Source organism: Diabrotica virgifera, chromosome 1 (assembly GCF_917563875.1).
Source record: "Diabrotica virgifera virgifera chromosome 1, PGI_DIABVI_V3a".
Taxonomy (NCBI): Eukaryota; Metazoa; Arthropoda; class Insecta; order Coleoptera; family Chrysomelidae; genus Diabrotica; species Diabrotica virgifera.
The window spans coordinates 287109593-287171583 of record NC_065443.1 but is presented as its reverse complement, the minus strand read 5'-3'; the positions used below and the strand labels follow the sequence as shown (position 1 = coordinate 287171583).

General features: G+C 32.9%; 1 protein-coding gene across 3 annotated transcripts; it reads left to right on the top strand.

The window, feature by feature from the left end:
- Positions 1-8880: 8880 nt before the first annotated feature.
- On the top strand, positions 8881-61393 carry LOC114324298 (uncharacterized). 3 transcript variants are annotated; one of them, XM_028272102.2, is made up of 20 exons: positions 8881-9208; positions 21920-22107; positions 22166-22334; positions 22394-22610; positions 22665-23206; positions 34825-34948; positions 35006-35144; positions 35229-35365; positions 35882-36176; positions 36486-36721; positions 36778-36822; positions 36883-37137; positions 37196-37394; positions 38659-39384; positions 41869-42105; positions 44470-45747; positions 46392-46699; positions 49434-49554; positions 56596-56907; positions 59502-61393. In XM_028272102.2, the coding sequence occupies exons 2-20, from the start codon at positions 21975-21977 to the stop codon at positions 59534-59536; spliced, it is 5508 nt and encodes a 1835-aa protein (XP_028127903.2). In that variant the 5' UTR covers positions 8881-9208; positions 21920-21974; the 3' UTR covers positions 59537-61393. The 3 variants fall into 3 exon arrangements, with proteins under 3 accessions (XP_028127903.2, XP_028127902.2, XP_050507257.1); XM_028272101.2 differs by having other exon boundaries at positions 36778-37137; XM_050651300.1 differs by lacking the exon at positions 8881-9208 and adding an exon at positions 9577-9592 and having other exon boundaries at positions 36778-37137.
- The last annotated feature ends 598 nt before the right edge of the window (positions 61394-61991 follow it).

The window sequence follows — 61991 nt, the reverse complement described above, 5'->3', positions numbered from 1 at the left end:
AAAAAACGAAAAATTTTCAAATCAATTCTTCTAGAAAACTATATTTATATCCTGCCAACTTAAAGCAGGAGTACCTCTTTTTCACTAGAATACCTCACAGTTTAATAATCCAGTGTAAAATGCGTTAAAATGTAAGTTAAAAACTAAAACGTTAGACGATAAAATAACCCTTGCCCTACCCAAAACGCCTATGACCGGTACTAGAGTTTTCGGTTTTATAAGTATAATAGAAGTGTTCTGGAAGTGTTTAAAAAAAACTAATTACAAGGCTTCAGAGAGCTCTAGCTCGCTTAGAAAGCATTTTCGGACTAGGTGAATTGGGTTCAATTGTCTTAAAATCATCTGGGGAATCTGCGGTCTTCGTTCGCCAGGAGAGTTTATGGACACATTGTGAAATGTAAAAAAATTTAAAAAATTATTCCACAATAGGTAATTTCACTATTACGTCGTATAGTAAGTCTAAAGGTTTTACAACAGCAATAAAATTGTTGCCGCTTTTCGAAAGCGCTTAGTCTAAAAATCTAGCAAGAAAGTGGGGGGTGACAACTATTTTTAAACATAAAGGACGAAAAGTAATAAATCGATTTTTTTGATGATTGATCAAAAGATGAAAGGATTTCAGACACGGAATCATATTTCAGTGGTATTTGTAGGTTTTACAACCCGAGGAACTTTTATTATTTCCAATTGAAATTAAAAATAAAAAACAAGTTGAAAGACTGACTGCTAAATACGATACAGATATTTCATTTGATATTTATGAACACTTACTTATTATACTTTAACAATCTGCTTCAAACTGAAAATCAGAAAATTCAATATGTTAAAGAACCTTGCATCCAGTTTTCCGGAGGTATCTAATAACAGCATGTTTTCTGGTTTTAACCATTCAGGTAACTACATATACTGCCGTAACTAAAATAAGTTTTTCAAAATTAAAATTGATTGAAAAGTAGCTTAGGACCTCAGGTAGTTACTGTCTATAAAAACCGAAAATCTAGAGAAATTTAAATATTCTTCAGCCATGAACGCCTTTAATAAATAAGTTTGCCGAACACAAGGCGAGAAAAATTCATTTTTAAATTATTGTTTGGTTAACATCTTATTGACTCTTAGGAGCATTTGTATTGGTAATTAATTATATTTGTGTACTCTATAACTATACTCAATATATATATTGTGTTCAATTCTTTTGTTGAACATTTTCTTAGCACTATATCTGTGACTATACCATAGCAGTCATGAAGACGGGACCCGCGAACAATTTTGATAAGTACCCCTGTGGGACTAGCTGCGCCACTGGTGAAAACTCTTCTGTATCATAGAGTACATAGAACATAAAAATAATCATCTATATACACTACATAGTAGACAAGTAACAATACAGAAAGATACAAAAATTCAAGCAATAACTACTATTCTCCTCAAAACGAATACACATTTAATCAAACAGCAAATATTCACAAAATTAAAATATAAATAAGAATTGTATCAGTATAAATACTTACGTCATGACGATTCACTAGTTCTTCAGTTCCACTATCAATAATCCCACTGCATTGTCCCTTCAATAAATATTGTCTTATATATATCCTTAAAAATGGATTCAAAGGTTCAACAAACCTTACAACTACCTAACTAAAGCCGCATCCTGTTTAGGCGTTCGTAAATATCGGTTTTCTATTTGTACCCCCTAGTGGTTGTTGTTGCGATAACGTATCAATAGTTCTTCTTGACATGTTTGTGTAATTATTTTATAGATACATGCTTTTAGCCCAGTCGGGATAGCATTTGACCTTGCATTACGAGCTGCCCCAAATTTTATTTTTCCAATCATTAGGGGGTCAATAGTAGTATAAATTTAAAATCTCGACTGAATTTGACCGTTGCGTTAACAGCCATCTTGATTTTAAACGAGAATTGTTCTTGCTCAATACCTCCGCCATTTTCAACTTTTCGACAAAAAGTGTAGAAACTGAAATTGTTGAAAATGCGGTTTTCTATAATTTCGTTTATTATAATTTTTTTCGTGTGGTCGATATTTTCCGAGTTATGGGGAAAAATAGTGACAGATAGAGCATAATTAATGATTTATTGAATTATCTCGTTTATTATTAGTTTTATGACAAATTTGAACCTGTACAAAAATAAAGAGAATTACATTTTGTACAATTTTGATCTCTTTAATTTTTTATAAAATCAATATTTAAGGTAGTACGTATGCTGTAAAGGCGCGAGCGCAAGACCTGATTGATTTAATAGCAATGGTTTTTGTTCAATATCTCCGCCCTGTTCAACTTTTCGATAAAAAGTGTAAGGACTGAAATTGTTGCAATTACGATTTACTACAATTTTCCGAGAGACCAGTGGCGGGTCTTCGAGGGGGGGGGAATGGGAAAATTCCCCTTGACAGGGTCCAAAATTTAAAAAAAAAATTTTGAAATATTAAAATGTGTTAGCTAACATGAAACTTAATTATAGACAGGCAAATTCAACCAATAAAACCCGCTAGTTAATAAAATTAAGTGAACTTAATGCATATAATATAAGTTATTATTTATGTCTTTTATGTACTTAGTTTGGTTGGTGTTCCTTTGGAAGTTGCAAAAATTGTATAAAATATAATTCTCTTTATTTTTGTTTATGTACAATTATGTCGTAAAGTTAATAATAAATGAGACAATTCAATAATTATGCTTCCCCTCCGCTTCCACTATTTCCCCCCTTAACTCGGAGAATATTGATCGCATAAAAAAATTGCGGAAAAGAAATTGTAGGAAATTGCGTTTCCAATAATTTTAGTTCCTACCGTTTTTGTCTAAAAGTTGAAAATGACGGAGATATTAAGCAACAACGGTTCTCGTTTAAAATCAATATGGCGGCTAATGCAACTGCGGAATTCAGTCGAGATTTTAAATTTACACGACTAATTGATCTCCCCTAAAGGATAGAATTATAAAATTTGGGGCAGCTCGGAAACAAGATTCAATTCAGTAATAAAATGTTATAAATCACAACAGAACATCATTTAAAACATGTATCAAAGATAAAAATTTTTTGTAGGTCTTTCGTTTGGCCCCCAAAGGCGATTAAAAATTCAAATTAAAACAGGTGGCCTAAAACGCGTCGTGACGTCACTCGTTTGTACATTTACATTTTTCCAACAAAGTAACCAGAATTTTAAATTAGACGTTATAAACGTCAGTAGAAAATACATTTATTTGACGTTACAAGTGTTTTGATCGTTTGAACTATTCATAGAAAACTGTACTTTTACAAAATGGTTTTATTTCCGTAGTAAACCTTCTTTCCTTTCCTTCAATAACTATATCAAACTCCAATGTCAACAAACTGGTATATATATTATTACAATGACATACGATAAATGTTAATAGAATATAAATATTTTTCCTTTATTTCGCGACGAGGTATACCAAAATAGGTGGAGACCAATAAACTAAAGAAGAAGAAGAAGAATATACCTAATTATAACCATAAACCGAACCAACTGAGTGACGTCACGGGCCGTTTGACCTATTTTAAGATACCGAAGACTTTAAATTTGTACTTCTAAGTTATTATGAGTTTTTGAAGCGTGAAATTTTGGAAATCTCATTTTTATACAAAACTGAACATTATTATGTAATAAAAAAATGTGCAAGTTCCCCATTATGCTCCCAAACACTTTTCACTATTTTCCCACTTAACTCGGAAAATATCAACCGCATGAAAAAAATTGTTAGAAACAAATTGTAGGAAATTATATTTGGAACAATTTTAGTTGAAAATGGCGTAGATATTGAACAAAAACAATTGCTACAAAATCAATCGGGTCTTACGCTCGCGCGATTATCGCATACGTACTACCTTAAGTATTAACTTTAGCAAAAAAATAAAAGAGAGTAAAATTGTGTAGAATTTAATTCTCTTTATTTTTGTATAGAAACATTTTGTCGTAGAGCTAATAATAAACCAGATAATTCAATAATTATGCGCTAACTGTCACTATTTTCTGCCATAACTCGGAACACATCGACGGCACGAAAAAATTGTAGCAATAGAAATGATGGAAAATTACATTTTCAACAATTTTGGTTGTTATACTTTTTATCGAAAAGTTGAAAATGGCGGAGATATTGAGCAAAAATGGTTCTAGTTTAAAATCAAGATGGCGGCTAACGCAACGGTGGAATTCAGTCGAGATTTTAAATTTATACTACTATTGACCCCCTTTAATGATTAGAAAAATAAAATTTGGGGCAGCTCCTAATGCAAGGTTAAGCCTGTTATTCGTGTAACCCGACTGGACTATTTAGACATACCTATTGGTACATAAAAACATTGGAATTAAAAAACTTCTGTAGGTATAGTAGGTAGGGTTGAGAAAAATCAACTCTTAGGTGGGCAAAAATTTGTTCAACATGGCGTCAGCATGAAATCGGTTAAATAATGTATACTAATATTACCATACAGAGAAATAATGCAGAAATATACCATTTTCCCCTTAAATCCAAAAATAGGGTAATTTGGTATATTAGGTAGGTTAGAGTACTTATCTTAGAGTAGGTATTCATCTTTTAGTATATTGGCATTGGCAAAGGTTAAAATGGTGGCTTTTAAATTTTGGTCCGATCATTTTTTATTGCTTCGGAAATTGTAAAATAAGCTTAAAATTTCGAAAATCAGAAATGTTTTATAAATTTGGCAAAAATGAATCTAGTTTAATATTAAATGAAAAATTGAGTCAAGTAATTCTTAAAATGCACAAAAAATTTCAAGAAGATTCGTCAATTTGTTTATTCCACAGAGCGATATATTTTGCAATATTATTGCCCAGAAAATTATCATGATACGGTGATTTTGTGCGTGCCACATGAAAAAAGAAGGCGCATATTTTCAACACATTTAATAAAAAATTAATAAAAGTAATTTTTTACATTGCAAACACATTTTACTAAAGTAGACTAATTTTTGGCTTATAAATAATTTGAATAACTTTGTTCATATTGACTGTAGGCTAAATTAAAAAAAAAATTTTTTGCCTAGACCCATTAGGGTCAAAGTTAGCCACTTTCTTTATATAATTCACTCACAGTTACTTTGTTTATAACACTTAAGCAACCTAACTAGCGTTATTTTGAAGTTCAAGTTACTCATATCCCACATAACAATGATGTTCGGATCATGTTCTAAGCATATCCTACCAACATTCGTCGAAGTATATCCTTTTTAGTATATGCGTAGTACAAGCATAGCATGTACCATAAAAAACATTCTAAATTTCATGTTCTTTGCATGTGCCTCAAAGAATATTCTTGCACCGAATATACTGAGCACATTCGGGTACGTAGTATCTCGGAATTTTCGTAAAAGTTTATTCTTAGAATATACCTTAATCGAATATTCTTAGTATATGCGTAAGTATATGCAAAAGTATATGCTTAACACATCCTTGTATATACTTTTAAAATATCTTAAAAAGAATATACTGAATGTACCTATAGGAAGAAGAACAATATGTTAGCATATAGATTATCAACTTCGCATTAAGAATAATTAATAAAATTTATGTATTTTGGTAGGTACTACTGAACTATCTAATTCATTTTTTCTTAAACCGTTTTAATTGTATGGTAAAAAGTTTAAAACTTGATTCTATTGAAGAAAAATGAGAAATTCTCGTTTCGTTTTCAGTTGAAATGAAATACCATTTTGATTTGAGTTTATACCATAAGTGTTAAGTATTTTTACCTATAATTTTCGGGAATCCGGAAACGGCCATTCATTGTCATTCTGACCCTTGCATTGCATTTTATACCTGCACAAGGGAAGGGGGTAGGTAAAAAAAGAGCAAAATTATATGAAAATAGTTTCCAGTACCCAGTACAGTTATGCATTTATGTCTACGATGTTAGGTAGGACCAAGTATTTCTAGCTACAAGGACTAAAACATTTTTAAGAACATAAAAAGCAGTTTGAAAATAATAAATTCATATTGGTACTTCAATATTTCCTAAATACCTAGTAAGTAAAAGTATGTATAATGTATATAGATACCTATAAATTTTAGTAATTTACATACATATTTATATATTTGGCTATTATATAATTATATAAGCAGCATTTTTATTTTGATGTGCACATAATAACTAAATATATTACTTATATTTTATATATTATAGGCTACTTACCCATATAATATTTATTATACATAGGTACCTATATAACTAACTAAAGTTTATATATTTTATCCTTACTTTTTACGTAATATTGTAGAATGTAATAACTACATTCTCATATGCAATTAGAATATGTAACTATAATATATTAGTAGAACCAAAGAATACACACACCCCCATAGTGGGTGTGTTAGTATTCTTTGGTAGAACCTATAGGATGAGATTGGGTGATGTTGAAAACATACTTCTGAGAAATACAGCACATCCTTGGAATATTCTTCCCATATACTAAAAATATGTGCGATAGTACATTCTAAGTATATACATAGAAGGTATATAGCACTTCCTTGGAATATTCTTCCCATATACTAAAAATATGTGCGATAGTACATTCTAAGTATATAACTAGAAGGTATATAGCACTTCCTTGGAATATTCTTCCCATATTCTAAAAATATGTGCGATAGTACATTCTAAGTATATAAATAGAAGGTTTATAGCACCTCCTTAGAATCTTCTAAAAAGTATGTTCTTGGTATATACTGAAAAGAAGTGCGGTAGTACATTCTAAGTATATATACATAGAACGTTTAAGTACTGTAATGTAGTATATACTCAGTATATGCTCTGCACATTCGCAATGGTAATTACGCATATTCTAAGTATATACTTTTTCTGAAAAGTATGTTCTATGAATCTACTAAGAACATGAAATTGTTATGTGGGATAGTTTATGTGTAAAAGTTTGAGTAAACTTTGTACTTCAACAGAGCGGTTAATAAAGCTTTAAAAATGAAGTCCTAACGAAATCGGCTGGGGGCCGGTGGTGGGGAAGTATAATAAAATCCGCTCCCTCAAAAAATGAAATTGATTCTTCAATTGCTGCGATTATATATCTCCAGAAGTTGTTGATGAATTTCGATTATTATTGTTTTAATTTGTATATGTAGGTACTCGTAGTCGTGTAGAGTAGGTACATTAGTGCGTTCGCGGGTGCTTGTCGGCGACAAATTAGCAGCAAAACGCATGCGCACTTAAAAATGATATAAATAATATCGTTAATAGATAAATATACAAGGTATTATTAACGGTATCATTTATATTAAGTGAGGTTAGAAATTGTCAACGACAATTTGTCCACGGTACCCGCGAATGCAACTTACGTAGGTACCTACATATACAGGGTGTCCAGAAACTCTACCTACAAACGAAGACAGGAGATTCCTCAGATAATTTTATGACAATTTAACCCAATTCACCTAGTCCGAAAATACTTCCTAAGGGAGCTGAGCTCTTTGAAGATGGCGCGATGTAATTAGTTTTTCTTAAATACCTTCAGAACGCTTCTATTTAGAAAAACGAAAATTGGTATACTTATTTACTTTCCTCAAATGAATCGATTCCATCCATTGCGAATTTCTATTACCGGTCATAGGCGTACGTTTTGGGTAGGGCAACGGTTATTTTATCGCATAACTTTTTTGTCTTCAACTTTTAAGCATTTTTGATACTGGATTATTAAATTGTGAGGTATTCTAGTACTAAAAGGTACTCTCACTTTAAGTCGATAGGATACACCGTTTTCTAGAAAAATCGATTTGAAAGTTTTTAGTTTTGGGAATTTAAAAAAATAGTTAAAAAAAATTTAAAAAAAACCGATGTATTTTACCAACTTAAAGCAAGAATAACTTTTAGTACTCGAATATCTCATAATTGAATAATCTAGTGTCAAAAATACTTAAAAATTAAAGACAATAAAGGTATGCTATAAAATAACTGTTGACCTACCCAAAACGGACGCCTATGACAGGTACTAGAAATTCGCCATTAATGAAATCGATTAATCTCTGGAATATAAATAAATGTACCAGTTTTCATCTTTCTAAATAGTTTTTTTTGAATCTTTTTTTTTAAATTCAATGAACAAAAAATTTTGATGTTACAACTACTTGATGGTCTCTGCGGGGTATGGAATAGTAATGGTGTTAAGCGTATAGAGCTCAAAGTACATCCAAATGGGGGGTTGTAACCCCCAAAACCACCGCCGCCTGGTTACGCCTATGATTTCAATGGCCATTGGTAAGATGTTTTTCGAACTATGGTAATGAAAAGAAGTTTAGCTAACGATTAGTTTGGATATATACTTTTGTTAGAGGTTTTTGATTTTTCTGTGTTGTTATATTGTAATAAGTATGTACATATTCTCAGGGATTTTAAAGTTTCTGTGCACAAAGAATATTTATTTAAATTTCTTTTGTCCTTGTTGGTAATTGATTGACGTTAATTTTATATGTCTCCAAAGTATTTATCATATTCCAAACATATTTGACTAAGAAAATCATAACGTATATTTTAAAATTAGTTTGTTATTTTAGGAAAATTTGATTAGAGAAGTTTTTCAAATATAGGCACCACACATTACACTAGTAGTCGAAATTTCTACAATCGATTTCAAGTAAGTGATTAAATCGAAATAATTTGAAAATTTGTTAATACAGCTCATAGTTTACATTAAATTCGTATTGTTCTTATCTATTTGTAAAATAAACAGGTATTAAATTAATAAACACCATTTTTAGTAATAAATAAAAATATTTAAAAAATTGTTTTATTTGTTTTTTATTTTGCCTTTGTCTTTTTAAAAATCGAATTGACCGTTTCTGTCAGCTAACTGTCGGTTGTCGCGCTGTCTGCTCTTGTCGAAAGGAGTGGGGGAAGAATTCCATTTTATAGTGACTGTTTTATGTTTTATTTAGTGTTAGTTGTTAAATAAGAACAAATCATTGTGTTTTTCTTGCTTTATTTAAATATTTTAGTGATATTAAGTTTAATAATGACTAAAGCGTAGCGATATGGCTTGCGTACGAACCGTGTACAACCTAATTTCACATCAGCAGGTGTTAGACTGACACTAGGGTCAATTCAAATACCTATATCCTGTATATGAACTCTTTTTCTGTTGCTGAACAGATTGTAATGGTAAATTGGACAATTTCGCTTTACTTAGGATACGCTTATACGACATGCAGGTACGTATATTCGCTATTAAAATTACATTTTAGCGATCTTTTATTCTCCAATGTCATTTACTGGATGTTCTTTCTGTCAAAAGTTTCTTATTTAGAGAAAAGACCACTGTTTTTTATTTTCGTTTTGTTTAAGTTGTATTGATTATAAATTCTGCAAGTGAATGTTTGGGTTATTCCAGCTGTAAGTGTGCCCTGCCTAAGGGTTTTGTTTGTTGTGATCCATCAAGAAAGGGAGTGTCTTAATATGGATATGAGGCTCTTTATACAAACAATGCATCTATCAAATTATTGCTCAAAAATAAATCAGTACCTATTTTTACAAATTGCTTATTAAAAGTGTATTTAGATATTACCTACATATATACAGAATGTTTGCCATAACCAGTAAGTCATCTTTTACTTTACACATTTTAGAAAGTTTATTTGGCAATTTTTAGAAATGAACACAAGATTTTTAAGTTCTCACAGCAGTTTATCTTTTATTTACATTTAAAAACTAAATTTGACATTATGCAATGTAATTTTAACTAAATTAGTGTTTTCTACTAACAATAAAAATTGAGGTCATCATTAAAATTATAAAAAATGTATTGCTGATGATTTTAAATGTATATAAATTTATATAGATTGGATCTATATATGCACGAATGTTCAAAACTGTAACTGAGGACATTTTAAAACCTGAAATTCGTAGAATGAATTCTATAAATTGGGCGAGTTGTGCTGATCTTGCTTTAAAATCTTAAGAAATGTAATTATGGTCTGCAGAGTCTTCGTATTAGTGGAAGTATTTGTAACAATTTATTTAAGATGGCTAACAAACATTAGTAATAACATATACAAGATATTTAATGTACAGTAGAGCGTCGATAATCCGAACTAATTGGTACAGGGGTAGTTCGGATTATCGAACATATGTTCAAAATACATACAAAGCTCATAAACATAGTACATATGTACAGTTACGATCACTGAATAGTTTACACCTTAATTTTTATATTGTAATACTGTAAAATTGCAGTGTTGTACGGATTTCATAAATGTCAAAGTCAAAAAGTCAATATTTGTCAAAAATTTCGCGAGTGTTGAAACATAAAATAACGATATCAAACTCCTCCAAAATGGTTATAATGAATTTGAATGATGCACAAAAGCGAGAGCAATTGCCAAACTCGAAGAAGGTTGGTTTTTAAGAACAGTTGCTGCAGATTTGGATGTGAGCCATATATGTGCATATGGAAAATCAAACAAAGATTAGATAATTTTGGATAGATATAAAATAAAATCGGTATTTCTAGACCAGACTTCCTTGTTTTCATTATTAAGACCATAATCCATTCCATTCAAAAAAACTTCTTTCTATACTTTCCATTTTGATAAACTTTGTAAAATATATTTTTATATTATCTTTATTTTTTAATTTTTTTTATTTTTATTTTATTTTATTTTTTATTTTATTATTAGAGTAGAGTAGAGTAAATTTTTATTTGCATAAATTTTTAACATAATTGAGCAAATAACGTCACATTACTAACAATCACATATTAAAAAATGCTACTAATAATCACATATTAAAAAGATATATTAACAATACACTAAAATATACAAACAATACAAATTACATATATGCTGATCAAGGCTGATAGGCCAGGTACTCCACCACAGTATACGGCTCAATGTTAACCAGGTGTTGAAAAACCGTTTTTTTAAAAGCTTTATAGCTTGTTTCCCGTTGAATGTCAGATGGTAGACTATTGTAAAATTTAACGCACGCATACAAAGGACTTTTCTCTGTTAGGGACAATCTGTGAAGTGGAATATTCAAATTAAGGCTTCTTGTGTTATATTCATGATTTGGTTGTAGGTGATAAAATAAAGTAAAATTTTTAAAGAGAAACATAATACATTCATATATATAGACAGCTGAGAAAGTGAGTATATTGAGTGATTTGAATCGGCCTCTACAGGATTCTCTCGCCTTTAGTCCTAGGATCACCCTGACTGCCTTTTTTTGGACTATGAAGACAGTTGAGCTATCCACCGAAGCACCCCAGAAGACTATTCCATATCGCATAAGAGAATAAAAGTTTGCATAATATACCGATAGTAAGATTCCCTGGTCTAGATAGTTTTTCAAAACTCTTAATGAGTAGCAGGCTCTATTTAGTTTTTTTGTCGCATTTTTTATTTGTTCTCCCCAATTCAAGTTCTGGTCAATATGAAGACCAAGAAACTTAACTGATCTAGAAGGTTCTGTGTTTTGGGATAAAAGATTGACTGTATCTGGGAACTCTTCTCGTGATTGGCTGGTTCTAAAGTAAACAAATACTGTCTTATCAGTATTAAGCACCAGCTTATTTCCACAGAACCACTGTTCAGCCTTGTCCAGAGTTTGTTCTGCCACTGTGAGGAGTGTTTCTAATGTTTCTTCCCAAAATAGCATGTTTGAGTCATCAGCAAAGTTTACCAGGTTTGAGGAACCACTAATCACTGCATTTGGCAGGTCATTTATATAGACCAAAAAGAGAAAAGGCCCTAAAATACTCCCCTGTGGTATACCTAATTTTAAGTTTATCGGTTCAGAGTAAACCTTACATCCCTGTTTCTCCAAGCATACTTTTTGTGATCTATCTGTAAGAAATGATTTTATCCATTTCAATGCTGGTCCCTGTATTCCATAACAATATAATTTTTGCAATAGGAGAGCATGATCTAGGCTATCAAAAGCCTTAGATAGGTCTAAAAAAGCACCTAGTGTTTTCATTTTTGACTCTAGTTTTTCTAAAATTTTTGATATAAAATCATAGGTAGCTGTCTCAACTGACCTCCCTGCAAGAAAACCATGCTGCGAATTACTAAATAAGTTGTTTGTAGTAAAAAAGTTTTGTAGTCTGTAATATATTGCTTTTTCGAATATTTTTGAGAATGATGGAAGAAGGCTTATTGGTCTATAGTTCTCCATCTTAGTAGCATCACCTTTTTTATGTAGTGGCTTGACAATTGCCAGTTTTAGACTTTGAGGAAATTTACCTTGCCTGAAAGAAGTGTTGACTATAAAGGATAGAGGAAGACAAATCTCTGATGAAACAAATTTAATTAAGCTGGTTGATATTTCATCATAACCAGAGCTATGCTTGTTTTTTAAGTTATTTATTATATGGCCTATTTCTTTTTCTGAAACAGGAGTTAAAAACATGCAATGATTATTTTGTTCGATATTAATTTGAAAGTTTTTTACAGGCTTAATTTTCTTTACAGCTTCAGCCGCAGCATTTGCCATAAATTGATTTATTTCATCAGAAAGCACCTGAGGATCACCCTCTAAACAAAAATTACCTTGATTTTTTGAATTGCCCTTAATCTCTTTTACCAACTGCCAAGCCATTTTAGTTTTATTTTCACTATTTTCGATTCGTTCCTTATAACAATTTTTTCGATATTGAGTGAGTAAAGCATTATACTTACGTTTTTCTGCCCTGTAAATATCTTTATATTCATCATTATTACTAGATAGTGTAAACAAAACATCAAGCCTAGATTTACAGTTTTTTATATCATCATTTTGCAAGCACTGTTGAGATTTTTTTTTATTTGTTGTATTTATCTCTTTAAGTGGAAAACAGTTTACAAAAATTTTTTGAACTATATTCATGAAAGTATCCCACTGATCATCTACTTCTAATGTCTCGATAACAGATACCCAATCAACATTACTCAACATAAGTTTAAAAGAATCTTTATTCTCATTGTTAAATATTCGTTTTTTTGTTATATTTGAGTCAATATTATTTAATTCAAATTTTACCTTTTGAGCAGTATGATCAGATGTATGGGGATTGAATATAACAGAATCAAATATGTCTAGATTTGTAAAAATATTGTCTATACAGGATTTTTTGTTACCTTGTATGCGTGTATAGTCTTTGATGGAGGGTTTAATATCAAAGGAGCTCAAAAACGTTTTTAATGTACCTGGCCAACCTACACCATCAAGCAGCATATCCAAATTAAAATCGCCAGCCAGAAAAATGATGGAGTCCTTGTCAACTAGGTCACAGAGTATTTGGTCCAGTTTATCTATTAAAATTTGTGGGTTTTCGGTTCGGTATATGGACAGCACTACAATCTTTTTCCCATCAATTTGCACCTCTGCAGCAGAACACTCAAACACTGATCTTTCTGATAAGCTTGAAATGTCTTCCCGGGCTTTTGCAATAAACGGTTCTTTGATATATACCGCACTACCACCATGTTCCTGTGAACTGCCTCTACAATATGAAGATATCAGTTTGAAATTTTTCACATTGTAGTCCCTCAGTTGATCTTCTGTTTTCCAGTGCTCAGTTAGACACAGAGCAAAACATTCATCGTGGTCTTCTACAACAAGATTGATTGCATCAATGCTTGTTGCGATTGACTGCGTATTCAAGTGTATTATTGATATCTTTTGCTGTGTCTTCTGACACCTGGGTGCCTCTGAACGTTCTGAAAATGGTTAAATATTATACCATTAGGCCATAATTCTTCCTTCATCAACTGGGGTATTTTTAGTTCTGGTGCAGTTATTTTAAATGAACTTTTGTATTTATCTGTCCTGGTTTTCATTTTCTCACAGATAACGTTTTCATCCAGTTCTCTTTCTTTTAGGTAGTTGATAATTTCCGGAGTTTCCGTTTTTGGATCGAAACCAGACAGGAAGATCGCCATATGTTTTGGGGCCACACGCAGGATACTTCCAGCATTTTCATTGGTTCCCTGAAGCGGTTCTGATCGTTTTTTGTTAAAACCTCTCTTTGTTTGTGTCTCCCATTTATCCTTTCGATTTTCAATCAGCTGACAATTGACATTTCCAACGGGTGTCACTGGTTCAATTGAACTACTTGTCTTTGACAGACTTGATATTTTTGGTTTAGTTGACAGCTCAGTTAAATCCGTAGAAGAAAGTGGCTGTTCTATGTTTGAGTCTACTGACACTGATGACCTTGTGTTTTGTATCTCTGTCTGCTGAGTCTTATGACTTTGTTCTGTGGGTGGATTATTTTTAGTTTTTGCTGCAATTTTTACCTCGGATTTTTTTTGGAACTTTTTCTCTAGGGTTTCTACTTTTTCCCGTAGGAGTTTATTATTTTCTTCCAGGATTAGATTTTTGCTTCTCAACTCACCAATTAGTTCATTTAGTAGAGAAATGATTGTCGTATTGTCCATGCCATCTCCACTGTTTGAGGTTATTTCTGGATCACAACAAATCACACGCGTTTCATCCAAGAATTGAAGTTTTCCGGCCCAATCACGTGCCGTGCACGATTATTAGACGGGAAACCCCCATTACAAAAAAAAAATAGTACATTTTTGATTAAAGGCTATATCAAAACTAATCTAAATAGCATCCTATTAAAAAAAGCTTAAAAGATACATATAGGTACAAATATATCACATACAGAATGAACAAAAAGTTATTTAAATAATAAATCCATTAGGTACATAAGTTATCACTAATATACTGGCACATATGTAATAGCAATATAACATTAACATATTTCCAAAAGAGTTCTCTTAAATGACTGAAAAGAGTTATTAAACACATCCAATCTATCTTCTCTATTCATAAACTCTAGGGATCGATTCATGAATGAGTGTCTACCATAATTTGTTGCATGAAAGCCAATAAAAAATAAGTTATTTTGTCGAAGCATTCTCTGTGGAACAGCAAATTTGATTTGTGAAAGAATTTCTGAACATGATATATTTCCATTCAATAGTTTGAAAACAAAGCAAATATCAAACATGGTTCTTCTCTTCTCTAATGTATCCAGTTTAAGATACCTTAAAATATGAGAATAGTTGTGGTCAGGAATCATATTCAGATTGAACATATAATTATAATATCGTAGGAATTTATGTTGCACACTCTCCAGTAACGACTTATAGACATTATACTGAGGAGACCAGATAATTGACCCATATTCAAGCTGTGATCTGACCAACCCAACATATACTGTCTTCACTGCCTCCAAAGATAACCCTTTACAATTTCTTAGTGTAAAACCTAACATCCTGTTCGCTTTTACTGCTAGTTTATCTATATGATCACTAAAATTCAGTTTGGAGTCAAATAGTATACCCAAGTCTTTAGCTACCTCATTTATTTTAAGATTTTGCCCATTTATAGAATAGAATGATGGTATTCTATTTTTTTTCCTATGAAATGAAATCTGAAAGCATTTATCAATATTAAGGTCTAAGAGATTATGTTCACACCACTGAGAAAGACTATCCAAATCTTTTTGTAGTAAACTAATGTCAAGATCATTACGTATAGTTAAAAATAATTTGAGATCATCAGCAAACATGAGAAAGTCACAATACTTCAAGACCTTTTTGAGGTCATTAACAAACAGGTTAAATAACAAAGGAGAGCAGTGTCCCCCCTGAGGAACCCCTGAACATACCTCAATCACTCTAGATATAAAGTTACCGATTTTAACTACTAGCCTTCTATCGCACAAAAAACTACGCAACCATTCCACCAATCTATCAGAGAAACCTATATTTCTCAGCTTCTCAACCAATAACAAGTGATTGACCTTATCAAATGCCTTGGAGAAGTCAGTATACACAGCATCAACTTGATACCCCCTCTCCAAGGCATCCAACAACCTACCATGGTATAGAAGCAAGTTGGTCATTGTGGAATGACCTCCTCTAAAACCATGCTGTTCATCAATAATGATGTGTTTGCAATGCCAGTTCAAATAACTATACATGAGACTATCAAATAATTTTGGGATAGATGATTGTATGGATACACTACGATAGTTTTTTACATCATTTCTGGAGCCTGTTTTAAATATAGGCGAGATATAACTTTCTTTCCAGATATGGGGAAAAATTCCAGTAGATAGAGACAAATTAAACAGTTTACACAATGGCTGAGATAATGAATATTTGCACTGTTTTAAAACAAGATTTGGAATGCCATCAGCCCCAATCATTAGCTTATTAGGAAGAGTCCCTAACTTTTCGAAAACCTCAGATACACATATCACAGGACAATCTATGTTAATTTGGCTATAAAATTTTTCAGGAGACATTGCCTTTGCATTTGAGAAGACTGTAGAAAAGTGATTAGCAAATAAGTCAACAATTTGTTGACCATTGGTAGCAACTGAATTATTTAGAACCATGTTTTTCGGAATATTACTTGATGTTCTCCTACCACCAATGAATTTCCAAAAATTCTTTGGATTACTAATCAAATCCCTATTTACAGATGTCAGATAATTTTTGTGACACTCTTGACTCAATCGTTTACATTGTGCTCTCAACATACTAAATTCATGATAGTCCCTTTCACTATAAGACAGCTTATATTTTTTATGTTTACTCTTTTTTAGTGATATCAATTCTCTTAATTCCCTAGAGAAGAAAGAGGGATAGCTGGATGTTCTAAATTTTTTCTGTGGAATAAAACATTGAATACCAAAAGTTAAGATATTATAAAAATCTGACACAACAGTGTCAATATCATTATGTATAAATATATTGTCCCAGTTTACTGAAAATAAGTAATCATTTAGACCCTCATAATTGCCATTCTTAAAATCAAAATAAAACTCCTCTATTTTAAGTGAATCCAACATTTCATTTTTCCCTATTTTAAAATTACAGGTGTAAGAGGTATGGTGAATAGAGTCACAAAAAAGTGGATCTAAAGACTTACAACATTCCATTGAATTATCATTGGTAAAAAGAAGATCCAGAAATACATTTCTGCTATTTGGTGTATTAATCATTTGGAACATATTATAAAAACCATATGTTTGTGCTAGATAAAGAGCTGGAGAACCTGAAGAACAGTTTACTTTAACACCATTATTAGAATTTGACCACTGTACACTAGGCAGATTAAAATCACCCACTATGTAAAACTTGGTATCAGGATATGTAGCACAGATTTCTTCAACAGCCAGACAGTGGTCACTGTATTGATCCTCAGTTGATCCAGGTGGTATATATACACCGCCCACCACAAAACTTGTTCCAAAATATTTACATAATATAAACAACTGTTCGATGTGGCTTTCAGTTTTCTTAATAATTGAAGCTTGGATGTAACTTTTAACCAATACCAATATGCCGCCACCTCTGGTTTTTGATGTAACTTGCATGTTCCTGTCAGCACGAAAAACATTATAGCTACTAGCTCCACCAAGCTCCTCAGATAAGATGTCCTCGCTTAACCAGCTTTCTGTAATAACAAGGATATCATAACTTGAGCAACTCAGCATTAAATCCAACTCAGCTAATTTAGTGCGAAGTCCACCAACGTTTTGATAATACATTAGTAATGGGGTATTAGCTAGTTTTTTCTTTTATTATTCGAGCCATTATCTGAGCGGTTATCCCTTTTGACTACTTTCGGATTTTTTAATTTTAAATACCCTATTCTAGATACACCACTGTTAACGTCACTTTGACGTAAAAGGTGAGTTTAAATGAGGTACTAATTTAAAAAATCGGCTCCTGGATACGTAAGCCTGTAAACTATTTAATGACCGTAACTGTACATATATGTACATAAGTTTTAGTTACAAGGAATAAAACACCTGCATAATAAACAAATATATTGTATGTATTTCTGCATAAACAAAACAAAAATCCGTGGTCATATTTTGCCCATATTGTCATATTAAATCTAAAAATTCGGTCTGCGATCATATTTTTTAATTTTTTTTTGCGTTCAGATTAGCGAACGTTTGGATTACCATGGTTCAGATTATCGACGCTCTACTGTATTTTGAAGATATTTTATGGTTTTTAATCTCCTTCCTTACTGGTTTGTTTTTTCTTCAAACATATCATCTTCATTCGCGTTTCTACATGTTTTGGCTGGGCGTCCTCTGATTCTTTGTCCTATTGCATTCCATTTGAGTGCTTGTTTTGTTATGTCTCTATTTTCCTTCCCCAACTTGTGATCCAACCAGTTCCATCCTTTTCTCTTTATTGTTGTTCCATTCTGTCCATATATTCCATATTTGCCAGTTTCTTATTCTGATTCCATTTTTTCTTTCTATTGTTTTTTCCAATATGTGATTAAGGCTTATGTTAAAGAGCAGTGGTGACAGTTAGTGTTGGAAAATTCTCTAGAATGAAAAATCGGAGAATACTCTAAACAAGTAATGGATGTGGTGATGTAATCAGAAAAATATGAGGCCTCAGATTCAGAATCTATTTCTATCATCAGCTGATCCTGGTCATCTACATTCTGCATTTCATTGTACTGATGAGAAGTTGTGGGATTTTGTTTTTCATGAGTCGCCAGCTCAGTCATGGATTGGTCTAGGTCTAAAGTGGCATTTAGACGGGCTAGTTTCTGAAGCAATATGTTGCTGAAAATATATATATTTGGTATGTTGCTGGCAACATTACAGCCATCTAATTAAAATATCGCCATATGGCCGAGCCATGTGGCTGAAATATTGCTGGTATTTGAACACTATTGCAGTTAGTTGCTGATGCGTTGCCGATAAAGTCAAACTGTTGTGGAAAATTTTGCATGTTGCTCTAGATTTCCTCTTTATTTCCTGTACTCTGTTGAAATTTAATTTGGTTTTGTCAAAACATACAAAGAAAAGATGAATACATGGTCAAATGAAATCACAATGAGGTTTATTAATGCAGTACATTTACGTCCAGAGTTGTGGAACTTGGCATACTTCTGGAGCTATAAGACAAATGGAAGAGTAGTGCACCCTGAATAAATACATTAAACTAAAACCTTTAGTATAGGAGTCACCAGTCGCCAAAAACTGAAGAATTTGAGATTGATATTGCGTTTCTCATGTTTGATCTTTCTTCTTTATTCTTGGCCCTATCATATTTATTAATAGTTAGAAATCACTTTTTGACATTCTTGTAAAATTCTTAAGCAAATAATTGTCTAGCATTATTTCCATAGTTAAATTCATTGTCATTGTTTCGCGTTTACTTAGAAAAGTTGTATCCACATTTTCTGTTTTTCATTTTCCTTTTTATATGTATCGTCTTAGCACGATTAGGGACACAGCAACTCTTAAGAGAATATTCTCAAGAACGAGAATATTCTGGCAGAGAATATTCACTTGAGAATATTCTCTTCTTACATCACTAGTGACAGTGTGCAACTTTGTTTTAAATCTACTATTTCTATTTTGTCTGTCATTTGCCCTTTATGTAATACTTGACATATTGTTTGATAATACTTATGTACATCATTTTGACTATTTTAATGACCTTAGGCTGTGTTCTATTTAGATTTAAGATTTTTCATAGGACTATGTTTTATACTGTCAAAGCCTTTGGCAAAATCTATATCATTATCAAGGCTGCATTCTTCTCTTTATGGATATTTTATGCTAATTAAAAATATTAAATATTATTGAATGTTCAATATTCATATATACCTAATATTGTTATTTTTTCTTTATTATATTAACATATTTGTTTTATTTTAATTGATAAGTACATCAAGGGGATTTCCTTCCTATTTTCAAAAACTATATTTCTCTATTTTGTGCATTGAAATGTTTAATTTTTTTTATAACGATAGAAAATTAATCCATATTCTGTTCATTTTCTTTAGTCCTATAATATATAGGCTATTGATTATGTACTGTAGAAAGGAACTTCAACTGGGTTTTATTGTTTCATATGGTCAGTGGACCTCTAAATATGAGAAAACCGAGGATTGCTACCATATAAAGGGGTGCGTTTTTGAGAAAGGGGTGACTTAGTCCCTAGGCACAAGGTGCATTAGGGTAAGTTCTATGCACTTTTGGTACATAGATGTCTACAGAAAAATTGTTTCAGATTAAATTTACTATCAAAATATCATGTTTTAAAGTCAAAGATATTTTTTTTACATTAATTAATATATATACAAAAATATATAAAAAAAAAGAAAAAAAAAACATGAAAGAAAGCGATTTTGTTTTTTTGCCCCATTCCACAAGGATATAGGTAGGTATAGGCATTGCTACACAGAAAAAAAAACTTCCACCCTTTCTCTTTAAAATGACGTTTGGTAGAAGTCTCTAGGTTTTATAGTTTCCGAAATATGATTTTTCAAAGTTCGCCGCTCACTGCATTTTTGGGCCATATTCCTCATTATTTCGCAAACATTTTTCTGTAACTTGTTCTACACATTCCTGGGTATATGCAATGGTACATTTTGTATGAAGAGGAGTCATTGGCCATTATTATTGTTAATTTTAGAACATTGTAACACTATTTTTAACCAAGCTATGGTTTTTCAAAGTTTTATGCTTTTAATGATTTTTGATTTTTTTAAATTTTTTTTTATATTTCTCATTATAACTTTTTTTCTTCTAAATTTAGCTTTACATACATTGCTAAATACAAAAGAAAGATTTTTTTACTTTAAAATAGTGTACATATTGTAAAAAATTCTAGGACTATTTTTAAACAAGATATCCTTAGTATACCCAAAGATATCAGTAATTTGAGAAAAAATTTGAATTTTTTTTTAATTAAAAGAATATAGTTACATATTAGAACATAATTTTTAATTCCAAATAACACTTTTCCATATTGTGAAATATAAAGGTACTTTACTCTTAAGCGAAATTCATATTTTTAACATATCTCGTATACCATTGATAAAATTTGATATCTAATGATTGCATCTTGAGTTTTAGGCTATGTAGAGAATTTTATCAAGAATAATTTTTTTTTATATAATTAATAATAAGTTTTCCATAATAATATGGTTCCAACTTAGTGGGACATATTGCATGTGTATATGTCACACTTTGAAAAAGCATATCTTGTTTAAAAATAGTCCTAGAATTTATTACAATACACCATTTTAAAGTAAAGAAAATAAGCTTTCTTTTGTATATACCTAAATGTAGAAAAACAAAGTTTTATTGAGAAATTTAAAAATATTCATAAAACATAATATCAAAAATCGTTAACAGTATAAAACTTTAAAAAACTATATCTTGCTTAAAAATAGTCATACTTGTTTCTACAATAGACCATTATAAAGGCAATTGACTTCTGTTCTTACTAAACGTACAATTGTATTTACCCAAAACTGCGTAGAAACAGTTACAGAACAATGTTTGCGAAAAATAGGGAAAATGACCCAAAAATGCTGTGAGTGGTGAACTTTGAAAAATCATTTTTCGGAAACTTTAAAGCCTAGAGACTTTTACCAAACGTCATTGTTTTTTTTCTGAGAAGCAATGCTTATACTTACCTATATCCCCGTGGAAAAAAGTTACGGGGCAAAAAACAAAATTGCTTTCTTTCGTGTTTTTTTTGCTTTTTTTTAAATATATTTTTGTAAAAAAAATATTTTTGACTTTAAAAGGTGATATTTCGATAGTAAATTTAACCTGGAATAATTTTCCTGTAGACGTGTTTGTACCAAAAGTGCATAGAACTCACCCTAATGCACCCTGTGCTACTAGGGACTAATTCACCCCTTTCTCAAAAATGCACCCCTTTAAATGGTAGCACTCCGCGGTTTTTTCACATTTAGAGGTAAATTAACCATATGAAACAATAAAACCCCGTTAACATTGTAGTTCCTTTTAGCTCTCTTAATACTCAATAGCCTAATGTTTCCTTTTCCATTTTGTGCCAATAATAATGTTTAAACAATGATTTTTTTCATATATTTTTTATACAATTTTTTGATTTCAGATTAACTGCAAATTAAAAATAAGCTCTAAGATAGAGCCATTGGTATGCTGTTGCGATGGCAGGAAAACCTGACTTATCCTCTGCCTCTGGCATCCAAAATGTTATAGTATATGTCTCTGATGACAATTTTGCTCAGGCTTACTCTCTGGGACAACAAACAGTTCAAGAATCCAATCATATTGTTCAAGGTATGTATAATGATTTAAAAATTTACTGAGGTGTTTGCAATGGTTTTGTCTTTTATAGGTGAAGGATATAATGTCCTTTCTGCACCAAATGCTTCCCTAGTTGGACCTGTTAAGTCCTTCAGAGAGAAATCAACTGTTAAACTTGTGGACTATGCAGTTAAGCAACCACAGGTTGAAAATGTTCAACAAAGGGAATATTACAATAATACATTACCTCAGAACAGAGGGTAGGTCTTTGTTTCTTATAAATTCAAAAATAATGTACTGATGTATGTGTGTTTTTCAGTTGTACCTATCCCCCTTTACCACAAGGTGGTTTTCCACAAAATGATGTCACTTTCCACAATGGCACATGTGAGAATGTGGAGTTACTACAACAAGAAGAAAAACAAGCCTCTGGTGCTGTTTGTAGCACCCTCAGGGTGAGGGAAGATTGTACTAACTGTGATTCTTATGTGGACCAGGACTATACTAAGGTGCTGACGACAGAAGGGGCTATTCAGGTATGTTTTTTTATATAGTACAAAAACTAGTAACTATTTAAAAACCTCTTTTAGGGTGTCTGCTATGACACTGTTCGCCTTGAAGCTGCAGACTCCAGCTGTAGTAGTTTAAGTTCTTCAGATGATGGATCACAAGTGCTCCACAACCAATCATCAGAAATGGTTGTATATGATCCCAGTATTAATGTACCAGCTGGTAATGTAGTGCTTACTGTTGGCTCACCACTATCACAACATCAACAACATCTGCATCAACAACAAATCCAGCAGCAACAACAACTTCAACAGCACCAGCAACAGCTTCAACAACAGCAGATTCATCAACAACAACAGATTCAGCAGCAACAACAGATTCAGCAGCAACAACAGATTCAGCAGCAACAACAGATTCAGCAGCAACAGCTTCAACAACAACAGCAACATCTACAGCAACAACAGCTTCAACAACAACAGCAACAGCTTCATCAGCACCAACAGATTCAACAGCAATCTTCCAGTCAAGTAGTTGAAAATTTTGGTCCTATACAGAGGCCTACTATTACTGTACCTTTTGGGTGGAAGCGTTTATTAAATAATGGATCTATTGTTTATCTTAGGTAATGTTCTTTAGTAATAAGTTCATTGTTTAGATCAATTCTATGAATTCCCTCTTCTTTAAGTTCCATCTTCTGTCGAAGGTTGAAAATCATTATGGCTATGCACATCCTGTTGATGTAATAGTTATAATTTACCGGTGGCGCCCAAAATCCCTACAGCCAAAATCACGACAGCCAAAATCCCGACGGCCAAAACACCGACACGCCAGACTCCCGACAGACCAAAATCCCGACATGCAACAATCCTCGCATAAGTAAAAATTCCGACCACTACATTTTGAATATTTATTGTTTCCTTTTCAAATGCAATACCAAATCATATTATAGAGTATTGAAATTGAAAAATTAGTACTTAAATACTAATAAGTACGGGTACTAATTATTATGTATTTTAAAAGAACAAATTATTTAAACACTTCATTTTATAATATAAAAGCTATACTTACTGAAATGGAAGGTTGTAAGTGACATGATAATATCTATTATATGAAAGTAAACTTGAATTCAGGATTTGATTATACATATATTATTGGACTATATATTGGCAAAAAAAAATAATTTAATTCATATACCCATGTTAGAAATTTTATTTAGAAAATTAGTTCATATTAAATGGTTAATACTTTTGTTTAGTAACACAAAATAAAAACAGATGGCCATAAACAAAAGACAAGAAATAATAGTTATTTATGTACCAAGTCAGTAAAGTGACTATTTATCGAACGAGTCTGATATTACGAGAAGAGCGAGCGTAGCGAGTGAGGCGAGTAACATACGAGTTCGATAAGGAGTCTTTACTGACGTGGTGCATACAAAATTTTATCGCCAACATATATTTTTTTAAATGTAATGTCGTCCGAACCATTGGGGTTATAAACGACAACAATGGAAAACACATATTAAAAATAAAAAGAGATTGTAATATTAAGTTAATACATATGTACTAACAAAAAGTATGTTGTTCTGAAGCTATTTCCTTGTGGCATTTTTATAATTACGTATTTTTTATGGGAAATAAGCCACAATTTTACTAAAAAATGAATTTATTAACGTTTCGAAAGGTTATTTAGGCTTCGAAACGTTAATAAATTCATTTTTTAGTAAAATTGTGGCTTATTTCCCATAAAAAATACGTAACAAAAAGTATACCTGAAAATTTTGAGATACAATTAAATGTCTTTTATTCCTATTTCCGTTAAAAACTGTATGATATTGTTGATATTTGTATTGTCTCTAAGAAGCTCAGATATGTCCCTGGGAAGGTTGAGTTTACTTCTCGTTTGCTGGTATATTTGACAATTGGTTAAGATATGTTTTATTGATATAAAATAATATTTGCCAACATAATTTGATATTGGTTTTAACACTTACTTGCAATTTACAATTTAAGAACTTTTTAAATTTTAGACGTCATAATAATTTCATGACTGATGACAGATAACTTGCAAGATGGCCGCTTTCGATTTTCAATCGATAGTTATCAATATTGAATAATTACTAAATCGGTAAAGTTTTAATTTATTTTATATGAATATAATTACAAAATACTACAGAATTTCACTTTTTGACATAAATATAATTGATAATATCGCAAATTGCGTACAATATTTTTAATAATAATTATTTTGGGTATTGTGGCTGTCGGGATTTTGGGGTATTCTTTTTCTCATGATCATCTTTCAGTGCGTCACAGTTTTTCGATTTCTCTCTAACACATGGACTTACAATTTATTTACTTTAATTATTAAAGTAAATAAATTGTAAGTCCACTCAAATACTCGCCATTCGATTACTGCCATCGACCACTTACATTTAATCTCGGTTAATTTGATTAATCGCGGCAGGTAGAGTAAAATTCTTCTTTCAGTACAATAAAGTGTTACTTTACTGCCGCAAATGAGGGCAAATGAGTACAATAATGAATGACTTTAGTGACGGTTGGCGATAAATGTAATTATATGTTAAAAAGAAACTTATCAAACCTGTCGGGATTCTGGCCTGTCGGGATTCTGGCGTGTCGGAATTCTGGCGTGTCGGGATTTTGGCCGTCGGGATTGTGGCTGTCGGGATTTTGGGGTATTCTTTTTCTCATGATCATCTTTCAGTGCGTCACAGTTTTTCGATTTCTCTCTAACACATTAAATTGTATGTGACAGAAAAAAAGGCACGTCTGTGAATACTTTGGTAATTATTCTAGTTTGGTGATTATTCTAGTTATCGATAGATGGCGCCATAATCAAAAAAGAATTATTTATTAAATAAAATAATACTATTATCAATATAATCTGTACAATTTATAAGACTATACAAATGAAAGAAAATACCATTTTATAAATGCAATAGACACAATTGATTTGGTTTTATTCCAAATTGAAAATAAAATTTGACAACTGTCAGATTTAACTAAAATGTCAGGTTAGAATAAATGTCATAAATGTGTATTATCACGGACTTACCTTTTTTTCTATAATTTGTGACGCACTGAAAAATGTTCATGAAAAGGAGAATAGACCCATAATTTGCATATAAAAGCTGTCAATAATTTTGCTTTTTAATAATTCTATTCTATTCTACAAAACATAAGTACATACATTGTTCAAGTTGCACAAAGCATCTCCTGTGCCCATATCACTTCTAAAGCCAAATTGTGTGTCACTATTTTCATATTTAAGAGTTTTAACAATCCTGCTGTGTATTTCTTTCAAAAATGTTTTAAGCATCTACCTATTAGATGAAGTGATGTTTTGCAGAATTGCGTGGATGTTAATTAAACACCGAAGTACTTCTAGTCAGTTTTATTTTAAAAGAAAACTCAATAATTCTACAAATAACTTAAACATCAAAATCAACATTTATTTTTCTTTTTGACACATGTTTTACTTCTAGTTGACATCTGACACTTATATAACATTGTTTCCAACTACATCATACAATAACAAAAATCCCCTAGATTTGCCGTTGCTTATTTTTACTGGGTATTCAACACCCCCCCTCAACGGTAAATCTCCTAGATCTAAATTAATTTTTTTTTATTCTAAACCTAGCAACTCTCTAAATTTTTTAAACAGAGTTAAACCTAATGGTTTTGTACATATGTCAGCCTGTTGGTCACTTGTATTAAGATATTTTAATACAACAATATTTTCCTTAATTTTATCTCGTACAAAATGAAATCTAATATCAACATGTTTTAGTCTTTTATGAAATTCCGGATTTCTACTAACCCTTATAGCGCTTTGATTGTCTGCATGAATTAGAACCGCTACATAATCAGGTTTTATTTTTAAATCATACATTAAGTATCTTAGCCAACATGCTTCACTCACACATACACTTAGTGCAACATATTCAGCTTCAGTAGAGGACAAACTGACTGTAGACTGTTTCCGTGATGCCCATGACACCGTGCAATTAAAAACTTTGAATACATATCCTGATGTAGATTTTCTATCAGTACGGTCACCTGCCCAATCTGAATCTGAGTACCCTACTATCAAATTTTCCTGTTTATATTTATGTTTATAGTATATCAAACTCATAGTAACTGTGCTTTGAATATATCTCAATACTCTTTTTATTGCTACCCACAAATCGTTACTTGCACATGTTTGATACCTGCTTAATATACCTATAGCTATACACAAATCTGGTCTTGAGCATAACATTGCATACATCAAACATCCTATAGCAACTCTACATTTCTTTTCTATCTCTATGCTCTCAGATTTTTCTCGTTTGAGAAAATCGTGGTGAAAATTATTATCCATTGGTGTTGTTGATGGTTTGCAGCTTGACATGTCAAATTTCTTCAAAACATTTTTTAAGTAAACAGTTTGATTAATTTTTATTTTGCCTTCAGACAAATTTTGAGTTATGCACATACCCAAAAAATGTTTTATTTGACCTAAGTCGTTCATTTTGAAGTTTTTGTTTAAAATGTATTTTATTTTCTCAACTTCTTGATCATTTGTACCTGCCAACAGCAAATCATCAACATACAGCAAAATGTATATCCTACCTTTTTCATTTACTTTAATATAAAGACAATATTCATATTCAGATCTTGAAAAACTCAAATTTTGCATCAAATTATGAAATTTGTCATTCCAATTTTTAGGTGAACTTTTCAAACCATATAAGGATTTTCTTAATTTGCAAATAGTGCCCTCTTTTTCTTTAAATCCCTTTGGGAGTGAAATAAAAACATTTTCTTTAATATCCCCATTTAGAAATGCACTACAAACATCTACTTGATGAATTTTCATATCAAAAGTATTACACATGGCTAAGAAAATCCTTATTGATGGTAATTTTGCTACTGGACTATAAATATCATTAAAACACATACCAATTTGTTGAAAACCTCTAGCTACCAAACGAGCTTTATATTTCACTACTTTACCATTTTCATTTTTCTTTTTCTTGAACACCCACTTGCACTCAATGACTTTTTGACCATCACTACTTTGCACAAACTCCCATGTTTCATTTTCTAGCAACGCATTTATTTCTGATTGCATAGCTTTCTTCCAATTTTTACACTCACTACTGGCCACTGCATCATCATACGTCTGGGGTTCTTCATCATCACTAAAAGTCAACAAACTCATTTCGTCATCATCCAGAACATAATCATCATATCTTGAGGGTCTTTTTATATGTCTTCTCAGGTCATATCCATGCTCCTGCTCTATTTCATTCACATCTTCAATACTGCTATCAGTTTCGAGGTCACTCTCACTGCTTTCTTCTCTATTATTTTGAGGTTCTTCTGCTTCACTATCATCTTCTTCTGACTTTATCTCCTCACATATCATCTGTATGTTTTTATTCATGTCTGTCTCCCCATTTTTTATTTCTATGGTTTTCTCGGGCAAAAATATGACATCTCGATGAATTTCAACTTTATTTTTGTCTGGGACAAATATTTTGTAACCTTTTACATCCTCACTGTAGCCAATAAAGAAACCAAACATATTTTTTGCATCCCATTTTAATCTCTTCTCTTTTGGGACATGCACTGATACTCTAGAACCAAAACTCTTGAGTGTAGAAATATTATTGACTTTCTTTTTGTACCATAATTCATAAGGTGTCACATTTTTTATGCTACTAGGGCCTGTTCGGTTTAAAACATACACTGCTGTATGTATGGCCTCTGCCCACAAGTTTTCAACTTTTGCCCTTGTATCATAGTTCGGGCTGATTCAACTAGGGTTCTATTTTCCCTCTCAGCCCTACCGTTCTGCTGAGGCGTATACACTACTGATCTCTGATGTTTTATGCCTTGATAGTCAAGCATCTCCTTTATTTCTTGGTTCATAAACTCTAAACCGTTATCTGATCGTAAAGTTTTCATCTTGTAGCCTGTCTCTCTCTCGGCTAATGATATAAAATTTTTAAGGTGTTTCTTAACTTCTGATTTATTTTTCATGAAATACGCGTACCTATAATTTGTATAGTCATCCTTTAACAACAGGAAATACCTATTTCCCCCTAAAGACTCTTCTTCCATAGGGCCACATACGTCTGTATGCACTAATTGTAATGGCTCACTTGCTCTTGATTCACTTAACTTGAATGGTATTCTGTGTTGTTTACCTGTTAAACACTGTTCACACACGAATTTTTCGTCTATAAAATCAATGTTATTTTGCCTTAAAAAGTTTCTCACATATGTAGTATTTTGATGTGCTAGTCTGCAGTGCCAAACTCTCAAACTTTCTGTTGTTTTTGCAGAATTACACTCTGATAAAAATACATCTACTAAACAGCTGTTTTCTTGAACTTGACCGTCAGACAAGTTTTCGTTAGGGGTGCGTTCCGAAATTAAAATATTTGCAAAGGTTTCAGTGTTTTGTTCTTGTGAGAATAACATTTTGTATAATTTGTTATCCCGTGTTGCCAATGCTCTTATTTCTCCTTTGTCATTATAAAATTCACATTTTTCATTGTTTGAAAACATCTTATAACCTTTATCTAAGGCACATCCAGCTGAGAATAAATTAAATTTTAAATCTGGCACAAATAATACATCTGACAGGGTTGACTTTATAAATTTCTTACCATTAAATGCCCATAGAGTTATTTTTCCAATACCTTTAACTGGTAATTTTTCTCCATTTCCGACTTTTACTTGTTTTTTATAGCTTATCTCTATCAATTCTTCAAACAGATCTTGATTCCAGCACATATGTTCGCTAGCTCCTGTGTCCAAGCACCATTCATTTTTATTTTTCTTACTCCCAGTATATACCATGAATGCATTACTGTCAATTTTATTTTCTTCTCTGCTTGTCTGTTGTTTTTCATTTTTATTTTTATTAAACCAACACTCTTGTAAGTTGTGTCCTCGTCTTTTACATTGACTGCATACTTTTATGTCTTTCTGGCTATTATTATCTCTCTCTTTCTTCTTGAAAAAGCAATTTTTCGCAATATGGCCGCCTCTGCCACAAAAATGGCACTTTAACCTGGTTTTCTTTTGCCCTTTAAATTCTCTGCTTGTATCACTTTTCATCGCCAATGCTGTGCTGCCCTGTGCTGACTTACTTCTTTCTTCTTCGATAAGTAGTCTTGATGTAAGTTCATCTAGAGTTTGTTTATCAGATGGTACGGATTCCCATGCGGACCGAAAATGCTTATATTCCTCTGGCAATGCCATAAGTATTTTTGTCATGATCATTTTATCGGACAGCTCTTCACCAGCTTGCTTTAGCTTATTTTTTATCTCTTCAAGCTGTGATATGAATGAGGCAACATTTTTACCTGATGAAAACTCCAAGAGAAAAAACTTTTGTTGCATTAAATGAATGCTCACCTCTGACTCTTTGTCGTAGACAGACTTCAACTTTGTCCACATATCTTTCGAGGTCTCACAGGATAAAATGTGTGTCATAGGGCCTTGCTCTATTCTGGTTACTATAAATTCTTGTGCTTTTGAATCACCAGCATCCCATTTCTTTTGGTCATCTCCAGTAGTGCTCGGTCTCACAGACTTTCCTATTACTATGTCATAATAACCACGGCTTTTTAGCACTACCCTTGTTTGAAATTTCCAGGCTACCCAGTTGTCACCACCACTAAGTTTCAACGCAGCCGATGAATTTTCCATTTTTCGGATTTATGTTTTTCTTTTTTTATGTATATATACTCGAGCTTCTTTTTCACCTTTTTTTCAGCTTTTCTTTTTTATTTTCGTTGGCCGCGGCAAACTACCGACACAGGCTCTTCAACACTGACTTTTTTTACTGGCGAAATACTCACGAAAACAAGTGATCTGGGCCCATAACCTGATGTTTTGCAGAATTGCGTGGATGTTAATTAAACACCGAAGTACTTCTAGTCAGTTTTATTTTAAAAGAAAACTCAATAATTCTACAAATAACTTAAACATCAAAATCAACATTTATTTTTCTTTTTGACACATGTTTTACTTCTAGTTGACATCTGACACTTATATAACATTGTTTCCAACTACATCATACAATAACAAAAATCCCCTAGATTTGCCGTTGCTTATTTTTACTGGGTATTCAACATGAAGCAATGAAGCACTCAAAAGCCCAAAACCTAGGAATTTTGTGCAATAAGATGAATCGTCATGCAACATTTTGCGTTCGATCCGAGAGAGTGTCAGGCAATTTTGTGAACTAAATTGATCTCCGGCAAAAATTATTGTGCATAAGTAAATGCATTTTCAAAGTGCATCTCAAAGAGATGGAAAATGAAAAATTTAAAACTCAGGAAATATTGACGGAAATAAGTTCAGTTTTTATACTTGGGGGTTTTTAAGGTCACTGAACACGAATTTTCTGACGACGATGGTCTCCGAGGTATCTGCTGCCCAGGGTGGAACTCGTCGCCTGGGACGATCGAATAATTCGCGAAACGATCGAATTCGCGAAATGAAGATTTGATCAAAAATTGAAAAATAATACCTGTTCAATATTTTTCAAAAATCTATCTAATGACACTAAACACGACCCCCTACTCCAATTCCTGGAGGTGGGGTGGGGGTAACTTTAAAATCTTAAATGGAATCCCCCATTTGTTATTGCAGTTTGGATTGTTTACGTAAAAATAGGCAACTTTTATTCGAGACATTTTTTCGAATTGTGGATAGATGGCGCTATTCGCGGTGTGCAAGTACTTTGAAGGGAATTGAGAAACGATCGTGCGCGAATAGCGGAGAAATATTGCAAATTTCTTAAATAATTCATATTGTCAATTGAAATTGTCAAATTGACGTACATTTCATATCTACTGTCATTGAAGAAGAAAAATTATATGTTGCTCCACAATATTGATATGATATGCAATTATTATATAAAGGTAAATTTAATTAATTATATTTTGCTTGCAGTACTGCATTTTAAAAACTAATTTTATTTACTATATACCTATGTACGCCGTTGCTCCCGCCTGGCGGCGCTAGTGTAGTTGGAGGTCAAAGTTTTGACTATTCGTGAAGTTTGTATATGGTGTTTTTGATTACGATCTAATAAATAATAAATTATGGCCGAAATATACGGATCTTGGAGACTGTTTGTGCGTTGAAAAACGAATTGAGAAGGGATGCGAGAGATACTGGAAAAAGGAAACACTTATCGAATGATAAACTATATTAATCATCGTCTCAATGTTTTATTTCTATAGCTCAGAGGGTATTTATTTGATATTGATTAACTCCCCACACGAGTCTGATAACTGTATAATATGATATGTGCGATCTGCCTTACTTTTTTTATCAATTTAAAATTCACAATTAAGTGCGCTCAGCATTAATTTTTGTGTTTATCTTATTTAAAAATGTGATATTTTCAAAATATGGCTGCCATGACAGTTGCGCATTTGGTGTAAATTTGGCTTAAGCACGGGGTGAGCGCAGTTGATTCTGCAATGTTGTCTTATTTAAAAAAAATTATAATTCCTTATGGAAATATAGAATGTGTTAATTTAATTAAGTATAATTATTTGGGTGTTTGTCTACGTGAAAGGCGACCTTAAATTTAAGGTGAAATTAGAAAAAATTAGGGTTAGGTTTGATCAGGTTATGTTTTAGTCACTAAAGAATATTTGAATGGTACTAGGTCACTTTAATTTTCAGTTATTAACTTATTTATATTATTTTCGATTAGGTTAGGTTTGCTCAGGTTATGTTTTAGTCATTTTAAAGCATATTTTAAAGATAATATATCACTAAAATATCACTCATGTGTCATTCTACCTGGTATAATGACGGAGGAGTTATATTCGCAGTCGGACGGAGAGACAGACTAGGTCAAATTTCTCACATTTAGTACCATCCTTGCATTATAAGCTTTCATTTGACACCTCATTTGTCATTCTACCTGGTATAATGACGGTGAAGTTATATTCGCGGTCGGACGGACCGACAGACAGACAGTCTAGGTCAAATATCTCACCTTTAGTACCATCCTTGCATTATAAGCTTGCATTTGACACCACATTTGTCATTCTACCTGGTATAATGACGGAGGAGTTATATTTGCGGTCGGACGGACCGATGGACAGACAGTCTAGGTCAAATATCCCACCTTTAATACCATCCTTGGATTATAAGCTTTTATTTGACACCTCATCTGTCATTATACCTGTTATAATGACCGAGAAGTTATATTCACGGTCGGACAGACAGCCTAGGTCAAATATCTCATCTTTAGTACTATCCTTGGATTATAAGCTTTCATTTGACACCTCATTTGTCATTCTACCTGATATAATGACGGAGGAGTTATATTCGCGGTCGGACGGACCGACGGACAGACAGCCTAGGTCAAATATCTCACCTTTAGTACCATCCTTGCATTATAAGCTTTAATTTGACACCTCATTTGTCATTCTACCTGGCATAATGACGGATGAGTTATATTCGCAGTCGGACGGACCGACGGACAGACAGCCTACATCAAATATCTCACCTTTAGTACCATCCTTGCATTATAAGCTTTCATTTGACACCTCATTTGTCATTCTACCTGGTATAATGATGGAGAAGTTATATTCGGGGTCGGACAGATGGACGGACAGACAAATTTATCACCTAGATCAAATTTATCACCTTTAGTACCATCCTTGGATTATAAGCTTTCATTTGGCATCTCATTTGCCATTCTACCTGGTATAATGACGGAGGAGTTATATTTGCGGTCGGACGGACCGATGGACAGACAGCCTAGGTCAAATATCTCACCTTTAGTAGCATCATTGGATTATAAGCTTTTATTTGACACTTCATTTGTCATTCTACATGTTATAATGACGGAGGAGTTATATTCGCGGTCGGACAGACCGACGGACAGACAGCCTAGGTCAAATATCTCACCTTTAATACCATCCTTGGATTTTAAGCTTTCATTTGACACCTCATTTGTCATTCTAGCTGGTATATTGACGGAGGAGTTGTGATTACAGACAGATAGACAGACGGACGTGGATAATTCATAGTTTTCACATTTTTTCAAAATTGGGTGAAAACAAAATTGCAAGTGTCTAGGTACTGTATTAAAAATCGATTTATTTTGGTGTTTTTAGTGCTAAATGCCCTGGTATAATAGTTTCCACATTATCTTCTTTGACTTTACCTTGGTTATTGTTTATTTTAAATTTCGTTTTCGCATATGTGTTGTCTTGTTTCAGCCGCCTTGTACGGTTGAGTCCGCGAGTCTTTACCCGTGCGTCATCATTTAAAGCATACGAAATAAGTCGGAAATCTATTTCACGCAACAACAACTGACAGAAAGTGGCTACTGTTCCGATTACGGGTTTTATTATAAAATTTGACGTTATCAAATAATCAAATATATAGAATGTCAAATGTAAGTTTTGCTTCAAAATTTTTGTGCAGTTACAGCTACATTTGAAGTAGCTTAATAAATTATTTTATTATTATTGATTAATAAATAAATAAACAATTTATAAAAAAATTCAATAACATATTTTATTTTTGTTATTTTATTCACTTTGACGGAAATCTAAACATAGTCATTCTTTACCGTGTGAATGACGTTAGCTTTGTATGTTTTAAATATTAATTGCCAAAATATAATTATTTACCTTAAAATTTCAAAGCCCAATATAAAATTAGTTGTGAAAACAACTGTTTGTGTAATATAAAGAAACTTCAAAACGCAAAAATTCGACAAAAACCGCAAAAAATTCAACTGACTGACAGCCACAAAATTAAACAAAGCAGAAACGTCAAACAAATTGTGCTTAAAATATGAAAACATACCGAATCGTTTTTTTTTGTACCTATCTCTTTTCAATGCACTGACTCTAGATGGTTCATAAAAATAACATGTGTTTTTACTTAATAACAAACGGCAGCTGGTTTGTCATGAGTTTCATGCGTGGAAGAGAATGATGCTAGATAAAAAGTATGTGTTTTATCTCGCCAGGTATTAATGACGCACGGGTAAAGACTCGCGGACTCAACTGTATACATGGTTTTCTTGGAGCTAGGGATCTTTACATTGTATGGTAACATCGACAAATCAACCGGGTTGGGATATAGATTCAGACATTGTCAAACGTATCTATGTTGCTAAATACTTGATGTTGAGTTCATTTTGTTATTTTTTGTTTATTTTCAGCCCTAGTTCTACAGTTTTAAGGTCTCCTGAACAAATTAAGGAGTATTTGCTGACAGCAGGTACTTGTAAATGTGGTTTGGAATGCCACTTCAAGCACGAAACTGTCTTTAATTTTGATCCCAAAGTAAGTATTAAAATAAACAAGTTTAGATTGAAAACATTTGAACACTATCTGCTTTAGGTCATTGGGAAACCTTATGTAATGATGCCAGATTCAAAAACTGGAAATATGACAAAGTTATGCAACCACAAAAGAAAAATAATGCCTATGGTAGCTTTAGATTGTCCTCCTGTTGATCCTAATATAAAGTTCCAAAGAGGTATGTACTACGTTATTATTAAAATCAAAAGTTTAACTTCGTCTCTTTGCTTTTTATACATATAACATCATTTTTGAATTTTAGACCAAAATATGAAAAAGAAAAAGCGAAGAATTGGTTTGCCTTATATGGAAGGAGTACCTGTCTCCCAGATAATAACTCACCGTGAAAAAGTAGCATTGAATCAAAATTCTGATAAAGATATATCAACACAACAACAGGTAAGTGTTTGATTTATTCAGAAATTTGTATTTATGCTTTATATAATAAGCGTCACGCTACTAGATACATGGGTAGGTACCTAATTGCTATGCTTATGGGCTAATCCGATCCGTTCTCAGATGTGACTTTCATCTCTGTCATGTTACTGTCAAGAAACTATTCAAAATAATTGTTTTTCCATACAAAAAATTCATTAATTAATAGTATTGTTACTCTGCTCTAAAATAATTTTATTCAAACATCAAGAATATTACAATACTTTAAAACTTTTACAACTTTAACAAAATGACAACTATAAGCGTCAAATACAGCTGATCTACTAATTGTCAACTTTCTATGTTAATATTCAGTTTCTATACATTTTCTGACGTTCTAAACGTCACTAGACATAAAAATAAACATTGCAACAAGTGAAGGGTCCAGGACTGTAATAGCTCAATGTTCCTATGTGTCTAGTTGGGTGGCGGTTACTGTATATACATCCAACCTTAATGTATTTCGTTTTTTAATTCCAGATATTCCCTGAGTATCCCCCAAATATACCACAGCAAAACCATCTTGTAAAATATCAAGACCATCAGGGTAATAGAGTAGTCTTAGCTGACGGAACTGTCATGGTTCAGCAATCAAACTCCACCAACGAATCTCAAGAGGTCCTAAAGAATGATCAAATTCACCAGATCAATAACATGCCTAACACATTCAACTCACAGCCTCGCCAGGTATTGGGCCCCAATGGACAGATCATTCAAGTCCGAAGTGGATCAAATAATCCTCAAGCAAATGTGTATCATATGGCACATCCTACTGGTATGTAAATGTAACTTATTTTATCAGATTTTACAGTTTTAAGATATTTACCCTTTCAGTTCTGGTATGTTTTACAATATTGCACATGTGGGTTGCAAGAAATATTCATTTTTCAAACTAAGATTTATGGCATTGTTCTGAAGCTATTTTCTTCTTGTCATCTTAATGCAATTTACTATTTTTTTGGGAATAAACCACAATTTTACTTTAAATCTTTTGCATGCTATTGATGTGACCCTTACTTAAAGGATCAATACAATATGATTTGAATTTTATTTCCGCAGTATTTCATGAAATATATTATTGTAGGACCTAGAATGATCGCCCACATGCCAAAAGAATCAGAAGAACATCGCATTTTTATTAGTCGACAACCAAATGAACCTACAGGACCAGGAAGGCCCCAACACATCCAAATAGTACGAGTTAATGCTCCAAATCAACAGAAATTGGTAGAAAATAATCAAATTATAGATAGGAATCAACCTAAACGTCACATGCAACCCCTCCAACCCCAATTCTGCAATCCCCAACAGTACCAACAGGTAAAACACTAATTTATTACAACATTGGTGAATACTCACTCTTGATTAATTCGTAGGTTCAATTGTGTGGTCCCCATAGGCATATTAGACCATTCAATCAGGTAAATCCCAGTTTTAGACCTCATAGAATGCTTTATCAACCTAATCAAATTGCTGCCCAGGCTCCTCTCCAACCCAACCAGCAGAAAATCAACTGGCAAAATCAAGTGCGTCGGCCTACGACTATAGATCAACAGAAACATCTGGAACAACAACAAAAACAACTAGAACAGCAGCAACATCAGAACCAACCTAATGTTTGCGAGAGAGTACCACCGCTCTACCAGCATACTCCTCCATTGGCAGTATGCCAGGAGGAAGTCAAGAGAAAGAAGGTAAAGATGGCGAAGTTTGGCAAGAATAGACCTTACAGAGTGGTGAGTACATCGAAAATTATTATGATTTACTATTTAGTAAAATCATGATTTTGTTTAGGTTGAGGGAGGATGTTCCAATAGCCATTTCTCATGTCCAAACATTGATATTCGTCATATACCTCAGGAGAATAGGCCTGTGATGATGACTAATTTTTCACAAAATCTCAAAAGTTCCAGTCCATCTTTTATGGAAGACCCTAGCGGCTACCTGGCTCAACAAACAGCTTTGCTGAATAGCACCATCAACAGACAAACAGGTGAGATAAATGATAATGATCTAATGTCTATACTACCCTCATAAGTTAAAAGCCCTATCTCCAAAGAACAAAATTTTACAGGAGACAAGGAAAACCAATTTTTTCTCCAGCATCACTCTATTTTCTCGTTTTTATTGTTTAAAAAACCATAAAGTCGAAAAGATGTCCTTAGTTGAGGAGAAAGTAGTAATAATAAAGATGTTTTATTCAGTCAGTAGTTTGCGTACTGTCAGAAATAGTAACGTGTGGCCTTACTTTTACGCACTTACTTAGGTATGGCAAATGTATTCCATTTTTCAAAATTTTGGCTCTGTTTAAATCGTAGAACACTTTTAACTTTTGTTTTTAATACAGATTTTAATCCTCTACAAATAGTTTCTCATGACTTTTGATGTAAAATAATTAGGGAAGCAGGAATTAAACAATTTAGAATTTTACATTAAGTTTCCTATGGCCCGTTTTCCAATTCACCACCCGGTATATTATGTTTTAATTTTTGAGCAAGCAACTTTTAAACTGTGTCCAAATTGGTAATATTAGTTAAGCAACAATGTTGGTCAATCAAAATTAGATTAAATAACCTAGACTATTACATTTTGAGGTTAACGTAGATACAACTTTACTGATAACTGAATATCTTTAAATACATAATATGAATGAACTTAACTGATTAAATAATGCGAAAAATAAAATGGATATTATATCTTCTTGGGAAATTGGGATCTTAAAGTTACAACTAAACAAAATTAAATCCACAAACGAATGAAGTAGTACTTGTCAGCGTCAAACAATTAATGACAATGAAACTGGCAAAAGCCCCGTCAAAACAGCCAGTCACACCAACATTTGATGAAATAATACCCTAACTCCAAAAACTATTCCGCGGTATTTCACAGAAGACGGCCTTAATTCCGTATTCATAGGCGTAATTTGAAGAAAAGGGCCCTAAATACAAATGTTTGTGGATTTGGGGTACTTTTAGTTCTTTTTCGCTACATAGGGCTCTCTTTTAACAAAAATGACACCAAACTGGATTTAGGGTCAATATATATTTCACAATAACTCGTCATTTTGATGGATTTAAGGCCTTCTAACGACATTTATAGGAGTATTTTAATACGCCGATTCATAAATGCCCATAAAAAACATTTACAAAAATTTTGGAGTTAGGGCCTTTTAGCTTATGAGGGCAGTATACTCAATGTTTGGCATACGTTTTTTTGCTGAATAAGTCTACATTTTTTAAAAGTATCTATATGTATAGGTGCTGCCGGATGTTCAGGATACACTTGTAATAGTCCTGGAACAATGTGCCAGAACCCTCAGCCATTGAATATCAATAGTCCTTCAAATTCTCCATCCCAGGAACTACCTGCTGTGGCAAATGAACCTACAAATAATCTCCTCAAAACAGCACGAGGAAATTTCGCGAGGTTGCCTCAAGATCCCAATGCATCACTTCCACACAACAATCTGGTACAAGTCCAGCCGGGTTTCGACAGTACCAAGTCTCATCAATATTGCAGGTGTTGCGTTCCTGAAGGATTTCAACCGAATTACCATGTAAAAGCTCCCAAATCTCATGTTTCTAATCCCGACGATCCTGTAACGTCCTCTACGTCGTATGACAAGCAATTCAATCAAAATACAGTCGATATTCAGCCGATACAAGGTGGTACTGTCAGTACCAGCAACATTTCGCCTATGGAAAGTACTTCCGACCCGCCAACTCCGGACCCGCCTCAAAGGATTGTCGAAAACTCACAGATCACCAGTACTTATGTGACGTATTCCAAGCCAGACCAAGAATACCGACAGGCGATGTGTGTTAAATCCAGTGAGCCTGTGTGTTGCTTCCACTCACAAGCACCAATGGTTACAACTATGGCCAGTAGCAGAACTGTAGGCAGCAACACAATTACTTCAGTACTTGCTGGAAGGACAAATACTACAACAACTTCATTGAATACACCGTCAGGAATGACAAGAGGTAAAGAGATATCCATTTTTTATTTGATAGTACATATTCACTTTTGAACATATATTTTAAACAACGTGGAATGAAGTACAGTTGAGTCCGCGAGTCTTTACCCGTGCGTCATTAATACCTGGCGAGATAAAACACATACTTTTTATCTAGAATCATTCTCTTCCACGCATGAAACTCATGACAAACCAGCTGCCGTTTGTTATTAAGTAAAAACACATGTTATTTTTATGAACCATCTAGACTCAGTGCATTGAAAAGAGATAGGTACACAAAAAGACGATTCGGTATGTTTTCATATTTAAAGCACAATTTGTTTGACGTTTCTGCTTTGTTTACTTTTGTGGCTGTCAGTCAGTTGAATTTTTTGCGGTTTTTGTCGAATTTTTGCGTTTTGAAGTTTCTTTGTATTACACAAACAGTTGTTTCACAACTAATTTTATATTTAGACCGGGCAGTATCGTCGCCGTCGCTAGCGAAATTATTCCGATTCGATTTTTTTGCACAAACTTACTCAAAAAGAGGTCCTTATAACATATCCACAGGGTGCCGGGCGGTGCCGTGGTCGAAAAATTGTTTAAACAATTTTTTTAAACAAATTCACAAAAATAATTTTTTCATTCCGAACAATTTTTTTTTTCATTCCGAACAATTTTTTTTTCAGATAATTTGGGTCATTCTGAGCAAAAAAGGTCTCTTGTCATTTTTCTCTAAAATTTATTGTGGTCGAGTTATATGCGATCAAAAATTTGAAAAATGCGAAAATGGCCAGTTTCAAGTCTTAATAACTCGATTAAAAATTATTATTATGAAATTGAAAATGTGACCAAATCAAGTTTCAAACCCTTTCTTCAAGGTCCTGTAGAGATTTTTGTCATTGTTTTATTACAAAGCTGCTATTTTTAATTATTAACAATTAGCGCCGTACATTCTATAATAAAACCCGTAATCGGAACAGTAGCCACTTTCTGTCAGTTGTTGTTGCATGAAATAGATTTCCGACTTATTTCGTATGCTTTAAATGATGACGCACGGGTAAAGATTCGCGGACTCAACTGTAAACACTTCTGTTGTATGCAGGCATATGAATTTATTAAAATTCTTAAAATTTATCCACAAGGGAGTGGAAGTACAAAACGTTTTCGGTCAAACTGACCATCATCAGTGTAAACCTGGAAATAAGTGAACCACTAAGATTAAAAAGCAAAAGGGTGAAATTTTGACAGTTGAAAAAAATAAGAAAATGTGGTTACTTACGTCCAGTGTACAAGTAATTGTAACTAGCTACTTCAATAGGTGTAAAAATCTCTAAATTACATTATTGTTACATTCTATATTAAAAAGTAGTCGACATTAAGTCGATGTCTTAAAGATTTTAAAGATCACATGTGAATGTATTTCATCCTTGCTCGAAAATTGCACAAGGTACTCGTGTTCTAGTGAGAGGTTAACGACCAACTAGTTATTAGACAGTTTGGTGCCAGAAATGTATGACGAGATGTCAAAGGAAGGTAGGTGGATTTTTCATCTGTCATCCGAAAAATTTTGAACAAAGAGAATTAATATTTAATTTTAATTGGTGTATTGAAATATGCAGGTATTAACCTTCGGATGACCAAGCGGGGGAAAATGTGACCCCAGCGTATGTTTTTCTTTAATAAATTCAAAAGTATTTTCAATGTTTAACTCATTATTTTTTTATTTGACTTTAATATCATTCTAGATATCCTCATATTTTGAAATAAAAAAAATTCCCTATATTTTACGAATAAAAAATATATTCTGAAGTTGATGTTTAGTAAAATACCGTGTATTATGTGTAATTCCAAGTAGTGTTACGCTAATGACGTCGACTTTGCAAAGTATCAAGACACTTATTCAACATACACACTACACATGACACTAATACTCATGTTGTGACTGGCTGAATGACATAAAGTCCATGCCAAAAAAAAAATTAATAAAAAAAAAACTTAATTTTTTTGTTAATTGTCATTTTTGACATTTTTGACTTGGGTCATTTCCCCCCCCTCCCCCTTGGTCATCCGTGTAACAAAAAAAGGTTGGTTATCGGAAGGTTAATGCATATTAAAATAAATTCTATATGTAAATATGCATATAGAATGTAACAATAATGTAATTTAGAGGTTTTTACACCTATTGAAGTGGCTAGTTACAATTACTTGTACACTGGACGTAAGTAACCACATTTTATTATTTTTTTCAACTGTCAAAATTTCACCCTTTTGCTTTTTAATCTTAGTGGTTCACTTATTTCCAGGTTTACACTGATGATGGTCTGACCGAAAACGTTTTGTACTTCCACTCCCTTATTAACAAATTTTAAGAATTTTAATAAATTCATATGCCTACATAAAACAGAAGTGTTTACTTCATTCCACGTTATTATATCGAAGGTATACAGCCAACTACAGGGTTTACCCCTTTTTATAGTTATATATTTTAAACATCCTTTATACATTTCAGCAATTGGTCACAATACTGCCACTGTTCAGTCTCAATCTATGACAAAATCTCCTCTTGAAATGGTCCAAAGCATCGTGAGCAGTATCCAGATGCCTAATACATCACAGAACTCCCAAATAGGTAAACCAGATGGTACTCATCAAGAACAACATATTCTCGTATCTTCTGGAGAACAAATCGTTATGGGAGGATCACAAGAAGATATACAAGTACCACCCAAAGTCATCACTAATGAAGGTAGTAAAATGTTCAACCTTTGTAAATATTTATTGAAGTGAAAACTTCTTTAGGGACGTTGTGCGATTTTTGGATAGGGGAAAAAGCATTGAATTCGCGACCGTCATCGCGACCGTCATTGCGACCGTCATCGCGACCGTCATTGCGACCGTCATCGCTTATGCTATATATTATTTGTATGTATATATAAATTGTATAGAAGTATTTAAATTTAAAATAAATGTAAAACCTATTTTAGGATGGGGAAAAAAGATTTATTTCGCGACCGTCATAGCGACCGTCATCTCTTCGACGAAATATATTGTGTACGTATATATATTATGTGTATCTATACATAAATTGTATAGAAGTATTTAAATTTAAAATAAATGTAAAAACTATTTTTCGATAGGGAAAAAGGATTTATTTCGCGACCGTCATCGCTTCGAAGAAATAAATTTTTGAAGTGAAAACGTCTTGAGGGTCGTTGTGCACTTTTTGGATGGGGAAAAAGTAATTAAATTAGCGACCGTCATCGTTTCGACGAAATAAATTTTTGAAGTGAAAATTTCTTTAGGGACGTTGTGCACTTTTTGGATGGGAAAAAAGTATTAAATTAGCGACCGACATCGTTTCGACGAAATACATTTTTTAAGTGAAAATTTCTTTAGGGACGTTGTGCACTTTTAAGATAGGGAAAAATGTTGAATTAGCGAACGTCATCGTGACCGTCATCGCTTCGTTAAAATAAATTTTTAAAGTGAAAACTTCTTTTGGGGACGTTGTGAACTTTTTAGATGGGGAAAAAGTATTGAATTAGCGACCGTCATCGCTTCGGCGAAATAAATTTTTGAAGTGAAAACTTCTTAGGGACGTTGTGCACTTTTTATATGGGGAAAAATGATTAAATTTGGATGGAGAGAAAGTAATAAATAAGCGACCGTCATCGCTTCGACGAGATAAACATTTGAAGTAAAAGCTTCTTTAGGGAAGTTGTGCTCTTTTTGGATGAAAAAAAAAACTATTAAATTGTCGACCATCATCGCTTCGATGAAATAAATTCGTGAAGTGAAAACTTTTTGAGGGACGTTGTGCACTTTTTGGATGGGGGAAAAGTATTGAATTATGGACTGTCATCCCTTCGACGAAATAAATATTTGAAGTAAAACTCTTTAGGGACGTAGTGCACTTTTTCGATGGAAAAAAAGCATTAAATTAGCGACCGTCATCGCTTCGATGAAATCAATTTTTGAAGTGGAAACTTCTTGAGGGACGTTGTGCACTTTTTGGATAGGGAAAAATATAAATTAGCGACATTTATCGCTTCGACGAAATAAATTTTTGAAGTGAAAACTTTTTTAGGGACGTTGTGCACTTTTTGGATGGGGAAAAATTATTAAATTAGCGACCGTCATCGCTTCGACGAAATACATTTTTGAAGTGAAAACTTCTTTAGGAAAGTTGTGCACTTTTTGGATGGGGGAAAAGTATTGAATTAGGGACCGTCATCGCTTCGACGAAATAAATATTTGAAGTGAAACTTATTTATGGACGTTGTGCACTTTTTCGATGTAAAAAAGTATTAAATTAGCCACCGTCATCGCTTCGATGAAATCAATTTTTTAAGTGGAAACTTCTTGAGGGACGTTGTGCACTTTTTGGATGGGGAAAATATTATATTAGCGAACCTTCATCGCTTCGACGAAATAAATTTTTGAAGTAAAAACTTCTTGAGGGACGTTGTGCACATTTTGGATAAGAAAAAATTAGCGACCGTCATCGCTTCGACGAAATAATTTTGTAAGTGAAAACTTTTATAGGGACGTTGTGCACTTTTTGTATGGAGAAAAAGTATTGAATTAGGACCGTCATCGCTTCGACGAAATAAATATTTGAAGTGAAACTTATTTAGGGACGTTGTGCACTTTTTCGATGTAAAAAAGTATTAAATTAGCGACCACCATCGCTTCGACGAAATAAATATTTTAAGTGAAAACTTCTTGAGGGACGTTGTGCACTTTTTGGATGGGGAAAAAGTAGTAAATTAGCGACCGTTATCGCTTCGACGAAATACATTTTTGAATTGAAAATTTCTTTAGGGACGTTGTGCACTTCTTGGATGGGGAAAAAGTATTGAATTTGCGACCGTCATCACTTCGCTGAAATAAATTTTGTAAATATATAAATTATGTGTATGTATACATAAATAGCATAGGGTATACGCATCGCGTATATCGTAAGTATATGATATAGGTATAGCACTTCTTTTAGGATGGGGTAAAAGCATTGAGCTCGTAATTTATATACTATAAGAAGTTTTCACTTCTGTCGGCACTCCCACGAGTGCCTTTAATTTTTTTTTTAAATATACATTTGTTTTCGCAGGTATGCCTCCCGTTACTGTATCACCTATGGTAACTACTGTTACATCATCCGTAGGCACTGTTATTCCAACTGTTGGTCAGCAGGTTCTTGGGCAACAAGCAGTTTTAGTAAATGCTCTTCCAGCACCTTTCGTTCTTCAACCTGGAGTCACCATGACTATGGACGGTGTTCCTGTCGGCCAGAACTTGCAGCTACCCCAATTTGTGACAGGAAATCTCATTCAGCAGCCTATACAAATTGACAACTCTGACACACGGAGGGTACCACCACTACTGTCGCCGGACACGAAGAAGAAGGGTAAAAAAAGGAAGGAATCTGCTCAGACTGTGGCTAGTATGTTGCAATTCGCGACCCAACAGAGTCCCGGGGTGGTGATTTCGCCTCAAGGGTACCCGCAGCAGATACAGATGAACAGCCCGCAGTCTGTGACAGCTACACCCGTCATGCAAGCTGTGACTATTGTTCCAAATAAAACAGGAGCTCCAGCTCAGATAATAATGAATGATCAATCTATGGCGAACTCGAATTTGGGCACCCAGCAGCTTATAACAAATTCTCAATCTCAGCAAATTAATTTATTACAACCGGTTAATTTGATTAACAGTACCGGTGTAGTTCAAAACTTCCCGGCTATTCATCAGTTTATCGTACCAAACTTGGGTGGCATGGTCGTTAATCCAGATGGTACAGCCACAATCCTTCAAGATACTTCCAATTTGGGCATGCAGCTACAATTCCAGAACGTCAACGGCCAAAATATGCTCACGTCAGTTCAGAATAATGGTCTGTTCAACAACGGACAAACTATATTTGCAGCTGGCCCATCTGGGATGGTTATCAGAACTCCCACTTCTCAAGGGAAGATCATCCAGCAACAGCACAGTCCAGTAGCGCAGTTTTTGTCTCCTAATGGGGGACAGTTTATCATGAACGGCTCCCAGTTCAGCGGACAGCTTAGTCCTCTTGTAGCGAGCGTGAGTCCCAACCAACAGGTGACTTTCAACAGTCCTCCACAGCAGATCAGATCTAGCAACTCTCTACAGCCGCCCCAACAGGAGTATATCCAGATGAATGGGCAAACTCTGATCGTTCCTTGCAGCTTGGCTTCCAGTATTCCCGTTTCCAATCAGACTTCCAATCAAAATACTACGTTTCTGCAGCAAAACACGACGATAGTGCAACAGCAGACTACAATGTTGACCAATCAGGGCTTGCAGAACTTCCAGAATAACCAGCAAACCCAGCAAGGCGGTCCCAAACCAGCAACTTTAACTGCAGGTACAGTGAAAGTACTTCCTGAAATAGTTAAAATTATTTAAGCATTGATTTTTTATTAGGTCATCTTTGATGAGTTTTTTTCATTGTCATGCAGGCAAATTTTTTTTCGACATATTTCATTAACTTTTTCGGGGAATACCGAAGGGAAGACTCCTGCTCTTTCTTTTATTGTATTACCCACTCTACTCTAGTTTAATACTTTTTAGCGCTGCAGCTTGTATACTAAAATCACATAAGTTATGCAGTAAATGTAAACATAAGTTGACAGCGATGTCGTCATTAGCAACGAACGAGATAGCTTTTTATTTCAGTTTTTGAATATTTTTGGATAACAGTTACTTGTATAAACGCGTAAATTATTCATTAATTTAATTAATAGGATTATTTTTTCACTATCTACGTATTCAGTGATTACAATAATTTATATACTATACAGTAAAAACTAATAATCGAGAAAAGAGGAAACTGATAAAGTGATTTTAATAATACACTGTTATTATGGAACGAGTAGGTACATAGATAAATTTTGAACATCTTTAACAACTTAAATCGTTGTTTACATGCACTGCATCGCTTATTGGAATTTAGTCTTGTACTTCCTAAGAATCGTACTATGTTAAATGACCGATAATTGTTGTTTTCAGGCATCGAAGAAGCTAGAGAAAGCCCGAAATCATCTAGTCACTGCAGACAGTCAGTGTCAACTCAAACGGCAGTAAATCAGAACGTCCAGGCGATCATTACCAACACCTCGTGCCAGACGTCGACGATTTCAGCCGCAAGTCCACCGGATACAACGACCATGAGTCCTGTTCCAGTGGCGTCCGAGATGCAGAGTCCCATTCTTGCCGATACTACCACCCACACCGATGACGGTCTCTCCCCTGTACCGTTGAGCTGTACTGCAGTAAGACACGATAATGTTAGATCCGAATCTCAATCCTGCACCATGGTGAGTACTTTTTTTTTATATAATTTTATTCTTTTCTATCTCAAGTTGTTTCTCTTCTTATTAGGCGTTCAACCACGACTTCGTCCTATTTTTTGTGTTTTTCTCTGGTCTTCTTGATATGTGTTCTAGTTTGCCAAATATTTTTCAGTTCACTTAAGCTTAAATTGGGATAGTTTCCGGGAGTTGTCTGTATACCATATTAGTTAAAAACTTTAACATCGAAGTGAAAACTTCTGTTGCAATTCATCATCATTTTTGGCTTTTACATTTCTTCTTTAGTCTTTGCTGCGTTTACTATTGTCTTCCGTTGGTTCCGATCCTCTGCTATTATTTCCCATGGTGCCACTTCCACCTTTTCCAGGTCTTCTCTCTGTACCATGCTCATCTCAGCCTATTGGCTTTTATGTATCTCACGATGTTTTCCTGCCCGAAGAGAGTCTCTAATTAATTGTTGTATCTGCTCCTCCATTGATTTGTCACATTCTTCTTCCCTGCAAGGACCATATCCATACCACTCAGAGAAAACGAATTAACAACATTAAAGTTTGATGGGTACTTTTTGTCAACTTTTTTCTGTCGGAAGGTAAGAGAACATGGAGGTGTTGCAATTTTTAGCGATCATAAATTTTCTACACGACCAATTTGTTTGAATGATATATCATGTGAATATGAGGGTGAATTTTGTGCATTAGAAATTACAGATATTAAAACTATTCTAGTAACAGTGTATAGAACCGGAAATGGGAATTTTAAAATATTTCTAGACCTTTTTGAAAAGTTATTGGTGTTTTGCTCTGCTAATTTTTTAGAAATAATAATAATTGGGGATTTCAACATTGATTTTAAAAAATCTTCTAATGAACTCAGCAATTTCCGTGATTTAATTTCTACTTTTGGCTTAACAATAAATATTAATGAATATACTAGAATAACAACTAGGTCAGCAACTTGTTTAGATAACATCTTAACAAACATAGACAGTGGGATAATTGGTTGTGGAATTGTGGACCCATGTATCTCTGATCATCTTGCTCAATTTATTAACTTAAAAATAAAATCTGAAAAAAACCATAGTGCAAATACATACACAAGACGTATAACGAGTAATGGCATACTGAAGTTAAAACATTCGTTAAATAACGTTGACTGGTCTTTAGCTATTTCTCTCGAAACAGCAACATAATTAGCTCAATTTATTACTGAAATGTATCAAAAGTTAACTGAAATAAATTTTCCATTAAAAAAATTGCGAACTCATAATAAAGCTCCAATTTCTTGGTTTGATGATGAATTAAAACTTATGCGAGAAAATCTTTCCACGGTCAAGGTAATTGCTGACGTTACAAAAGATTATAGTGAATATAATAAGTTTAAGAAGCATTATAGATCAACAATATCCTTAAAGAAAAACTAGCTTATGGGTATTTCTTTTCAAATTCTGAAAATATATCTCATGACAGTTGGAAAGTTATAAACTATCACAGAAATAAAGTTCAAAATAAAAAAGTTTGTCCTAGTACGATCTCATCAAACGATTTCAATAATTACTTTACTTCAGTAGCTTAAAATATTAGAGATTCTTTTAGTTCTACAAATGAAAATGTAGTTATAGATATTTTGAAAGATGTACACTCTCCTTGCCACTCTTTATTTTTACTACCTGCTACTAATATTGAAATCAGAAATGTTTTGCGTGGCTTGAAAAATTCACATTGTACAGATTTTTATTTCTTGGACAAAAAAATAATTGTCGAAACTATTGATATTGTTATTGACAAATTAGTTTTACTTTATAATAATTGCCTTACTGAGGGGATTTTCCCAGATGTACTAAAAGTAACAAAAGTGTTACCACTATTCAAAAAGGGGTCTTTAGATGAAATTGGAAATTATCGTCCCATCTCTATCATTCCCATTTTCGGTAAAATTTTTGAAAGCATTTTTAATACTCGTTTGATAGAATATCTAGTCTAGATAAACACAAAATACTTCACTGTAATCAATATGGCTTTAGAAAAAAGTGCAGCACTACACAAGCTATCAGAAAATTGTGAGAGATATAGTCGACGGCTTGGAGGAAGGTCATTTCGTGTCTTTGACATTGTGTGATTTATCCAAAGCTTTTGACTGTGTTTCGCATAAATTACTGTTGGAAAAAATGCATAAATATGGTATAAGAGGAAACACCCTCAATATATTTACATCTTATTTAACAAATAGAAAACAGGCAGTTTTTCTTAATAATAGCTATTCTGATTTGAACACGGTCGAATAAGCGTACCCGTTTTCGTTTTTCTAAATAGAGGCATTCTGGAGATATTTAAGAAAAACTAATTCCAAGACGCCATCTTTAAAGAGCTCTAGCTCCCTTAGGAAGCATTTTAGGACTAGGTGAATTAGATTAAATTGTCTTATAATTATCTGAGGAATCTCCTGTTTTCGTTTGTCGGTAGAGTTTCTGGATATATTTAATATTTAATAATATCTTCTAGGCTATATTTAGATTCACGTCTTGTGGGATGATCACCCTAGTATTTTATTCAAGCAGCAGTTGTTTTGTTGGCCCATTTGTTCACTATTAGTTCATATATGGAATTTAACAATGAGTCTGATCATTATTTTATTAATACTGCTCCAATATTGTCTAATCCGTGTGACTTTAACGCAAAACTCTTAACCAACTATTTATTTTGAATACGAAAGTTTTTTCTCATGTACTGTTAATGTTATTTAGGCGATGGTCCATTGTATATCGAGCAGTGAACCAGATCCTTCAGACGGGCAGAATCCCGATCATCCAGACTGGAAGCAAACCCTCCAAACCAATAACAGTAACATAAATGAGACGTATACAGGTAAATAGCTGATTGATTCAGTTGTTATAAAAATATTTTATAAAAAAATTGTTTGAAAACTACCCTTTTTGTTAATTTTTTCATTTTTTCTTCTTAATTATGGTATAGGTATGTTGAAATTTGATGTTATACATCACGTAGTATTATTTATATTATCATTTCGTTTTCTATTAACAAAAAATCAATACAGTAGGAAAAATGAAAGAATACCCATGAACGAACATATAAAACACGCTGTATTTTCCTGTCACCGTGTCACACAAAAAATTGACCAGCGCAAGTGCATGTAATAATTATAATTGACCAGCGCAAGTGCATGTAATAATTATTATTACATGTACTTGCGCTGGGCAATTTTCTTTGTGACACAGTGACAGGAAATACAGCGTGTTTTATATGTTCGTTCATGGGTATTCTTTCATTTTTCCGACTAGTATGGTATAACTAGATCCAAACCCAGACATCCAAAGTGAAAGTACTTTAACACCAAATTGTTCTATATGGTCCACATAATGTTCAGAAAAAAGTCACACCATTTTGAGCGTCGGGTTTGGGGGAGAGGGGGGAGAAATCGGTAAATTCGTAGTTTTTTAAGTTATTCGTCAATATTTCTAAAACTATGCGGTTTAGCATGAACAACCTTCTATACAAAAATATTCTACATTAAATTTGAAACAAAAAAGGCCCTATGCACAATCCTTCTAAAATGAACGGTTCCAAAGTTACGGAGGTAGTATAGTAAAATTGGTCCAAAAAAGGCCTAACCCAGACATTAAAAGTAAAAGTTTTCCTCCAACACCAAATTGTTCTATATGGTCCAGATATTGTTCAGTAAAAAGTTACACCATTTTGAGCGTCCGGTTTGGGGGGGAGATGGGGGAGAAATCGGTAAATTAGTAGTTTTTTTATGTTTTTCACAAATAATCTATACAAAAATGTTCTACATCAAATTTAAAAAAAAGGTCCCATACATAGTTGTTATAAAATCAACGATTCCAGAGTTACGGAGGGTGAAAAGTGGAGGTTTTCGATACTTTTTATATTTTTTGCTCAATTTATAATATTTTTACTGATTGAAAGAAATTTTCTTTTAACAGGATTTGCTATTTCAGTGGCCGATGGTATGTTAGTGATAAGCCCTTAAAGAAACGTCAACCTCACCACACAAAATCATCATCAGTTGCCCAAAAAATATAAAAAGTATCGAAAACCTCCACATTTCACCCTCCGTAACTCTGAAAACGTTGATTTTATAACAATTATGGATAGGACCATTTTTGCTTTAAATTTTATGTAGGACGTTTTTGTATAGAACATTGTTTATTGTTTACGCTTAAACATAGTTTTAGAAATATTGACGAAAAACGTAAAGAAACTACTAATTTACCGACTTCTCCCCCATCTCCCCCCCAAACCGGACTCTCAAAATGGTGTAACTTTTTACTGAACAATATGTGGACCATATAGAACAATTTGGTGTTGGAGGAAAACTTTTACTTTGGATGTCTGGGTTAGGCCTTTTTTTGGACCAATTATACTATACTACCTCCGTAACTTTGGAACCGTTCATTTTAGAAGGATTAATATATAGGGCTTTATTTATTTAAAATTTAATGTAGAACATTTTTGTATAGAAGGTTGTTCATGCTAAACCTCATAGTTTTATAAATATTGACGAAAAACGTAAAAAACTACGAATTTACCGACTTGTCTCCCCTATCCCCCCCAAACCCGACGCTCAAAAAGGTGTGACTTTTTTCTGAACATTATATGGACCATATAGAAGAATTTGGTGTTGGAGGATAACTTTCACTTTGGATGTCTGGGTTATGTCATTTTTTGAATCAATTCTATCATACTACAATACTAGGGGAGCCCAAACGGGATTTTGCGCGTTACTCGAACGCGTCAGAAAATCACATGGGGAGAAACCTTGTACCCTGTAGTGTACCCCTACCATATATGGACTCTTAATATAGGACTGGATAACAAACGATTTTGACCACGAGGTCGAAATACGTGCTCGTATAGAGTATGCTATGTCTGCTTTTCAAAGAATGAAACAATTCCTAATAAGCTCTACCTTATCGTTGGATATCCGATCCCAATTTGTAAAAACATTTATTTATTCCATATTACTATACGGAGTGGAAACATGGACTCTCGAAATTACAAGTATGAGGCGTATAGAAGCCTTTGAGATGGAGATGTGGGTTTTTCGAAGGATGCTGAAGATCTTTTGGACAGAGCACGTGACCAACAACGAGGTGCTGAGAAGAATGGGGACTGAGAGACAACCCCTAAATATTGTAGAAAACAGAAAAACGAGTTATCTAGGACATATTTACAGAGGAGAAAGGTACTTTTTACGACTCATGGACTGGAAGGGAAAGTGGAAGGAAGAAGAGGTCCAGGAAGAAGAAAATGCTCCTGGCATGGATACACATTCGATACTAAGCACCGCTCAAGCTAGAGAGCAATTTGCTATAGTTATAGCCAACGTGCAGTAATGGAGAAGGCACCTTAAGAAGAAGAATACACGACGTGCGTTGAGGACAGTCCGCAAGATTAGTAAAAAAACAAGAATGTGTGTGTACTTTGTACGCACGTAAGAAGTTATACTTCTACTACATATTATGTGATTTTTAAGACAATACCAAAAATTTAAAAAAATTAAAGAATAAAACGCACACAAACACATTGAAAAATGCCACAAAGAAAAAATGATTTCAGAACGATAATAATTGTTGGCAAAAATTTTAAATACGCATTTTCTGAAAAAAAAAATTATATAACAAATATACTTACAATCATAACATGCATAAAAAAAATAAAACTTGCATCGGGAATTGAACCCTTGAATTTCGTGCCGCTTTGACTCGTAACCGAAGCGTAGACTCACTCGTCCAATCCCACATTATTTATCATGTGGAAAAATACGGTAACTGAACGTTTTACTGTTTGACAGTTGTTTTGAAAATTAAATTATGTAGTTTAAATTTTGTGGAAGAAAATATAAAAATATAACAAAACAGTAAGAAAACAATATATTAGATGAAGATTGGTAGAACTTTTGTTGGTAATCAAATTAAGTATGTAAATCAAAGCATTACATACCTACTAGATAAATAAATCTACGCCAAAAAATCATAATTTAAAAATAAAAATCGAACCTAATTTGGGATTTCTCTCTAAAATCCGCATTCTTGAGAAAATAAATGTATGTATTTCAACCTAATCCAAATGTATAATTACAATATGATTATAATAAAAACTACTTACCAAATTAGAATGAGTTTTTCTTGCCCAAAATAGTCCAAAAGTCCAAAAATATAGGTATATGAAAACTATTTAAAAAGGCAGAATAACTATTAACTAACTTTTGTTTGTTGTTTCTTTTCACACAAATTTTAAAACGCAACAACCATAAATAATCTAACTACAGCTGTGCCACAGCCGCCATATTGAATAATTTTTGACATGTCATTTGAACATCCAATCAGAACAAAGTTATAATGCGCATGCGCCCGGTCGCTAGGTTTTCCCATATAAAAATTTACCCTCTATCGCCGGTAAAGAAGTATAACTTCAAAAAGAAAAACTCGAGCGCGTCAGATTAAGACAAGGTAAGTTAAGTACAGGAGGGGCAGTGTATATTTCAATAATCTGACTATTTGAGCGAGGCGTAAGTTGTATAACTTTGTAACCCGCGCATTTCCTTACGCACCACTCAAATTGTCAGATTGTTGAAATATATACTGTTCTTCGTGTACTTAACTTACCTTGTCTAAGGGCCGGTTGTTCGAACGCTAATCAACAATGATCATTATCAAATAATTAATTACTGTCAATGTCAATTGTTAAAACATAATTAATTACAATTCTGAGACTATAATCAATTAATATAACAATAATTATTAGCATAATTAATAATAAATCTCATAATTGTAATTAATTATGTTTTCAGCAACCCAAACAAAGTTGACATTGACAGTTTTGGTGACAGTAATTAAATATTTAATAATGATCATTGTTGATTAGCGTTCGAACAACCGGCCCTTAATCTGACGCGATCAAGTTTTTCTTTTTTTTTTTGACTAATTTGACAGACTGCCCTGAACGCAATCACGCAATGTGATTTTCGAGTAAGGCGCAAAATTCCCGTTTGGGCTTCTAGTCTAGTAAAATAAAATTACACTACATGTAAATCAAAAAATGCAAATTCGTACAGGTTGAAACAAATTTTATATCAAAGTTTAGGTGGGTACAAAAGATATTTTCAAGAAAGTATCCAAATCATACAAGGGGATCATTGTTTAAATAATTAAAAAGAAGTCATTTTTGCAAAAAAATTACTTCTTTAACTGCTGAGGTCATTCAATTACTAATGAAGGTCTATGGGATTTTTTTCTGCAAAGTTGAAGGGTAATTCTTTCACATATGACTTACTAAATTAAATTTGACCCCCTATTTATTTAAATAATTGTATATAAAACTTTAAAAACAAATTTGCAAAAAATTATTTTTTGCTTTCTAAATAAGCACTATAAAATATCCTACAATATCCTATTTTACAAACTAAGTTGCGCTATGCTATCAGTATTAAGCAAAAAAAATTGGTCCAAAAATATTTAATAGTTTTTGAGATATTGAATTTGTTTATTAAATGTTACTCTATTTTCTATTGCAAAAACGCGGTTGTTGCCAAAGAAATATTCACCTGTATTAAATCTTATTATTTTTATTTTTATGTATATTTTCAATAAATGTATTGATAAATTCAAATTTCAATTAAACTTCCCCCTAAAATGGTATTTGAAAATAATTCAAAAATGTTTATAATTTGTTTTTTTTAATAACGTCGTGGGGATTGAATATTTTGAAAAGCCGTTTCGATAATTGGGTTCCTGGGAATTTTTCACTAATTAACAAATTTTTTTGTCTTTTTTTCATCTTCTTTTTTTTTTCTTGGAGTTATATTATTACGGGCTCTTTTAGGGTTAAGTTTCATTAAGAATGTCGAATCTCTAAGTTGTAGATTCTAGACATAAAAATATTAAAATTGGTCTAAAATCACTTTTATAAAATGTGGCTACTTACTAAGTTACAGGGTGTTTTATTTAAAAATTTAAAAATTATTTTTACCAATTACTTTCAAACTATTTGACGTATCCTTATAATATTTGGCAGAAAGTGTGTCTACTATACAGTCTACTAAATTGTGATAAATAAAAGTTTCTAGCTACTACCAGAGGCGTACGACAGGGGATAGTTAATGGTTGACCCTTCTCAAATTCTACGCCACTGAGGGAATTACTATTTTAGCGAAATTTTCTATTCTCCAATACTTTCTATGTAAATAATATACTCTTTACTGATAACGATTGTCATTAGTTTTTGAGATATTGGACATTAAAAATGAAACGGCATAGTTATTTTGATTCATTCATTCATTAATTTTAAACTTCCAATATCTCTCAAACTGATGACTTTATCAATACCAATAAAGTTATTTACATACAAAGTATTGGAGAATCAAAAAATTTCGCTAAAATAGTAATTCACTCAGTGGCGTAGAATTTGGGAAAGCTCAATCATTCACTATCCCCTGTCGTACGCCTCTGGCACTAGCTAGAAACGTTTATTAATCACAATTTAGTAGGGTGTATAATAGCCACACTTTCTGCCAAGTATGATAAGGATACGTCGAAATAGTTTTAAAGTACTTGGTAACAATAATTTTTAAATTTTTAAATAAAACACCCTATAACTCAGTAAGTAGCCACATTTTATTTAAGAGATTTTAGTTAAATCTTAATATTTTTAGGTCTAGAATCTACAACTCACAGATTCGACATTCTTAATAAAATTTAACCCTAAAAGGGCCCGTAGTAATGTAACTCCAAGAAAAAAAAAAGAAGAAGCAGAAACGACAAAAAATTTTTGTTAATTAGTAAAAAATTCCCAGGAACCGAATTATCGAAACGGCAGTTCAAAATATTTATGCCTTGCGACGTTATTAAAAAAACAAATTATAAACAAATTTGAATAATTTTCAAATGCCATTTTAGGGGGGAGTTTAATTGAAATTTGAATTTATCAATACATTTATCGAAAATATACATAAAAATAAAAATAATGACATCTTAAGCAGGTGAATATTTCTTTGGCAACAACCGCGTTTTTGCAATTTAAAATATGGTAACATTTAATAAACAAATTCAATATCCCAAAAAATATTAAATATAAACATAGTACAACATCTGTAAAATAAGATATTTTATAGTGCTTATTTAAAACGCTAAAAATAATTTTTTGCAAATTTGTTTTTAAAGTTTTATATACAATTATTTAAATAAATAGGGGGTCAAATTTAATTTAGTAAGTCTTATGTGAAAGATTTACCCTTCAACTTTGCAGAAAAAAATCCCATAGACCTTCATTAATAAGTGACCTCAGCAGTTAAAAAAGTATTTTTTTGTTGAAAAAATGACCCCTTTTTATTTTTTTAAACAATGATCCCCTTGTATGATTTGGATACTTTCTTGAAAATATCTTTTGTACCCACCTAAACTTTGATATAAAATTTGTTTTAACCTGTACAAATTTACATTTTGACTTTTTTTTTATTTTATTAGGCTATTCCGTACTATAATAGAGAATTCATAAACTTATATTTTTTAATTACAGTAAAACCTGACATATCCGGATCAATGTGGCGACAGACCGATCCGAATATGAAAAAATCCGGATATCAATCCCAATTCTTTTATAGTCTCTGAAACGTTTTCTCCTTCATACATTCGAGTAATCAACGCCGTCAATAAGATTCGTCGATAGACACGTTTTATAGATTCTATAATACCTTGATCCATAGGCTGACAGAGGGATGTCACATTTGGGGGCAAAAAAAAGACACTTTATTTCGCCATCTTTTAGTTTTTTTGAACCGTCCGGACATGACAGGTCCGGATGTGGTAGGATGTATTGTATACCTTTTCTTTATGATTAACAAAATAAATATAAATAAATATTCTTTAGGCGGTATGGGTCATCTTGGTAAAATGTCATCGTCCTCCACGCAATTGGTATCAGCCGAATCGTCGTCTTCCGTCACGAGCCTTCATTACAGCGCATCTGATCAGGAGCCGATCAGCAGTTCCAAACATTTCGATAGAAAGAAAACGGCGGATTGTTGCGTCGTCATGGAAGCACATCACGAGCAGCTGTCGCTGTTCTCCGGAGCTGGCAATATGCTGAACGAAACCGAGGTCGACGAAGAGATAGAAGATAATGGAGAGGATGGGGCCGGGCAAGTTAGCGATGGAGATGATGACGATGATTCAAACGAAGGTAAGAAGTGTAGTACAAGAAAAGGCATTATAGCGCTAGTCTTAATTTTCTTAACCTTCATAAACCCACCGTAAAAAATTTACATTAAATACCGAGTGGTGTGCAAATCTACCCCAACAGTTTTGGATTATTTGTTATTAAACACGATTAAGTTCTCCATTTCTTCCTGTCCTTTCACTGAATATCAAAAAGGATACATTCTGATTATTAAATATTTATTATTTTATAAGCTGTAAACATTGATAAACGATTATTATTTATTTCAAGTTAAGAATAGAACATTACGCTTACGAAGATCAGTATTGCCAAACCTCTCGCGTACGGGTGGATACTCGACTGCCGATATACGATTCATTCTAATCAACACGGCATGGCATCGTCGCGCTGCTATCGCTCGTAAGAAATACATGGGGATATCTCCGCAATGTTTTATTCTAAACGTGAAACGGTTCATAGAGACATTTGAAAAATAATATGTAATGATTATAAAATCAAGAATAATACTTAATTAAGATAAAAAATCAGATATTGTGATATTTTAAATAATGATTTAATCACCCATTCAATATTTGAATAATTCAATTATCACACTTGTTACAAACTGTTATATTTTTTGAATTTTCTACAGATACGTATTGATTGCACCGAATACAAAACTTTTAAGATTTCCTGACTTTACTTCTGGCGCCTAAAAACATCGCTGCTGTCAGACAATAACGGGAACAAATTATTATTTATCTGGCAAAATAGTAAACATGAATTGTTTTACATTGGATTGTAATGACTTGTCATTTTGGTATCTACAAATTATATTTTTCCTAATTAATTGTTGGCCCAACTCCAATAAAAATAATGTTCCCCTATGTAAACGATTAATTTTCCAATCTGGATTTTTCAACGATATAAAGTTTATAAGCGTTGATGCCAGCAATGTTCAGCAGATGAACAAATATTGCCATTTGGCACCAGTTACTTTTTTTAGTCGTGAATTCTTTTGCCAATTTATCTCTTGTATCCACTTCAATTTTTGTTTTATTTTAGTGTAATATAATATCTGGTTCGTAATCTTTTTCTTCACCACTTATTTTGTCATCGTTGCATTTTTCTTTGGAACGTAAGAAACTAAGGTTTTAGTTTCCATAAAAGCACTTAAAAAGTTTTTTTTATATCTTGCTGGAAGTAGTTATTCTAGAATATAAGGTTTATTTTACGCAGTGTTCCATACAAGGTTATATTTTTATCTAAAAGCTTATTGGCTATCTCAATACTAGTAAAAAGATTGTAAGTAGTTATTCCATACCCTGCAGATAAATGGTTTACCAGGTCCATCACTACCCTCTGTCCTTGGCCTGTTTACCATTAACATGTTTGTTTCATTCTTTGCCTAAAAGTATACATTTTCTAATATTGCATTTTTCTTTCATAAAATAGCTTACCTAAATAAATTGGCATATTGGTTCTACATGCTGAACTTCAGTCAGCCAAGCCCCAAATCATCAAACCGTACTTTTTCGGCTTATTCTTCATGTAAACCCGAATAGGAGGAATGGGACTAACTGCTCATCCACGCACAAGTATTCAAATTTTTAAGACTTCCCATAAGAGCCCATGTTAAAACTTAACTTTGACCCTTAATAGTAATTAAACGGCACGTTAAAACAATTTTTAAAAAATCAAGTCTTAGTTTTTTGAAGTGAACTATAACATACTAAAATTTCATGCAAATCCTTAATTCTTTGCCGAAGGTGTAGAACGTCGTTAACTGCCGGTTTCACAAGGTAAAGTTAACTTGTGGTTAAGAGATAACCTCAAAATTACCCCAAAATATGCGTTTCAGTTTCATAATTGTTACCCTTCTGGCTATACCCATAAGGGTAACCCACTCCAACCTGTGGTTAAAAATTCTGTGAGTTAACCATACTTCGCCGTTGACCTGAAACTAAAACGCATATTTTGACGTAACTTCTGGTTATCTCTTAACCACAAGTTAACTTTACCTTGTGAAACCGGCCGTAAGAAGGATACCTGAAAGGAAATTAAATAAAAAAATATTTTTAAAATATCGCCAAAAATTGATGTCTGGGGTTCAACTGCATCCCGCTCGAGATTACGAAAGTTAAAAACAATTTCCTATTGTTTTTGGAGAGCTTTTGTGTCTATATTCTTTGTTTATGCCCATTCCATTATTATTTGTTAGCTTTAAATATTTATTTATTTATTTGTTTTGCATATTTTATAATGTTTTGTATTGTTTTTTTGTAGACCTTTTTGGTATACATTTCTTATGTTTATTTCATCATTCTTTTTAAACGTTTATATCTTATTTCACGGCATGATTAAAATACGAACATAATTAAGATCTGCTTCTACGTAAAAACGTATTTCAGTCAAAATTATACACAGAAGAACGTATAAAAAAATAGAAGATTTTGATGTATCATAGAACATATCAAACGAGTCGTAGATTAAATATAGTTTGCTGCTCGTTTATAACTGAAAAATTAATTGATTAGTTTCTACATTTCCAACATAAATATTAACTATATTGTATGCCTAATACAATCAATCTAATGGGTGTATATTTTTTGTTTTAGGTTATTTGGTTGGGAGTCTCCTTATAAATTCGTAAAGCAGCATTAGTAGTGTCCAGACATATGTCCATATTTATTCATTACCTTTAACTTCACACGTAAAAAATGTCCTTAACTGTTTTCATTGTAGTTATTTATAACAAACGAGCAATGCAGGGAATCCAGAAAATATCAAATGAGATTTATCTCATTTTATACATTCACATCCATTCTCATATTTGGACGACATATTATGTTACTTTATGGTGCATCAATGGAAACAGACAGACAGTTTAGACAAATATAGATTGCATCTGTAGCATCCATTTTTACCAGGAAACAGGTATGAGAGGAGAATCACAGGACAACAAACATATTAAGCAGAATCTCAGAAAAACAACGATAATAGAATGTATAAGAACTTTAAACAGAAACAGAAATTTAATGGAAGGACAAAATGATTTATTCAGATCTAGGCAACGTACTAGATCATATTTATACCCTTTTAATTATTAAACACAATATTAAGGAATAAAGATTTAAATTTATATATCCTCAAGAATATGTAAGTTTTTATTTATACAGGGTGTCCCGGAAAATTGTGCGTTCCTTTAAGGAATGGATAGAATGCATAATTTAGAACAAAAAAGTCCTATACTTACCATTTTTTCTAAAGTTAACCGTTTCAAAAAAAAAAAGAGATTACATTGTGTTCCATATACCTGTATTTTATTGTTTAGAAATTTAAATAACCTGGCAACATCGTACACACTACGGAATAATAACAGATAATAAGAACTCATTTGTGATTTACAGTATTTAAAATAATCCAACCTAATAGTACTTATGTATTTACTGCTTGTTTACTAAAATTTTTTTTTTGAATTGTATTGAAATACCTATGGCATAATTATAAACGAATTATACATCTTTTAACATAAAAACACATCTTTTAACTGAACTAGTATTATGTATTTAGTAAGCTTTAAATGTGTTGAATGCTGAGGGCTTTAACTGAATTACATAGTTTACAGTGGAACTTAAATACACCAGATAATGTATCAGTACCTAATTTGTTTACTTGTGAACTAAAATAATTAAGTTGTACTTACTTGAAAATAATTATACCTAATAAATGTCACGTGCCCTTTCACGAACACATGCATTCATATGAAGAGAAATAGGCAAAGCATTTTGAAAGAAATTATAGTATGCCTCTCCATTTAGTGATCTGCCATAAATAATCAACATAATAACATAATAGGTAATGAACTAACGATTCGAAAACATTTTCGGCATTGACACTAAACAGGATTCTTCCAAACTATCTGTTTACTAAACATGGGACTGTCTGCGTTTAAATTTTCGTACCTAACATAGTTGCCAGATTTTAATTTGCATACCAAAATGTATTTTAATTTGTTGGTCAAATGGTTGCATATAAGAGTTTTTTTGTTCTACATAGTGCCCTCTACCTATACCTTAGGTCTAATATACCTTATATTAATAGCATTGCTGCCCTCCCCCCCCCCCCCCGCCCACTGATATACTTGTTGCAATGACAGCTGACAAAGAAGATGTAGCAGATGACACTAGATGGATGTAAGTGAAGAAAACTCAGTTGAACATGACTTATTTTTGCTTCCACAGCTATACTTTCTTCTAAAGATTGTATTGCTGATTCAGTACATTGTATAGTTGGCTTGGTGATGTTTTGAGGATTTCCTGCTTTCGTTTCCTATTCATTGTTTTCAGTTGGAATACTAGGAGACCAGTGTTCTAGTCGCTTTCTTATCTAAAATACTAAAATATAGTAAGAGTTTTTGTATCTATATGGTAAAACAAAATAGATTTGTATAATTGATTTAGGTATGATGTAAAAAATCGTAGATAAGACATACACATTCGTTTAGATACGACTTGTTTCATTTTTCCTTTCGTTCCTTCTACTGCGAACCATCCTGAATCCAAACCTCAGTCTATGTGGAGGCAGTGGTGGCCGGTCAGGGTCGGCAGTGCCGACCCACACATTTATAGATATAAATTTTTTTAATATTTGTATCTGTGAAGTAACAAAAATCTGTCAGATAACGCAGACTAAATTTTATTCATGGTTTTTAAAAGGATTTGATCAATCCGAGCGTTAAGTGATCCCTGCGCATAAAAGACTTCTCAAAAAATGAATAATCCGAACCATTCATCTGACTTTTCGGCTAGCCGTACCCAACTCTCCGTAGCTTGACGATTTACACGTAAAACTCAACGAAATAACAAGTCGATGAGCCATTCTCTCCGTGGGCATTATAGCGGCCAGGTACGGCACTTTTAAATCTGCCGGTCGGTGTTTCATTTGGAGCATCGCATCGGCAGAAATTGTCAAAAATAATCACGCCGTTTTACGTCGTTTGATATTGTAATTTTTTTAAGTTGTCAGGAATTATCATTTAGTGGACATGATGGATCGAAGCATTTGTTAAAAATCAAAGTAATTATAGAGAATTAATAAAATTGTTT

What these genes read in the sequence shown, in the direction of transcription:
- LOC114324298 (XM_028272101.2), top strand. Translation starts at nt 21,975, where the DNA reads ATGGCAGGAAAACCTGACTTATCCTCTGCCTCTGGCATCCAAAATGTT. An exon ending in ATATATCAACACAACAACAG is followed by an intron (nt 35,366 to 35,881) that starts GTAAGTGTTTGA and finishes TTTTAATTCCAG; the next exon opens with ATATTCCCTGAGTATCCCCC. An exon ending in AATCTCAATCCTGCACCATG is followed by an intron (nt 46,700 to 49,433) that starts GTGAGTACTTTT and finishes AATGTTATTTAG; the next exon opens with GCGATGGTCCATTGTATATC.